The sequence below is a fragment of the Phyllostomus discolor genome, chromosome X (genome assembly GCF_004126475.2).
Source record: "Phyllostomus discolor isolate MPI-MPIP mPhyDis1 chromosome X, mPhyDis1.pri.v3, whole genome shotgun sequence".
Taxonomy (NCBI): Eukaryota; Metazoa; Chordata; class Mammalia; order Chiroptera; family Phyllostomidae; genus Phyllostomus; species Phyllostomus discolor.
The window spans coordinates 4,740,294-4,812,382 of NC_050198.1; the positions used below are offsets into that span (position 1 = coordinate 4,740,294).

The 72,089-nt window shown below is 43.6% G+C and overlaps 1 protein-coding gene across 1 annotated transcript; it reads left to right on the forward strand.

Moving 5' to 3' along the window:
* Positions 1 to 13,662: 13,662 nt before the first annotated feature.
* On the forward strand, positions 13,663 to 46,493 carry GRPR (gastrin releasing peptide receptor). Its single transcript, XM_028523179.2, has 3 exons — positions 13,663 to 14,478; positions 43,084 to 43,435; positions 45,931 to 46,493. Exons 1-3 carry the CDS (start codon positions 14,084 to 14,086, stop codon positions 46,318 to 46,320), a joined length of 1,137 nt encoding a protein of 378 aa, XP_028378980.1. The 5' UTR covers positions 13,663 to 14,083; the 3' UTR covers positions 46,321 to 46,493.
* The last annotated feature ends 25,596 nt before the right edge of the window (positions 46,494 to 72,089 follow it).

The following is a 72,089-nucleotide window of genomic DNA, read 5'->3' on the forward strand; positions in this document are numbered from 1 at the left end:
GTGTGGTTGTCTCTTGTGCCCCCTCTACTGGGGACCTGGCCCACAGCCCAGGCATGTGCCCTGACTGGGAATCGAACCAGTAAACCCTTTAGTTCATAGGCCCATGCTCAATTCACTGAGCTATACCAGCAAGGACAGGGTGGATATTTTTAATTTTTAAGGGAAACACAGGGATATGCAATATCTTTTGGACACTCTGCAAACAATTAACTTGATGTAGTTCACAGTTTCAGCATTAGATGTGGTGACATTACTTTTGATAACATGCTGTCTTTATGAAGCGGAGTATGCAGCACTTGCTGTGATAAAAAGCAAATACCAAGTGAAAATCAATGTAGAACAAGAAATAAGGGTGGTGATTTAAGAAATTGATTCCAAGGTTTGAGAAATTGTACAATGCCCAGCAGGTGCACAGCGGGTATAATAGACTTATTATACAACTCTCAGGAGAATTTATCTCATATTTCCTCTTATTTTCTTTCTTCCCCTTATTACATGCAAAGTCCCCACATGGTAAACATCATTTCTTACATGTTTCACGAATGGATGGGTGAATGGAAGGATGGATACATGGATACATGGGTAGACGAATGGCTGACTAATAAATTGATGGATGGGTAGAAAGATGGACGCATGGATAGAGGATGGGTGAATAACAGATAGATGAAAAAGTACATGGATGCTAAGTGTGTATGTGAACAAATGGTATAGCAGTTCAAAAACATTTTTTCCTGATGTTTAGCCCCTCCTAGTCATAAATTACCCAAGGGTCCCATTCAATTAATCATCCTTTTACCCTTCCATGCCATTTTAGAACTCTAACATCTCTCTTCATCATATCATAAATTAGAACAAAATTTCTCCTACTCACTAATAAGATTTACTTCTCCTGGTAAAATTCATACATCAGCTTCCTTATCAAATCATCTTATTTGTTCAAAAATGTAAGTGTATTGTTTATGACATAATTTTATTATATATCATATTTTTATATGATATAGTCACAGAAAGTCAGTGTGGTTACAGAGAAAAATCAAGCCTTCCCATAAAAGATGGAAATCAGCCAATTTTGTACAAATATGATTCAAGAGACCATAATGGAGGGACTGGGAATATCAAGCACAACATTTGACAATGATCTTGGGAGAACCACTATTTATTGAGCATCCCTATGTGCCATTGAATCCTCACAAGTACCCTGTGAGTTAGAAATTACTGTTCCTAGTTTCTAAATAATAAGAGAGAAACACATAGAGGTTGTGAACCCCGTCCCAGGTTGCATGTCTCATATGTGGAGGAACTAGTACTAACAGCTGCACTGTTCTCAGCAATTTAACATGGGCTCAGACCTGTCCTCTACCGACAATGTTCCCACATACCAATACTCCTGAAAGGGCCCGGAGCTGAGAGGGAGAATTTAAGGGGCCAATGGGTCCAGGTTAGGCTCAGCAGCAGTTATGTCTAAGGAAAACCTTTAGCCCTGCTTCTTGTATATCCTTACTTCCGAGAAAAGGTGAAAAGCATTTTTCTTCGGAGCACAGTTTGCGTTGCTTCTGGATTGCCTAGTAACAGGGGCCTCTCCTCATTCGCTTTCTGGTCTGATTGTTTTCACCTGGAGAATTTTTTATTTTGTATTTTTTTAAGATTTTATTTATTTTTAGAGAGAGAAGGGAGGGAGAAAGAGAGAGAGAGAGAGAAACATCAATGTGTGGTTGCTGGGGGTCGTGGCCTGCAACCCAGGCATGTACCCTGAGTGGGAATCGAACCTGCAACACTTTGGTTTGCAGCCCGCGCTCAATCCACTGAGCTACGCCAGCCAGGGCTAAGAATTTTTTAATTGAAGGTTTTTTAGAAATGGAGTTCTGCTCTCCTAACAGTTTGCAGTTACTAAATCTCAAACAAAATGCTTCAGAAGCCCATAAACATCCTCACCTGCTACAGCCTGCTCAGCGTTACTAACTACCCATCCTTTTATTTTTTGGATATTGGACAACCAAGCTTTCTTTGCTATAGCCATAAAGAGGTGGCACCCTTAAGTCACCCTTGCAGCTGGGGAGGGGCAGGAGGAGTCTGGCTAACCTCTTCTCATAAGGCAGGGTTTCCACATTTACAGCCCTTTGATTTAGGAAAGAGAATGTGCTTTGGAAATTAATTCCAATAGTAGAAATCCCAAACAGCGAGATTATCGTCCATCATAATCATCCAAAGGAGTGTTTACAAATGGAGGAAGAGCAGTAGATGTTTCTTTGGTGATCGGAGTGAGGTTTTTCTAATTCCAATAGAAAAGTTTAGCTCTTCCCTTTGAAAGGTGGCATCCTCTGTATTGGCGAAGGGATGCAGACGGGGAATTAGCACGGGGCATTAAGAGTGCAAGAGGGAAATGGAACGTAATGAATGCATCAAGCCTTGCTCTGATCCTGTGAGTCGCCTCTTTGCTAGGAGATCAGAATCAGGGGCGTGATCATTGTTGTTAACAGTCACCCTGAAGCCTAGCAGTGTTTTCAGCAAAACGCTGCATAATTTGCCTCATGATTCCATGAGAATGTTTCATCTCGTTTATTGAAAGAGGAAGCACAGTTCAGCTCCTGTCACCACTGGGAACCACTGAGTTCTCTCTACTCTACATCTTAAATTACTTCGATATTAAAGAAATGTGGCTGTAGACATGAGACGGGAACTCAGCATCCTGTTTATTTCCCTCGAGGCAAAGAACAAAAAAGAAAGAAAACGAAAAACACAGGACAGCACTGCCAAGGAAGAAAGAGAAACCACGCTACTGGGATTTCCACCCTCCCCGCCCCCCCCCACTCGTATTTCAGCCCCCTAATTACTTATCCCTACTTTCTACTTAATTGTGTTTCAACACTTTTTTTTCCCTATTTCCTACTTGTGCATTTGCCCTCCCAGGAGAACTCCAAGGCATGCCTGTCTCTCTAGTTCTACTATTTGTCCCCTGAGAAGTGTGTGGTCTAGTGGTTAAGCACCCAGTTACCATAACACACTACTAGCTGTGTAAATTCAGGCCGGTTGCTTCCCCTTCCTATACCTGATTTCCTCACCTGTAAAAGGGATGTAACTAGTCCTCTATCAGGGGTGTCAAACTCTTTTTCACCGGGGGCCACATCAGCCTCACGGTTGCCTTCAATGTAACTTTAGGACTGTATACTGGTAACTGCTCCTTACCTAGGGGCAAGGAGCTCGGCGCTGCCACCGGGTAGAAACAAGGTGCTAGGCCGGATAAAACAAGGCGGAGGGCCAGGTTCGGCCTGTGGGACTTGTGTCTGCCACCTGTGTCCCATATCATAGGGTGGTTTTAAGGACCCCATGAGGGAAAACATATAAAACATCTAGAACCAACACTGGCTGTTTCTATTACTATATCCTTTGTCTTCACCCCTTCCCGTGGATCTGGTACTGCTTATCAATTTCAAGGAAAGGAAGAGAAAAGTGGCTGAGAGAAACAGATAGGTGAGTGCTGGTAGCAGCTTTCTGGCGGGGGTGAAATGAAACATTTACCTGTCATTGGGGTATAGGAAGGACCCCTCTGGAATTTTTGCATAAGGGTCTAGAAACGATCGACTGAACCTATATAATTCAAACAGGAAGATAAGGACATAGGCATACCTGTTCCCAATTTTTCTGCTACCTGTGATAAAAAGCCCCATTTAGCACACCTAGTCTTGAGGAATTTAGAGTAAAAATTGATCTCACATTTGTGGCCTCTGTAGGACATAAGCAACTTAAAATATACTAGCATGGCTATGGGAAGGAAGACGAAAGGATGAGAGAGGGTAGGAAAAAACAAAACAAAACGAGCAAACCAGTTCATTTCCCTGCCGCACCTAAGAGACATTTTCCTAGGCTGACACTTGGATGGCGTGAAATGAGTTCCACCTGGGATCACGCAGGTTGGGCCGCGGATTGACGTGGAGCAGACAGCGTGCACGTCTGAGTGGCTGGAATGATGGTGCCACCCATCTGGGGAGCTGCACTTTATGCCAGCCCGCCAGGGCCTCAAAGATACATGTGTCGGTTACTCGGTTGGCACCATTAATCCTGTTAATAATAACTTACATGTTGATAAGCTTTTAATAATGGAGGGTTTAAAACATACAAAATAGACAGATGCATAACATGAACCCCTACATGCCCTTCACCTATCTTCAACAAGTACCAAGTCAGGACCAAGCCTGTTTCATCTGGCCCCTACCTACTACTCTACTTTCTGCACGATGTTGAAGCAAATTCTGGCCACCCTATCATTTCATCCATAAGTTTCTCAGTAACATAAGTTTCTCTGAAACGAAGGTTGAAAAACTCTGCCCCATGGATCAGCCTCCTGTTTTATCAGTAAAGTTCCTTGCAATGTAGCTATGCTATGTGTTTGCCAGTGGTCTATTGGCTGCTTTCTACAGACACACTGTGGTCCGCAAAGCCTGAAATATTTACTATTTGGCCCTTTCAGGAAATGTTTGTGGGCCCCTGCTATAAAGGATAGACTTTTTTAAAAAAAGATTTTATTTATTTATTTTTTTAGAGAGGGAAAGGAGGGAGGGGGAGAGGGGGAGAGAGAGAGAGAGAGAGAGACATCAATGTGGGGTTGCTGGGGGTCATGGCCTGCAACCCAGGCATGTGTCCTGACTGGGAACTGAACCTGCGACACTTTGGTTCGCAGCCTGCGCTCAATCCACTGAGCTACGCCAGCCAGGGCTTAAGGATAGACTTTTAAAAACATAACTACACACATAATTATCACACCTCCAAAGTTAACAATAATTTGCTATAGAGCAACTTAAAATTGTTTAGGATTTCATACCTTTTATTTTTTTTAGTCTTTTTAAAAAAGATTTTTATTTATTTATTTTTTTAGAGAGAGGGGAAAGGAAGGAGAAAGAGGGTGGAGAGAAACATCAGTGTGTGGTTGCCTCTCGTGCTCCCCACCACTGGGAACCTGGCCCACAATCCAGGCATGTGCCCCGACTGGGAATCAAACCAGTGACCCTTTGGTTTTCAGGCCTGCATTCAACTCACTGAGCTACACCAGCCAGGGCTCATACCTTTAAAAGTACCTTCTTATTTATCTTACTTGAATAGCAATGTCGTTAAGGAAAACCTTAATGTCATTTGAATCCTTTTTATAGTAGAAAGAAAAATGTAAGCATACAAAGTTTAAAAGTGATTTTATCAAATGCAGACAACTAATAAGCAATTTGAATAAAAGTCTGCCTCTACTATATTGTGGCAGGATAAAGAAAAGCTTGAATGCTACAGTAAGTGAATGATACATTTCCTGTGTGTTTTCTCAGTTGTTCCGTTTCAAGAGTATCTGACTTGAAGAACTTGGTATGGGGTATATATTTCAGACATGACTTGGAGTTAATTTAAGGTGAGTCGCATTCAAGCAGTAAAAATAAGAGTTGTGGTTTTTTTTATATATATTGAGTGAGCGTTCCCATGGAACCACTCTCAGTTTGAAGTGCTATAGTGGCGTCTGGAGAAAAATCTACTTACTGGTAATCCGGTTTCCTAACATCTTCCTTAGAGAGAGAACAGGGTGTATTATTTTTCAGGCCAAAGAAAAGGGTGAAATGTGAGAAGTGAAGATGCACTTCAGTTGCATGACTACCCGGAATCTGAGGGTGCACCCCAGCTCTTTTGTCCTATAATGCTGCCTGGAAACAAAAGCCAGACTTTCTCAGGAGAAACCTGACGGCGTTTTTATTGGGCTGTCTGTGACATAATACTCCACCTTTGGGGAGAAAATCAAAGAGAGCGTATAAACGTGGGAGATAGTCACAGACAACTCAATCACACTTCAGAAACTATGAGAAAATTAGTTTCCATTTTCACTTGAACTGATCTAAACAAAGGTTATTACCGAAGTCGTGTCCAGATTGTTTCAGCTTGTTTATGTTTATAAACTGAGTTTCTTTTTAAAAAAAATTGAGGAAAATGTTTTCCTAGTTAGGAAATTCACTCCTTGAGGGTGGGACCATTGCTGGTTGAGTTTTGTATTTCCAGGGCCTGGAACTGGGCCTGGCAGGGAGAGGATTTACTAGACATGGTATCAGATGGTTATTACATAATGATAATGTCAACATACATTACTTTAGGTGTGAACAGTCACATTTCCAGTAATTACAAAGATAAAAAGGAAGCTTTCTCCCCAAATAATAACTACCGGGGAGAACCCTGGCAGACAGCACGTTCACTAAGTGATCAAGGTGGCATCACTGTGGATAAATCATGTGGATACCACGCGGCCTGCATTTGGCTAAATAATGGCCCCCGATGATACTCAAGTCCTGATCCTTGGAAGCTGTGACTGTTATATGGGAAATCTCATGCGGTGAAAGGGACTTCACAAACACAATCAAGATGGGGACATTATGCTGTATTCCCTGGGTGGGGGCAGTATAATCCAAGACTCCAGAAGCAGAGACTGGAGGGACGCAGTCACCAGCCAAGGAATTGGTGGGAGCCCCCAGGAGATGGAAGAAGTAAGGAACAATTTTCCCTGGAGCCTCCACAAAGCACAAGGCCTGCCAGCACCTTGATTTTAGTGGTGCAAGACTCATTTCAGACTTCCGGCCTTCAGCATTGTTAAGAGAATCAATTTCTGTTGTTTTAAGCCGCTGAATTCATGGTAATTTATTACAGCAACAAGGAATACTTTCTCCCTGACATGTGATGACAAGAGCACCTCCTGTGGTTTTTCCCCACCAAATCCATATCCCCAGTCTCGTATAGAAAAGATAGCCGATGAGCAACAGTGGGGGAATCCTCCACAAAATACCTGACTAGTACTCTTCAGAAGTGTCAAGATCACGGAAAACAGGAAAGTCTGAGACACTGTCGCACATCAGGGGAAACTAAGTAATCATGATGACGAAATGTAGTGTGGTATCTTGGACTGGATCCTAAAACAGATACTGACGGTAGCAGAGACACCGGGGAGATCCGAATAATGTCTGTAGCTTACGTAATAGTGTTGCGCCCATGCTAACTTAGTTCCGTGGATGTCAGCAACAGAGGGGACTGGGTGAAGGGTATGTGGGAGCTCTTTGCACCATTATTGTAAAATAAAAAAAAATAGTTAGAAAGGAATCCATCCCAGCCACTTTATTGTCTTGTCAGTTCTTTTATGGGAGGTGGAAATAATAAAGTGATGTTTCAGGGAGACTAGGTCCATACTGACCAGATTCTCCCAGGAAAGAGATGAATGAGCTGCTACTGTCTACTACCTCACATGCCACTGGGTGGTACGAATGCCTCCAGTTGTCCTGGAGCACAGGCAAGGGGGAAACGCTCTTATATTTTTTACGGATGGAGACTCCGGGGCACACCACAGTTCAGAGGTAAATGACATTCACTGGATTGATTTGACTTGCCCAGGCCCACTGAGCAAATGTGGGCATGCAATATAAATTGTTTAATTTCCAGGTGTATGATGGCAGGGCAAGAGAATTCAGCTCATTTATACTATTATAAAAATACGTATATTTTCTTTAAGCCTCCATAACTTTTCTAGACCTGGCCACACTTGCTTTCCCTCACATTCTGTCCAACCACTCAAGGTTCAGGTCTGTTTTAGAATGCTTTTTTTAAAAAAATTTTTTATAAAGATTTTATTTATTTATTTTTAGAGAGGGAAGGGAGGGAGATAGAGAGAGAGAAACATCAATGTGCGGTTGCTGGGAGTCATGGCCTGCAACCCAGGCATGTACCCTGGCTGGGAATCGAACCTGGGACACTTTGGTTCCCAGCCCGCGCTCAATCCACTGAGCTACGCCAGCCAGGGCTAGAGTTTTATTTATTTAGAGACGGGGGAAGGGAGGGAGACAGAGAGGGAGAGAAACAGCAATATGTGGTTGTCTCCTGCGTGCCCCCAACCGGGGACCTGGCCTGCAACCCAGGCAGGCAGGCACCCCGACAGGGAAACCAGTGACCCCTGGTTCACAGACCGGCACTCAGTCCACTGAGCCCAGGGCTGGTGGATATATTTAAAAGCCATCATACCAGTGTTCTCTTAGTCTTGGGTTTTACTGAGGGTTTGGTCTTTCACTCGAGGCTATTTCTGGGTGTCTGCACTTAGTCCTGCAACTTGGTGAGGCCGAAAATGAAACTTGACTCTTTCTCTCAGCAGACTGCCCCCCGCATCTCTTTCCTAAGTTTCCAAGCCTCATGAAAAGTCACAGAATGTTAAGAGAAGAGAAGGGAACTTGAAATGATCCCAGCATCACAGGATCTGGATATAGTCATCTGTCTCCTTTGTTCCTGCTGCGGCACTAAAATTTGACATCGCTGATTCTTCTCAAGCAAGGGGTGCTGCAAGATTTGCAGCAGCTTCTCCACAGTCCCGTCACGAATAGAACGCTGAAATCATGGCCAGTGCCCACTGACATTCACCACGTGAACTTCTCCTCAAAGCCCAACATCACTTGATCCTCAGTGAGCCCTTCTCTATACGTTGAAACTATTTAGCATTCCGAGTTCTTGTTCTCAGGCAGGACTCTTAATTATTCACCTCTCTGCCTTCAGACTTCAGCTCTCATTTCCACCAACTGCTTTACTTTCCCTGGTTCCTGTAGTGAACTCAATATGCCGAAAGCCAGGTTCAGCATTTTCCTCCAGAGTGGCTTCCCTCTTGCCCTTGCTCTTTATTCTCTGAGTCATGAGCCTAAAAAAAAGAATTCACCAACTTCGGTTTCTTCATTGCTTATAGCCCTTCCATTGGTAGTGGGATTCTTGCCCCTGTATTGTGGCAAAAACAGCTTACCTGCCATGCAGTCGGGGACAGTTCCCAGCCATTATGAGCTATCAAAAGCCCCAATTCAGTAGCTCTTCATTTAGCCTGATGCTGGTGCAGCTGCTGGCTCCCTTTGGAACTTGACATTCCAGTCTTCTATCTGTTCCCAGTTGCTGCCCTCATTTCTAAAGCTGGATCTCCCTAATGAAGAGATCAACACTTCTGAGACTTTAATGTCCATGCAAGTCCCTGGGGATCTTGTTAAAATGCAAATTATGCCCTGGCTGGTGTGGCTCAGTGGATTGAGTGCCGGCCTGAGAACCAAAGGGTCACTGGTTTGATTCCCAGTCAGGGCACATGCCTGGGTTACTGGCCAGGTCCCCAATAGGGGGCATGTGAGAGGCAACCACACATTAATGTTTCTCTCCCTCTCTTTCTCCCTCCCTTCCCCTCTGTCTAAAAATAAATAAATAAAATCTTAAAAAAATAAAATGCAAATTATAATTTAGGAGGTCTGGGGTGGGGCCTGAGACTCTGTATTTCTAACAAGGTCTCAGGTAATGGCCACGCTGCTGACTCAAGGACCACACTGTGGGTTGTAGCAACAGTCTCCTGAATGTGCTTTGTTGTTCACCCTCCGCTTCCGCAGCAGGAGAAACACTCATGTTTTCCTGACCTCTGGATCGCGGGGTGTGCACCACTGACCCTTATCTTACAAGGGTACTGGAATCCCCCTGGGGACCTCGTGGGAAAGCACCGCTTCTGGGGTTGCAACCCTGGAGACTCTGATTCAGGAGGTCTGGGATAGGACTTTTGGATATTTTAGAGAAGCACTGCAGGTGACCTTGATGATTTCTTAACAGTCAGTGTCTTACAGGCTGAAGTGCAACTGAAACCTTAATGTCAAGTTTTCCCCAGAAGATCTAACCTCATCTATTTCGATTTATTAATCCCCTTCGAACCTTTGTTCCAGGCAGACTGTCTCTCAAACAGACCCAGAGAATCCCTTTCTCTTTACTCCGGTTCCACCTACAAATTCTGCCCATTCTGTAGTAGTTCATCATGGCTGTGTATGCTGATCGGTACCCTACCCAGAACACCAACTACTGGAAGCCTCGGTGTCATCCATACAGCTGGTGGGAAGAGGCGCTATCTCCACTCTCTCTGGCCCTGTCGAATTCAAATATCCTCCGGAATTCTACCAAGTCGCTGCACCCTTTCTGGAAGACTGGGAAATGTGACTTGCTTGACTGAAATAGAATGAGAAGTGACATTTCTGCCCTGACACATAAGAAAGGATGCTGAGTCGCATTCCGATTCTATTCAGAAACCGGGGTCCCTGAGGACAGGGGCTTTGGACTATATTTGTTCTACATCATTTGCATAGGCCAAACGCATCGCATGCTTGCCATTAAATAAAAAGCTGAGCAAATGTCTAAATATTTGGTGATCTACTGGAAGGTGATGCATAATGGTAGGGAAGGAAAGAATCACAGCCAATTAGTTGCAATGACATCAACATTCTGTAATTAGTTTTTTGAAACACCCTTACTCCCAGAAAATATTAGGTGTTGGGATTCAATATATCTTCACTCGTGAAATATCATTAGAACAAGGCTGTAGGGCTGTGGAACACTTAAGACTACCAGGCCTGAGAAATCAATATCTATCAGTATGGGCTTAACTTATATGGGAAGAAAAACTAATGGGCCAGTTGGATTTAAGAAGTGAGGCTGACTTAATATTGAGGAGTATCTACAGAAATAACAAAAAACAACATCCAGGAGTCCCTGCTGGTGAACCGATATTATGCCCCCTCTGGGCCAGACTTAACGGAAAAACAAAGTTCATCACAATCTCACCCAAATCTGCCTCTAGCTGCATTTCACATTGCTCTTTTCCCACCCTGTCTCTTCTAATCTAGATGGCCTTTCTGGACGTGTAGCTGTCCCCTGCTCAATGCCACGCTCTTTCCTTTATGCCTGCGCCCTAAGAACATTCTGTTCTCTCCACTCAAAAGGTTCGGATAAACACTTAACCTTTAAGATCAAATGTCACCTTCTCTGGAGAAAAGATGATTGCTTCATCGACTAGGGAGGGGACGGGGTCTAAATCGTGACTTTTAAAAAAGAAGACAGAGATTATTTCTATTTAAATAATATTCAAGGAACTTTTAGAAGGTTAAAAGGCCCAAAGATGTCGGGTATAATATAATATTATAGCCAGGTGCTGGCTGCTGCTGCCTCTGCTTCAAAATTCTCGATGCCTCCCTAATTTTTCCAGTCTGAGGGTGGTGAACTCTTCTGAGTTTTAACATGAATCATACAAGGCTATCCCTCCAATACTGATGACAATAAAAACAATGCCAGAAGCAATCATTATCATTGATAAGAAGAAAGGTAAATGACCAGCGAAGAAAACCTGCAGAGCAATTTCAAGAAGCAAAATTAGTAATCTGGTATAGAACAAAGAGAAGCATTTGCACAGCCTACATGAACACCTTTCTTCTAATTGTTTTTTAAAACCAAGTCCTCTGGCTATGAATTGATAGTTGGAGTCATAATGGGTCTTATAATAACATGTATGTTCATGTCATTTTTCTCAAGCTTTTACGCTGTGGTAGATGCTTGATAAATGTCTTTGCAGTAAATGGAGGAGTTGCTGATTTACGTGTATAAGTAGGAACTTTTGCCTGTTGATCCAAGGTTAATTGCTCTCCTGATTTTATTGGGCTTTTCTAAAATAAAATCACAATGAAGAAATAAAATAAAAAAGAGCCCTGACTGGTGCAGCTCAGTTGGTTGGGCATTGTCCTACAAGGTGAAGGGTTGCTGGTTTGATTCCCAGCTGGGGTGCACGCCTGAGTTGAGGGTTCAAGTCCCGGTCAAGGCATGTGTGAGAGACAACTGATTGATGTTTCCCCCTCATATCAATGTTTCTCTCCCTTTCTTTCTCTCCCTCTCTCTAAAAGTAATTAATAAATAAAATCTTTTTTAAAAATAAAAGTCTCAATCACAACAATAATAGTAGTTACAGTAATAGCAGCTAATATTAATGGAACACTTACTATGTAGCAAGTATTGTGAAGTCTTAACGTGGATAATTTTGTTCAAATTCTCAAATTATTCCAACTTTACAGACACGGAACTTGAAGCCTAAGACACACAGTAACGTACCAAGGTAATAAATGAGGGAGCCAGAATTTAACCAGAGTCCGTATACTGCATAAATATATACTTCAGGACTCATGGACATAGACAACAATGTGGTGATTGCTGGGGGGCGGGGAGTATAAGGGACTAAATGGTAATGGAAAAAATACAATACAATGAAGGTTACATCAAAAATGAAAAAAAAAGGGCCCTGGCTGGGGTATCTCAGTGGATTGAGCGCAGGCTGTGAACCAAAGTGTCGTAGGTTCGATTCCCAGTCAGGGTACATGCCTGGGTTGCAGGCCATGACCCCCAGCAACCGCACATTGATGTTTCTCTCTCTCTCTCTCTGTCTCTCTCCCTCTCTTCCCTCGCTAAAAATAAATAAATAAAGTCTTTTTAAAATGAAAAAAAAAAGATATACTTGTGGCAACTAATGACCACCACTAGGCTCATGGTTATTGACTCATTACTGGTAGGTAATGCTGATCTCCACCGCGAAGCTCTCTGCCCCTCCAGGCGTGCAGCATCAAACTCTCTGCCGCTGGCTGAGAGGAGCACAAACCCCTTGGATTTATGGAAGGAGCACGGTGACCATCTCAGGATTATAACCGAGAATTTCCATGACAACACAGTTGGAGGCTTTGTTGCTGGGCCCTGGAATGATGATAAATGCAAGCTTCTTTATTCCCGTTGATCCTGAAAAAAAAAAAAAAAACCTTCCGTGGCAATACACAGTACTAACTGGTTTCCTCTGATGTTCCTGCGATCGAGCTGTCGCCACGCGTAAGTCTTGTGGATCCACCTTTGTAATGTACTTGTAACTTGTTGGTTAAAGGTGTAAGATTCGATATAACACTACCTCCTCAGTAAAGCCTTTTCTGGCACCCTGTCTACTCTAAGTTATCTCTTTCCATGTCCTACTTCCTCAGTATTCTATCTGTAACTCCTTCACAGATCATTTTCCTACTCAGGACTTAAGAGGAAATGTGCTATGAAACATGGCAAGCATTCAGTAAAAATTGCAAATAACTGCATCAAGATGACAATTCATGTCATGTTTAATCCCAATGAGAAAAGACCCATTTTTCTGGGAAAGATCTTTGAGAGTTAAGAAGACAGCTGGCAGCTGATGCCATTTCCGCTGGCAGAAGGAATGAGAATGGCCTGGGAAACCTACAGGAAACAGCATGTATGGATTCTGCTTCCGGTTTTCCCAGAAGTCAGTTGCTAAAGGTTTAAGGCATGAGTCTCGTGCCCATTTTTCCTCAGTAGTATCCCCATTCAAAGAGGCAGTGGGAAGGCTCAGTGGGACAAGCTCACGTTTGGACACCTTGTGTATCCGTGTCCATTTAATTCAGAGACAGACCTCACTGTATAGCAACCTTCCCTAACATGTCATTCTAATGCACTGCAAAAGATGAGAAAATGGGATGTGCGTTCCATCTGGATTCGTGAGCAGAGCATCAGAAATATTTCCAGAGGCTTTGCATAGTGCTAGCAACATTAATGAAATGCCTACCAAAGGCACTGCATTTTAAATGAGAAGCCAAAGGTGTCTGTTAGAAAGCCCTGTGAGCATAGGAACCCGACTGCTGGCGGAGAGCAGGGTGGAGACACGGGGCAGTGATTGAAGTGTCCAGCAGGGGGCTGGCATTCTCTGTCTATAAGTAGCCCTGGGTCCTCTTCAGAACCTCAGTTCAGCACAGCTGCCGTTTGCCAGTGAAGCCAGTGACGTGCAAAGCATCCTGCCTATAGGATTTGAGGCTTTCTCAGTGCAGTTTTTTTCAACCCACTTTAAACCTTCAGGTTCTAAGTATCAGGAAAGACAGGAAATGCAGCGTGCAAATAGCAGACTCAAAGTTCTTAGTTAACTGCAGCGGAGGCTCAGACTGGAATGGGGGTAGAAAGAGTTGATACAGACTGGGTTTAACTCTAAACCCTTATTCACTGAAGTTAGACATGGATTGCACTGGTCATTTTAAGACCAGAGCGGCACCAGCATCAAAATAGTGACAGACAGTGTGGAATGCCATAGTCTGTTATGTACTCAGAGTATTTTTATTAAAGAAGACAAGAGCCCGGCCGAGAATTTTGTCTTCATCTTCACCCACTGCAACATCAAAAGTTAAGAAACAGCATCTCAGGACACTTGTTAGGCGGCAAAGGAAGAATCTAGAGGATGCCTCTCAATGACTGCTTCCTTCAGAGCGGGCCCTGCAACGTCTCCAACCACAGTGTGGATGTCCCCGAGAACGAGGGCTGGTTCCACCGGGGCATCCTCTATGTCATCCCTGCAATTTACGGGGCCATCATTCTGATAGGCCTCGTTGGCAACATCACCCTGATCAAGATCTTTTGTACCGTGAAGTCTATGAGAAACGTCCCAAACCTGTTCATCTCCAGCCTGGCTTTAGGAGACCTGCTCCTCCTGGTGACCTGTGCTCCCGTGGATGCCAGCAGGTACCTGGCCGACAGATGGCTGTTTGGCAGGATTGGCTGCAAACTGATCCCCTTTATACAGCTTACCTCAGTGGGGGTGTCTGTCTTCACACTCACGGCTCTCTCGGCAGACAGGTAAGCACTGGAGGATAGTTCAACTCTTTCCGGGTGGTGGATGCCTCAGTAAACGAGATGCCACGTTGGGACAGACGGAGCTGTTTGCACAAAGGGAAGTTTCACTCAAACTCAGATCCTCTTCCAAGGCATGATTTTGTTCCGAGGATTACTTCTTGAGTTTGACATATTGCTTTAAGAGAAAAAAGTGAATGGATGGCAGGGGGAAAAAAAGGGGGGCAAGTGAGAAAAAAATATCTCAGTGTAAGGTGGAGGTGCATTTTCTGGAGACAAATTGATTTGGTGTGGATTTTCCCCAACTTCTCCCTCCCTGTGAACTTAGTTGACCAGTGAGGGGGGGAAAAATCACAACTAATAGAGTTGAAATCCCAGGCAAATGTTACTAAGAAGCAATTCAGAATCTTCAGAGAACAGAAAAGTCTCACTGCATTTCTAATTCAAAATATTCCTTCCGAAATGACCAACAGGAGAAATAAGCGCCGTTTCCTTGAAATTCATTTTCCTCAGTTAACTTTTCTCACGGCTGATTTTTTTAACTTTATTTTTATTGTTGACACTAGGTTGTCTGTAACCGAACAGCCTGTGTGCTCGTTTTCCTAAGAATCTCTTATGTGAAATCAAACATTAGTGGATTTTTTTTCTAGAGAAAGCTCCATTCAAGATTGATTTTGAATTTGAATATCTTTGGTAAGATACTTCCATATACAGAGCCTTTGGAGTTTTTTCGGGGGTGGCAGTTGAGGGGGGTTGGTACAATGTTTTATTCTGGTAAATATACATATTGTGAACTGCATTTCTTGCATGAACATATTGCTTTCCAATTTATATTTATTCATTCTTAAAAAACTCGTATTCATTTTCTGAACACCTGGTTGAATTAACCAGTGAGGAAATAACTGTGTTATGCCCACAAGTGGCTGAATGTAGCTCATGTACTTCTGAGCTCTAGAAACTGGGCATAGTAATGTCCAGACACCAGACACATCACAGACCAGATGGTCTAATTACGAAAAATTGGGACAGTGAACCAAAGGCTATCAATTTTTATTTTAGAATCAACTGTATGTTCTGGTGTTAAAGATGCGTAAGGATTTGAAAGTGTACCAGGAAAGGCACAAGAAGCGGCTCTTGAAAATGTATGCTCCAAAGAAAATGCCCCACATTGTAATACATGCGGTGCTGGATTCTCATTGTGCAGGGGAACAAACAGTCCCCAGGTGATCTGGCTTTGTTGAGTAATGGACAAATAAGATAGTGTTATCAATATTTGGAGACATGTGTTTATACTCAGCTGCCTGAAGTACACTGCTCAGTACACACGGCGTTTTTCAAAGGTTGAAAACTTAACAGCCCAGAAATGGGGTTTGCACATCAGACCGGCTGGGCAGGGTCTCTCCATTCTGGCTCCTCACCCCCAGCCTTCTGTGACCCTGAGCGCTCGCCCAGGAGCAGCTCTGAGTGTTGACTCAGGGCAGGCCAACTTTGGAGCTGGCGGAAGGTCGGAAGGTCTGGGGCTCGTTACCAGTGGCCGAGGGCACCTCAAGATGAGGGGAATTTTCTTGATGAGAAGATGAGATTTTTGTTTCCGGGGCTGGGAGAGCAGTAGTACAGATGGTGTTTACTCTCTCGGCGGTGGGGGCGGGGGGTGGGGGCAGAGAGGAAAGTGAGGATGTGGGGTGGAAAGATGCGGCTGCCCAGGACCCCTCTGCGGAGTTGCAAAGCCCACCAAACCCACCATCAGCAAAAAGGCCCTTTCAAAAGCCGAGTCGCCTGCTTCGTCGGCTCTAGTGTGTTGTCAGCGAGTTGATCGTTCCTGCATGTCCTTCCCCAGTCCAGAAATCACTATGAGCTTCCATAAAACTAACTTTTTGTGTTTTGCTAAGGCGTAAAAAGGCTGATGGATTGCCTGGACCACAGGTAGTGCACCTAACAAACTTCAACAAGAATAGGGATTGAGCTACTTAAATAATGTAAGACTGTACTTATCCATTTATCTCATTTTTAAAAGACATTGGAGCCTTACAACAACCTCATGAGGGTGACAGGGCAAATATGTATATCCACATATATACAATATCTATTTTTCCCTCAATAAGCCAATAGGCTATAATCTATATACAGTAAACTAAACAAGCGCACAGTTCAATATATGTTTACACACGTCTGTATAGCAGCATTACTACCACCCAGATGGAGATATGGAACAGTTCCAGCATGCTGGGAGTTTCTTTTATGCTCCTTTCCAGGTAATACCCACACCCATAAAGAGGCAATCACTATTCTGAGTTCAATTATCCTGATTGTTTTCACCAGATTATACTTGTTGTGCTTATTATTTTTGTGACGGTCACCCATCTTGGTGCATGCAGCAATGGTTTGGTTTTTTTTAAAATTTTTTAAAGATTTTATTTATTTACTTTTAGAGAGGGAAGGGTGGGAGAAAGAGAGAGAGAGAGAGAAACATCCATGTGCAGTTGCTGGGGGCTGTGGCCTGCAACCCAGGCATGTACCCTGACTGGGAATCGAACCTGCGACGCTTTGGTTCGCAGCCCGTGCTCAATCCACTGAGCTACGCCAGCCAGGGCTCTGGTTTGTTCTTTAGAATCATCAGGTAGTATTCCATTATATGAATATACCTCTATTCATTTATCCATTCTAATGCTGATGGACACTGGGCTGTTTCCAATTTGGGATTGATAATAACCTGGTCTGAAAATTCTTATTTATGTCTTTTAAAGTTCATGCTTATTTCTCTTGGGCGTACGTATGCCCAGGAGTGGAATCGCTAGATCATAAAGGGCATATACTTAGTAAATATTGTTCAAAGAGTTTTCCAAAGTGGTAGTCTGTACTGGATAAATTGATAAACAGTGGGCCAGAAGACCTTCCAAACTGTATGATCATCACAGTTGTTGAGGAGCTTTCAAAATATAGATCCTTAGCCCTCATCCTAAATCTACTCAATCGGGGCTTCTGAGGTGTGAACAGGCACAGGACTAATCACCCACCCCTGCTCCCTGTGGGTTGGCCAGCAATGCCAGTACTCATCCCAACCTCCCTCCCGCAGCGCTCCCCTGCCCCAGGTACACTTGAGTCTTTGTTAATATGAAAAGAATGAATTTGTTCTAGAAAAGTTCATACTGCTGCCACTGTGTCAAAAGGAGTCTTCAAGAGAGTCCCAGAAACCAGAATTCTGGCTTTCACTGATGGCAGATTTGTATTTTAACTCCTCCAGAGAGGTCCCTGCGCTCCCTCCCTCTCCTTTCCTGCTTTCTTCCCTTTGCATACACACTGAGGTGCTCAAACACAGTAGTTACACTGAGCTCTTGGCCCTGCATCCTTGCGTGTAGTGTATCACACTCACTCTCCAGAATGCCTTGCCCTTTCCTGAACAGAATACTCCACTTCCCATCCCATGTGATATATGGCTTGGAATGGGCTGGCACTTTAAACTTTTTTCTGCCGTTACTACCTGTAAGAGGGAGTCAGACCAAGTTACATAACTTTGTGACTTTAGTTGAATTATCTGTAAAATAATAGAGTTGAGCTAGATGATTTCAAAGGTCCTTCCAAGTTTTTCTTGAAAAGATTATTTATTTATTTACTTATTTTTAGAGAGAGGAAAGGAAGAAGAAAGAGAGGGAGAAAAACATCAATGTGTGGTTGCCTCTTGTATACGCCCTACCAGGGACCTGGTCTACAATCCCGGGATGTACCCTGACCAGGAATTGAACCGGTGACAATTTGGTTTGCAGGCCGGTGCTCAATCAATCCACTGAGCCACACCAGCCAGAGTGATCCTTCTGAGTTTTAAACTTTATGGCTTTTAAAAAAAATCTGTCATTTTGCCTATCATCTGGACTCTGGCTCAAGCCTCTTCCTTAAAGCTCTAAGTTGGCCCATTCTTTTTTTTAAAGATTTTATTTATTTATTTTTAGAGAGGGAAGGGAGAGAGAAAGAGAGAGAGAGAGAGAAACATCAATGTGTGGTTGCTGGGGGCCATGGCCTGCAACCCAGGCATGTGCCCTGGCTGGGAATCGAACCTGCGACACTTTGGTTCACAGCCCGCGTTCAATCCACTGAGATACGCCAGCCAGGGCTGCATAATGGTCTTTCCTACTAGATGCCCATCTCTGTACTAGGTGCCTCAGCATTGTGTAAATGGAATTTAAGACCTGAACTGGACCCTCAACAGGAAAAGGATGAGTAGAGTTTGTGTTTTCCTTTCCCAATAACTGTAAAGTTTAAAGCTGCATTTAATGCCTGCTTTAGTATCATCATGCAGTGTTATTTCTGCTAGAATGGGGCTGGCAGGATGAATCCCAAAGACAGACAGATGAAGCAGTTCTCGAGTAACGGGGTCCTTGTTCAATCTCATCAAAGACTGTTCATAATTTCCCCTTCCCTTGTGATTTGGAATGTGTAAAGAAACAGGAAAGCGTTACACTTATGCTGTCTTCTTGCAGTGCAGATTCTTTGAATTTATTACCAGGAATTTATGAGATAATGTAGTTTTCAGCTTTCCTATCACCTAGAGCTGCATGGTCCAACATGCAAGCCACTAATCTCACGTAGTTATTTAACTTAAATAAAAGCAGCCCTGGCTGGGTAGCTCAGTGAACTGAGCGCGGGCTGCGAACCAAAGCGTTGCAGGTTCGATTCCCAGTCAGGGCACATGCCTGGGTTGCAGGCCATGACCCCCAGCAACCGCACATGGATGTTTCTCTCTCTCTCTCTTTCTCCCTCCCTTCCCTCTCTAGAGATGAATGAATAAAATCTTTTAAAAAATAACTTAAATAAAGCTAAACATTCAGTTCCGTGGTCACACAAACCACATGTCAAGTGCTTAGTAGCAATAGTTGACTCTATGTGACAATGCAGATACAGAACATTCCCATCGTTGCTGAAAGTTCTATTGGACGATACAGAAGAGAGTTTGCTCTGTGCCTTTGAGTCCAAATCTCTTTCTCAAGATCCACATTACCTGCTCTCACTCCTTGAGGATATCAGGAATTCCTCAGATTAGCAAATATCAAATGCCTCCCGGCGACATAAGGTCTTTCAGTCTCCAGGCAGCCCAATCCAATCCCCAGCCTCAGGCTTGGGGAATTTAGGTATCCCGTTGATGAGATTTGGAGACCTGAAGAATACATGTGGAATTCACTTTCTGGGTCTGCATTATGAACTTCTGCCCGATCCTTCCGTTCTCTTGGGCCAGGTCTCCTTCCACCTGCCAGTCTGTCTTTCTATCTTATCCTAAGACTTGATTGGCACTGCTCTGGCTCAATTCTGTTTCTCATTGTCTCGCACATGTGCCACCTGGCTTTCCCCCCATCTTCATTTCCCCCTCCCCGGTGGCCGGGCTCTATTCCCTCCGTCTGTCCAAGTCCTAGCAGTCCTTCAAGGCTCACTTCAAATGCCTTCTCCTCTAGGAAGCGTTCACTGATCTTTTCTTTTTCCTTTCCCAAGATGCTCTTGCCTGTTCATTAAATGCCGAATTATCCTACCTTGTATTATTAGGTCCTTTTCATAGTTGTGTTCTCTACTTCCTTCCTCATATGGGAAGCTCCATGAGTTCTCTGCCTTCTTTGACAGCCAGGGCCACCTGACATCTAGCAAGAGGACAATAAATTACAGCTTGGTTAGTGTCCGAGCAATAACAAAACGATGAAGTCCAATGGCTACAAATACAGTTCACGCCCTTGCAAATGGTGTTGAGACTCCATTTCCAATTGGAGGAGGGAGTTCCACGCACCTCCAACAAGTAATTCTCCGAATACCAGCTGGTTATCTGAGAAATCAACTCAACTCGGACACAATCTAGCCGGAGACAGCATCAAATTCCACAGGTTGAAGGCTCAGTCCTACTAGGCTGCAACCCCTACTCCTCGCCCCGACTTCAGACACTAGTCTCAAGTCCAGGTTTTACCTATTCTTCTGACCAACTGGCTATAAATCACAGGATCTCATAATCCCCTCTCCTTGGTTCCAGAAATTTGCTAGAGTGGCTCACAGAGCTCAGAGAAACGCATTCCTTACTAGATTACCACTTTACTATAAAAGAATATAACTCAGGGTAAGGTATGCGTACAGAGCATGGAGCTTCTGTAGGCTCTCCAGTGCACCACTCTGGCCACATCCTCGAGTGTTCACCAACCCAGGAGCTGTCCTTATGAGTTGTTATGGAGGCTTCATTACATAGTCATGATTGATTCAATGATTGGCCATTGGCAACGGATTCAACCTCCAGCCTCTCTCCTCTTCCTGGACATGGGGAAAGGGGGTAGGGAAGAGCAGGACTGAAAGTTTCAACGTGCCAATCACACGACTGGTTCTCTTGGTGACCGGTCCCCATCCTTGAGTGCTTTGGAAAAGTCACCTCATTAACATAACAAAAGACACCTGCATCATTCTCAACACTTAGGACATTCTAAAAATTTTGCGTGTTATGAGCTACGAACGGTGGACAAAAGACAAAATATATGAGAAATTTATTTTGGTTATCTGAATGACCAAATACATATTTCTTATAAATCATAATACAATGCCTTGTTTCACAGAGAGACCAAAAGAAGTGATGGAATTTGGCCTCGTCACGACAAACTCAGAATCGAGTCAGACTTGAACTCTCTTGTCCTCATTCCAAGTCCCAGTTAGCCTCAGGAGAATTGGGAACTGTTCTTCAGAAACCATCAAAACACAGAGTGGGATTCTATTTCTCTTCCCTGGGAAGCAGGAGCTGCCCACCCCACGATGTACTATTTTGAGGGATACCCCAGGAGTCACGCCCTCTCCCTCTCCCTGTCTAGAGATCACCCAGGAACTTCAAAGGCTCCTCTACTATGCTGGAGGCCCAGCTGCATTCATTCCAAGCAGACTGATCCTGGCCCACACGAGATGATTTCTTGCCCCCCTGTCGGAAAGGTTACATGAGCCATCAGTTCATAATTTTTCTATAGCACGACTTTCCTGAAGGGTATGTTGCCTCTCTGGAAGGAGGCTGAACTCCTGTCTCCCCGCAGCGAAGGGATCTGCCACAGCCGCTGGCAAGCTCCGGGAATGCTCAGGCGGCAGGTGCAATTGGAAGCGGGGTTTCCCAGAAAGGCTCTCTTAATTGGAGCCTTTTCAATTTTACTGTGGAGAGAAGGGCAGCTAAGAACTTTGACCTTGTCTGTGTAGACTTTTATGTGATTAATTAAGTATCATTTCTGGCAACTTAATATGCATGGAAGCAAAAAAAAAAAACCCCCCAAAACCCAAAAAGCATAGACTGGATCATGAAACCTAGGCCATAGTTTTCAAAGGGCTCCCTGGGGAGGTTTTTTATTGAACTGTGCTTGTCAATAACATCCTTTGTAAATAGACGACATTTGCATTTTTGCACTTGTAAATCCTCCTGGTATGTGGGGTTTGCATAAATTCTCCCTTAAAATGCATGTTTTGCAGAATAAAAGAAAAAACTTTCTCCATTCCTCTTTTTCTACCTCCTAGAGTATTTTTTATTATAGTCACCTTTGAAACTCTGGTGATTAGTAGCTGATGTTTGCTGCTACTTAAAATAATTTTATTTTCTTCAAAACCTCTAAGAAGCTGCTGGTTCGTTTCACACATTAAAGGTCACCTTCTGTACGTCTTCATTGGCTACTCAGTCAAAAGGAACGATCAACACTATTCTACCATCCAATTTTTTTTCAGGTTTCGATTGAGGTATAATTTACATTCAGTAAAATTTTCGGTGTACAAAATTCTATGAATTTTGACAAACTCATATAGTCATGAAACCAGTAGCACCACAAGCACAACACAGAATATTTTCCTTATCCTCCAAATTTTCTCATGTCCTTTGTTGTCTACCCCCTTTCTCCACCCCTAGCTCCTAATCTTTTCAAGACTACCATCAATTAGGCTACTCAGAGAGCTGCCTTGGCCTTCTAGAAAGACAGTTACAGAGGCACAAGTGAGCCAGCTGAGCTGCTTGGACTCAGGGAACAAGTTACAAAGGTAAAAGAAAGGCACTTGGAGACAGATTCGGGGGGTTAGCCGAGGATAAACTGTAGTTGCCCGCCGCTCCCCTGGTTGCAAGTCTAGTGGGGACACTTAGAGCTTAGAAAAAAGAAAGCAAAGATACACGCCCGAAGACGGCATGTGCATGCTCTACAGAGAGTATGCACTGGGTTCTTTGTCTTAAGGGTTTTTATCCATTTTCCAAAGGCAGGTATTTTAGGGGAGGTCACAGGGGAAGATCTCCCTAGAATATTCATCAGCTTTCCACACATGTCCTTTAATATGCTGATTCAGCAAAATGAGCATTGAGGGTCAGGGTCATGGTCTGCACTGATTGGTCAGTGCTAGTGTAGGGTCATTAGTCTTTGCAGCTGGTCCTATGCCAGTGGTCCTGTTGCTTCATCTGGTTTTGCTGCTTCTCTGGGCCTGGAGCTGACACAGAACTGAAGCTCAGATGTTATCACTAGTTGGACCCAAACTCTGCCTCTGTGGACAACAGACCCAAGGCTTTGTTCCCAAAATAATTTAATGCTGATCAGAAGCTCATTGTCGGGAGGGCTTAATGGTTAAGGGAGTGGTGGGTGTGCAAGGGAGGAGGAGGCAGGTGAGTGAGGGTGCTGCAGGAGGCCAGTCTGCGTCAGCTGTCTCAGTCCCCCATTCCACATGCCGAGGGAGTTTCCTGGGTCCTTCCTATCCTGCCTCAATGGAAAGAAGCATGCGCGAAGGAATAAAGGAATGAATGAATTCTGGTAGGTTCTATGGAGTGAACCTGGACTATTGGGTTATGTTCTCTAAATCATATTTATGTCCTTTGATGGTTAGCAGAGTGACGGCAATAGAAGAGTGGTTTTGACCCTTGATGATAGGACCTTATGCAGGTTTCATGGGTACTGTTGGGAGGGTAGTTTTTAAGAAAAACAAGTAAAATTATGAATAAAGTTAGGTAGAGAAGTGAATGTTTTAAAGTATTTAGAAATCATATATTCAATTACAAATCATGATGAGTCACAAATTTAAATAAGTTGATAAATTCCACAAACATCACAAAATCCAGAAAAATAACAGGGTATCTCTATTCATCGCCTGCTACATGTCTACCATACTTAGTTTCTCAAACATTCTGGCTTCATCGTCATTTCTCTCCTCTTAAAATCACAATGGTATGGAAATATCCTTTCCCATAGAGAAACCAGAAAGATAAGTCAGTGTTTTGCGTGGTTGATTAAACTCAACTTATTAATGACAGGTTAGAAAAGTTTGTTTATGTTTCATAACTCATTAGTAATATTACAGAAATACTTAGGATTATTATCAAATGCTTAGGATTATTTGAGAAAGCTAGTCTCAAGCCTCTTTCCTATATGGCAGGGCTGTCAAACTCATTTTCACTGGAGGCCGCATCAGCCTCGCAGTTGCCTTCAAAGGGCCGAATGTAATTTCAGCTCCTTAACAGTTAAGGAGTAGTTACGTGTATACAGTCCTAACATTATTTCGGCCCTTTGAAGGCAACTGCAAGGCTGATGTGGTCCCTGGTGAAAGAGTTTGACACCCCTTCTATATGGGCTATAAAGTTTCATAGCAATTTGCCCTGGCTGGCGTAGCTCAGTAGATTGAGTGCGGGCTGCGAACCAGGCATTGCAGGTTTGATTCCCAGTCAGGGCACATGCCTGGGTTGCAGGCCACGGCCCCCAGCATTCGCACATGTATGTATGTATGTATGTATGTCTCCCTGTCTCCCTCCCTCCCTCCCTCCCTCCCTCCCTCCCTCCCTCCCTCTCCCTCCCTTCCCTCTCTAAAAATAAATAAATAAAATCTTTTAAAAAAAGTTTTCACAGCAATTCAAGCTTCTGTGTGCCTTGACTAATCTCAAATACTCACTTAATTGATGATGCCCATTAACCTATTTGCCATGGGTGTCTTTGCATTGAGTTTTAAGTTATCTTCATCAATGTTGGTATTTATATGGGTATACATAAAATGAATGACTTTACACAAATGTTTTTGCTATTTGTAATTTGGCTACAAGTTCCTGCCTTCTAACACAAACATAATAAACTCAATTCTGTTAATATACAAAGTCCAGCACAAGTGAGGCCTGCTTGAGTGTGGTTGGTAGGGTAATAATATGGGTGTAATCATTTATACTTTTAACTGGAACATTAAACCCAAGATGTCATATGGTGTGCTTGACTGTGATATTTTTAGGTTACAGAATTACATGCTTATGATTTTGTAATAAAAGATTTTGTATAAAAGGGTGTTATTTGAGCCAGACACTGTATTTAGATTTAAACCTACCATCTTTTTACTTGGTTTTTATTGTTCTTACCTGTTTCATACTCCCTTTTCCCTCCCTCCTTGCCTTCTATTACATTAATTAAATATTTTAATCATTGGGGAGGGTTGGGAGGGGGGCTCGACTGGGAGTAAAAGGGAGAAAACTGTACTTGAACAATGATTAAAACAAAAAAAAATATTTTAATCATTTTATTCCTCATCTCCTTATGAGCTTGTTAAATACAAGCCCTTGTTAGTATGCTTTGAGGAGCTACCCTGGAGTTTACAAGATGTATCCTTGACTTATCGGAATTTACTATAAATTGGAACTTTCTTACTTCCCAATGTAAGGATAATAGGGCACTTGAACCTCATTTCAATTTCTTTTTGTCCTTTTTTTGGTTATCATTATTCTATATTTTAATTCTCTATGTATTTTAAACCCTACTAAGACATCCTGTTTAGTGTTTTTATATACTTTACATGTACTCACATATTTATGTTGACATTTAGACTGATTCCTGTATTTACCTTTTCTGTTGTTCTCCATTCCTTCCTGCTTGTCTGGCTTCATATGAGATTTCACTGCTGCCCAGAGAACACCCTTCAGTATTCCATTTAGTGTACATCTAAGGGAGATGCATTTTCTGTTTTTGTCTGAAAATGTCTTTATTTCATGTAATTTGGGGGAAGATATTTTCACTGAGCACAGAAGTCTAGGCTGGCCCTCTTATCTTGCACACTTTGAAGTATTGTCCTTTGACTTCCGCTGTGAAGTCAGATGTCAGTTTTATTGTTGCTCCTTTAAAATTATTGATTTTTTTCTTTTTGACAGATTAAAAAAAATTCTCCTGATCTTTGGCTTTCAGCAGCATCACTACAATGCATTTAAGTGTGGTTTCTCTTTGTATTTTCCTGCCTGAAATTCACAGTTTTTCTTAAATCTGTGGCTTGAAGATTTCAGCTCATTTTGGAAAAGTCCTGAACCATTACAAGTTCAAATACTGCTTGTCTCATCCTGTTTTTCCTTTCCTTCTCTATTGTGTCTACGTATAAATAGAAAAACTATAGGTTAACTTTCAGCTTTTTTAGTCTCCCCCACCGCCCCCCACCATGGTTGTTTTTGCTTTTACTGAGGTAGGAAATTTTATACTAGGGTCAGGCCTCTGTGAGCAAAAATTATTTTAGGCACAATTTCATTTTACCACTTCACCATGTCCCATGAAATTCCTACTCCCCTTTCTGTGTTTTCTATTCCTCTTTCTCACTGTATTCAGTCTGGCCATTTTCAGGTCTTTAATCTTCTCTTCGGCTGTGTCTAGTCTGCTTCCGAAGCTCCCATTTAATTCTTAATTTCAGTTCCAGTACCCTACAATTCTGGAATTTCTATTTGGTGACATCTTGTCATCTAATTTCTTGAATTAGCTCCAATATAATGTAAATATCCCTCTCTGGCAACCTTAATATGTGGAACCTCTCAAGGTCTGGCTCTATGATTTATTTTCTTCTTTGCTTTTTGGCCATTTCGTTTTACCTCCTGGTATAAGATGCAACGTTTTTGACTACCTGATTTTGTATATGAAGAACTGTAAATAATTTGAGGCTCTGTTTAGTACTTTCTTCCAGAAAAGATTAGCTCTCGCTCCTTTCAGGCGGTTGGGAGGGGACCGTGAACCGGACCCCATCGGGGACGGAGACTGGGCTTGGGTCTCGGTGAGAATGGGTCTATTTCTGGTTCAGCCCTACTACTAGGATGTACCCCTTTGTGCCTCTCAGCTGAAAGCCTGAGTTGTTTACCTGGACTCCTCTCCTGGGTGGGCCCTGACCTCCATTTCTTGTCCTACTTTATCCTAAAACCGCTAGAAGCTCCGCAAAGCTCTCAATTTCTGTGCTGCAGCTCGGAACTTGGAACATGCCTTGAGTAGGAAATGCTGCTTAAGAGCGGCTTCCCTTCTCGGCATTTCCCCTCTCTCCAGGATTTTGGCCCCGCACATCCTACCTGCCTTGCTATTTCTCTGATGTTTTCAAAGAGGGTTTCTAGCTTGTCATGTCAGGAGAGTTGGGCAGCCACAAGCTCGTTTGCCATGAACAGAAGTGGAAAATCCTATGCCACCTCTCTTACGGATCTGACCCGCTGCCCTCGGAGCTATCCACACCCCAGCTCCTTTAAAGAGGAGTACAGAACTCCGCGGTCAGACCTGTGGGATCAGCATTCAGAGGCTCAAATTATCTCAGCAATTTGGATTCAGAGAAGGAAGCTCTGGCTAAGTTCAAAGTGAGTAAGTCAGGAATCTCAGCGGCAGCCTGTAGCCGTGGACACTGCCAAGCGGTGTAGGTACATGAGAGCTCTGGGATCTTTCAATGAGGCCAGGACTCTTAGCCCCAGTAAGCAGGGGCTAGATCCGACATTTTGTTATGCAGTGATTGATAACAGCTAAAATTTCATAAGAAAAGAAGCAAAATGTTCCTAAGGTACTTTTCTGAAAACTTCACTTCTTTACTACTTTTATTGTATTGTCAGTTGGTCTGCACCAATTGACCAGGGGTAATAGCTAAAGGTTACATAGGGAAGAAATAGGGGGAAATTTGAAAGGCCACACATAAAGAAATTTATTTCTGTGTGAGAGGAATTTGCTGTGACAATAATATGTCCACGTGACTCACTTATTTCTTTATGCCTCTAAGGAGAATAACTACAGGCGACTTCGAGCTTTTCAAGGTTTCTTTTTTCCCTTTGGTGGTGGTTTTTATTGGCAGGCAATTTCATACCAGGGTCAGGTCTGTGTTATGACAAATACTTTAAACGCAATTTTAAGAACAATATAAAATTATGGAAAAACAAAATTACAGCCGTTTCTCCATGAGAATGTATGACAAATGCTTAGTTTTAAAAAAGAAATGGTGATCTAAATAGATTTTTTAAGATTTTCATTGCTTTTTCCCCCTCCGCTTTAAATGCTTGGAAACAGGACAATGAGAATGTGGCATCTTTTCTAAAATTGTCAACAGAGGTGAAACTGACGATTCAAAAGATGGCTTAAGTGTAGTAAATGTTTCGTTTTAAGCATTCTTTGCTTGTTCTTTCAAAACACTTCGCTAGAGTCTCAAATGCTAGAGTCTAATATAACTAAAGTGAAGATCCAGAGACCTTGGTTGCACTATTGCTTCTCAGCTATCCGGTTTGCTCTACTTTAAGGTAAGGAAATGGGACTTGATGATCTCTAAGTTTTCTATTCCATAGTTACATATAAAACAGGTTTGTAGTTAAACATATACTCATATGTCTGCACCGTACTAACGGCCATCCATATACTAATCTAGAATCATTTATTCTAAAAGTACTTCACAAAAGGGAATATACCTATACAAGTACCACTTTCTTTTTCTTTAATGGGTATGTCTTGGGTATATCTTGCTTCCTGAACGAGATTTGAAATCCTTAATGGCCAGGGGCTTTTTTTTAAAGATTTTATTCAGTTTTTTTTTTTTAGAGAGGGAAGAGAGGGAGAAAGAAAGAGAGAGAGAAACATTAATGTGCGGTTGCAGGGGGTTATGGCCTGCAATACAGGAATGTACCCTGGCTGGGAATGGAACCTGGGACACTTTGGTTCCCAGCCCGTGATCAATCCACTGAGCTACGCCAACCAGGGCGCCAGGGACTTTTATATCCATCCTGCCAAACCAAGTCTGATACTAGTACTTAAATGTACTGATAAACTGACTAAAGATTCTGAGCAAACCGTATTTAATACTGAAAACCCAATGGCAGATGTCAGAGGCCTAGTGTCGTCATCAACACACATTAACGAGCCCAGCAGGTGGCACTGTGTCAAATAGAGGCTTCCCCCATTTAAAGAAGGAACCAACAGCTATGGTGTACACAAGCAGTGAATGACAGAAATGTTGGCCGAGTTCACACGTTCAGTGCACATAGGTAAAAGGCTGGTAAACTGGTTCTTCAAAAGGAATATGGTAAATATTGGGGGGTTTGTAGGCCACGAGGTCTCTGTTGCAGCCACTTATCTCTACATTATAGTGCAAAAGCAGCCATAGGTTTTATACAAGCCAAAGGGGGCGGCGTGGCTGTGCACCGGTAAGACCTGATTTATGGGCACTGAAATCTGAATTTCTTGCACTTTTTATGTGTCACAAAATATTATTCTTTTGCATTTTCCCCAACCGTTCAAAATGTAAAAACCATCCTTAGCTCATGGGCCATACGAAAACAGGCAGAGAGCCAAGTCTGGCCAATGGGCCTTCGTTTGCTGTCCCTGCTCTAAAGGCCTGTGCTGAGGCCTTTTTACTCACTTAGCAGTGGGAGTTTCCTGTTTTAATGGAGTGGGACCTAGGGGAATCCATGAGCCTTGTTCAGTGAGCGCACAGAGCCTTCCAAAGGGATATGATCAACACGAATCATACAGCTGTGTGATACACATTAGGATACGAGGAACTGTCGTATCGTGCACATTAGCTTTTGGATCACCCAAAACCTGAGAATCGAGTCAATATCTTTAAGCAATGTGTGCGTTCCAGAATTCCCCAGGTCCTCCGTGATACCAACAGTTGTGGAAATGAGTAAGGCTTTTAAATCAAGGCTTAGCTGGACTCCAGCTCCCATGGGCGGTGCGTACGGAGGCAGAGCCTTCCTGTTGCTCACTGATGGAGTAAAGCTGTAGGCAGACACTGCGCTTCTCATCGCCTCCTCCCCATGTCTCGCATCACACGTCCTGCTGCCTCTCTAAGGTCTTTCATCATAGGCTCCTGGAAGCAAGTTACCTTAAAATTGTGGAATTTGCTCAGCACCCCCAAGCATTCTAGTGCACTTCAAATGCTTAAAGAAATAGGAGCTGTTTCGGCCAGAGGAGATCTCTTGGGAAAAGGCTAATAAGATGATGCCCAGAGTCATTTGGTAGAAGTAGGCAAGAGAGGAGTGTTTGGCCGGGAGGGTGGCAGGGGAGGAACGGGTTATCTTGAGCCCTTTTCCTCATCCGAAAGTAAGATATTACAGGCCACATTTGGGGCACAGCTCTAGATTTCCAGTTTTAATTGTGTGTTTGTTTAGTAAATGAAATGGGTATGAAATGATTAAGGCGAAGACCTGATTATTAAGGAACTCAGAGTCCTGTGACCCAGGATGCATGAGCCTTTTTAAATTCCAGGATGGAATTAAAGAAAATGTCACTGAGTGTCCAGGGCTTATGCTTCTTGACCTCTTCTGTACCTAGTATAGGACCATGCAAAAGGTCGTGCTTAAGATATGCCTTTGGTTGTTAGATGCACTAGCTTTGGAGGAGTGGGGGTGCTTTGCTTCACTTAGGCATGATGTGTTGTCTGAAGCCAGTCCTGGAAAGAGTCTGTAAGTGCTCAGACGTTGCCCTCTAGTGACCACCAGGGCTCTTTGGAGCCGAATGGACATGGTGCCCAGAGAGGCCAGCCGGCATCTGTAGAGCGCCGCCTGCTGGCTAGAGGGTTATGGGCATCTGTGTGAGACTCAAATGCTTAGACTATAGATCCTAAGAAAAAGACACAGAATTACATGCTCTCAATTCTGTACAAAAGATAAAGGAAAATTGGAAAGGAATGTATCAAAATATCACATGTAAGACATGGATGATTGTCCTCTTTTTTGTTTCTAGAATTTTCTACTGTCTAAATTTTTATAATGAACAGCGAACACTTTTTGGGGGCTAAAAAATATTTCTATTGCAGTTTTTCCATTAACATTTATCTCCCTTATACCACGCCCTGCAATCACCACAGTGTTGCCCATGACCATGAGTCCTTTTTCCTTTTCACTCAATCCCTCCACCCCCAACCATCCGTCCAGAGCTGTCAGCCTGCTCTCTGTCTATGAGTCTGTCTCTATTTTGCTTGTCTGTTCAGTTTGTTCTTTAGATTCCACATGAGTAAAATCATAATGTTCTCCAGGTCCATCCACACTGTTGCAAAGGATAAAATTTTCTTTTTTATGGCCGAGTAGTATTCCATTATATAAATGTCCCATAGTTGTTTTATCCACTAACATATTATTTTTGTTTAAATTAACTCCATATCGTACACTTCAGTTGCTTTAAACTAAAAAGCCTACTAAAAGCCAATGGATAAATGTAGTAAGTCTGAGCATAGTTTCCTCATTTTGTGTCAGTTGTCTAGCATTTCTATGCACTTCTGATTTTTTCAACTACAGTTTACATTGAACATTATTTTTTTTAGGATTTTATTTATTTTTAGAGAGGGGAGGGAGAGAGAGAGAGAGAGAGAGAGAGAGAGAGAGAGAGAGAGAGAGAGAGAGAGAGGGAGGGAGAGAAGCATCAATGTGCAGCTGCTGGGGGTCATGGCCTGCAACCCAGGCATGTACCCTGACTGGGAATCGAACCTGTGACGCGTTGGTTTGCAGCCCGAGCTCAATCCACTGAGCTACACCAGCCAGGGCTGAACATTATTTTGTATTAGTTTCAAGTGTATGTCACAGCGGATAGACAATCACATGGTTTACAAAGCGTCCACCTCTTCTAATATTTCCAGTACCCACCTGGCACCATTCATAGCAATTAAAATATTATTGACTGTATTTTCTGCGCTACACTTTACATCCCCAGGACTATTATGTAACTACCAATCTGGGCTTCTCAACCCCTTCACCTTTTTCAACCAACCCCTCAAACCCTTCTCCCCTCTGGCAGCCATCACCCTGTTCTCTGTATCTGTGAGCCTGTTTCTGCTGTTTCTTTATATTGCTGTTTAGATTCCACACAGCACTTCCATACAAAATTTTTTAACTGGGAAAAAGTCATCAAAGTAACTAACTGCTTTTAGACTACCTTCATTGTGCATGTCTTTGCTGACTCAAAGTGAAATTTTTCAATTGGTTAATATACTCTCAGAGTTGCATGGAGACAAATTTACCGACTCTTCCTTCCTTCCTTCCTTCCTTCCTTCCTTCCTTCCTTCCTTCCTTCCTTCCTTCCTTCCTTCCTTCCTTCCTCTCTTTTACTAATTTTTGGAGGTGACATATAGTATAGCACTACTCATAAAGAGGATAAATTCAAAAGCATTCAATTTGAAGAGATGGGTGAATCTGAGCTCTGTTTCTTCTAATTGTCAGCTGTGTGGCTTTGGACAAATCACTCTACAAGCTTCACTTTTCTGATCTATAAAATGAGAATAAGGGTATTTACCTTTAATATATCACAGGACTATTGTAATTTTTGTAATGATGAAATGAAATAATGTGTCATATTATTTGTAAAATGTTAGAGTTCCTAGTCAAACAGTGACCGCACCATTAGCATAATTGTTACTTATGTTCATCAGGGAGCTGAGAGGGTATTGTTGAAATCTCGACCACTACACATTCTGTTGGACACTCATTCCTTTTCAGGAAAAGCAATAATAAGCTTGTGTTTAAATAGGGCTTCCTGGTTTTCAAAGTGCTTTTGAAACACCTCATTTAGCTCTTCTTCACAGCAAGTTCGGTTGATACCGTGAGTTCTGACTCACAGATGAAGAAAATGGAGGCATTCAAGTCTTGTGGTTTCAAGTGTGCACACAGGGGGCCACGGGGCCTCTGTTCAAGCCCTGGCTCTGCCTCTTGGTAGCTGTGTGACCTTGGAGCAAGTTACGCAACCTCTTTGCGCCTCAGTTTGCGCACCTTTAAGAAGAAGATGACAACTGTAGTACCTGCTTCCTACTATTGTTATGAGGGATTCAAAAATTAATTCTTGAAAAGTACTAAGAGCTGTACTAGGCACTCAGTAAGTGATATATGTTTATGTGAAATAAAACATAAAATAAAATAATCAAGACAGCATGCCTATGCAAAAATAGCTAATTAGGGACACGGGAGTAACACGCAGAGCTCCCCGTCTCCATCCAGTCAATGATGCCTCCCCCGACACTGCCGGGGTCAACTTCCTGAGCCAGAGGCACCAATAGGCTCCACAGGTGGGTCATGATTTCAGCATGGATAAAGCCTCTCATCCAGGGTTATTTCATTATAGCGCTGTTAAGTTTTTATAATTAGACACAGTGATTCATATGCCATAATGGTATTTGAACTCTAATGATTCTTGTTTTGCAAAGAATGCGTTTCATTGAGGTACCTTCGAAATTCTATTTTTATCCCCAACCATTTGAAATACATTTAAAAACGGATATTATCTCTGATATTTCATTTTCTACAGATATGCTTGATAAACTGACCGAATCTGGAGAATTCACATAGGGGGTGCTGTTGGGGGCCCACCCGTATCCCTTGTACACCAGAGGTCACTAACGAACCGGGGCTTCCAGTGTTTTTCTGACCCAGGGTAACGTCTGGCCAAGGGAAATTCTGGGCCAAAGCTGGAGTGCCACAGAATTGATATCGCAGGATAAATCTCGATCAAAAAGCAACGGGTACTGGCGGGTCAATACCCCAGCCTCCTCACCTCGTGGTGGCACAGTTCTGGAATGTGCTCCCCACAGCCTCTCCTGGAGGTCCCTGGCAGGTCCGTGTTCCACTTGCCCAGAGAGGGACCCCTGCTCTGCTTTCTGGAATCTCCTCACCAAAAACTCCTTGCACCCAAATCCTATCTCAGTGTGTGTTTGGGGATGAATGACACTTTATGAAGGCAGTTTATGAGCCTGAGCCATCTTGCCCCGTTCTCTGTGTATCTTGTACGCTACTCGGTGGAATGAATGCAGGCCGCGTCTGACTACAATTTGGAAATAGGATTTATAAACATTCTTCAAACTTTTTGGCTCGTAAATTGTTGAAAAGGTCTAACAAGTTATAAATATCTGTTCCTTCCCTCCATAACAGCTTTGAGGAATGGCCCGGGAACAACTCGTGCCAGGATGTTTGCACACCTACTGAAATTTAACTGGTGCCTGCTCCCCTTTGTCATTTTAAATATACCCACTGGCGACTGTAATGCTTCATCCTGATTTCACCCCTCCTGACGGCTCCCTTATCAGATTAGCACTGAGTTTGGGAATTAGATTATTCCGCTGAAGCCCATTTGGGTCCAAGATTCAAGAGTTAGTTGCTCGACTTCCTCTGCCAGAGCTCCATCAGATGGCCAACAACGGCTTGCATCCCTCTTCCCACTTTATACCCCAGCTTCTACATCCCTCAAATCCCACAACCACTACCCGTACTTGTTGTTTTTTTTTTTTTTTTTGAAAGATTTCATTTATCTATTTTTAGAGAGAGAAGGGAGGGAGAAGGAGAGGGAGAGAAATCGAACCTGCAACCTTTTAGTTTGCAAGACGACACTCAGCCCACTGAGCCACATGAGTCAGGACACTACCTACTCTTTTGATAGCTTCCCCGTGTTAGTGATTCTTTCTTTTCTTTGTTTAAAGAAAGCTCTTTTTTTAAAAACAAAGATATTTATTTATTTATTTATTTTTAGACAGAGGGAAAGGGAGAGAGAAAGAGAGGCACAGAAGCATCAGTGTGTGGTTGCCGCCAGTGCGCCCCCTACCAGGGACCTGGCCCATAACCCAGGCATGTGCCCTGACTGGGAATCTATCTGGCAACCCTTTCATTCACAGACCAGCTCTCAGTCCACTGAACCAGGCTAGTGTCTCTTTCTTTAGCCTCCTTCCAGTCTCTGGTTTTAGGACTTGCAAGAATCCGCGTTTCACCTTGGCTCTAAGGTCTCATTCAGAGGGCGTCTTTTGGCCAAGAGGCCTCTGAACAGATGAAAGAGCTCAGATCTGACTCTAGGCCTGAGGCGGCATTTGCACTTCAGGGTGCATATGTGGGGATGAAAGAGGCAGGGAGTTTGGTTTAACAACTCAAAAGAACAGGAGTAGTGTGTCTGCCTAGAAACACATCGGTTTCACCATAGCTGAAGCAGGTGGGGTACAGGCATTCTGGTTATTTATTTGGTTTTCTTCCTTAATCCCAATACCAGTGGAGGGGAGCACCATTTACCACTTAAAGATGCGACTCTTTGGCACATTGTAATTAGAGATAGGAATTCGCATACAGGAGAGTGACCAAACTGACTTCAGTCCATCCTAAAGAGCCAATGGCTGATACGTACACCTGTTCTCAAACCAGGATTGACTATCTGGGAGACAGTGCGCGCCCACAGGGAGAGAATACAATGGAAGGGAAATCGCAACTCACAGAAAGGTAGCTTCAGGATTTTACTCAGAGGAGATCATGCATAGATCCATGACCTGTATCTTCATCTCTCTGAGGAAAACGAGAAAGGGAAAAATGTAATTACACTTGATAACATAGAACATGATGCTCTGCCTTGAGTTGATTTTAAAGCTCACTTCCTCCAGAGGCAGGAAGGTCTCTGCTACAGACTCTTACAAAGCCTGCTGAAACCCTAGCTAAACTTTCTGAGCAGTGTCTTCTGGGATAGTGGACTCCAAAAGACAGTCCATACCTTCCAGCAGACGTGCAACTTGATCTATTTCCCCCCAGTTAGATTGAGACATAATTGGCATATAACATTGGATAAATTTAAGGAGCATAAGAAAATGATTCGATACATGTATATATTGCAAAAAAAAGATTACTTGCAATATTTTTAAATCTTTTTATGTTGTTTTTATAAAAGATTTTATTTATTTATTTTTATTTTAATCATTGTTCAAATACAGTTTTCTCCCCTCTACTCCCAATCCAGCCCCCACTCCCCTATTTATTTATTTTTAAACAAAGGGGAAAGGGGGGGAAGGAGGGAGAAAAACATCCATATGTGCTTACCTCTCCCACACCCTCTTACTGGGAACCTGGGCCGCAACCCAGGCATGAGGCTGACTGGGAATCGAACCAGCAACCCTTTGGTTTGCAGGCTGGTGCTCAGTCCACTGAGCCACACCAGCTAGGGCTCATCTTTTTAAAGGTGGAACAGTAGATCCCCTACATTCTTCTTTTAAAAAATGATGTTGACTGTTTTGATGAATACAAGGGGTTTCTTTTGTAGAATGTGCCAGACTTAGATTTGTCTGATCGTTTCCTCATGGTTGGATTCAAGTTTGGAACATTGGGGCAGGAATGCTGCATAGACAAAGTCATGTCATCTCCACTGCATCGCATCGGGAGGCACGCCGTCTCAGATTGTCCCAGTGTTGATGATGCTCAGTTTAATCAGGGCCACATTATGAATTTCATGGGGCATTGGCACATTTACCTTCATGGGGACCTTTCTCCCTAAAAAATATTAAGAATTTTTATTCTTAATATTTTATATTAAGAATATTAAGAATTTAATATTCTTAATAAAGAATTTTAAGAATTATATTTTATCCTGGCTGGCATAGCTCAGTGGATTGAGCGCAGGCTGCGAACCAAAGTGCCGCAGGTTCGATTCCCAGTCAGGGTACACGCCTGGGTTGCATGCCATGGCCCCCAGCAACTGCACATTGATGTTTCTCTCTCTCTCTCTCTCCCCCCTCCCTTCTCTCTCTAAAATCAAATAAATAAAATCTAAAAAAAATTGTATGTTATAATTGTATTGTAATAGGCACTAATATAATCCAAGACAGATATTATTTCTTCTTCTGATTTAAAAAAAAATTAAAATATCTTCCTGAGTCTCTAAAGATATCTTGGGCTCCAGATTTTGTGCCTAGTTTGGCTACTAGACAAGTTCACCCTGGGTTTAACCACGTGATTAAAGGGGTGACCTCCAGATTTCCCCATCATAAAGGTACATTTCCCCTTTGCAATTAGATAGTAGTCTATACGCAGACACTTTGAGACTATGTCAGTATTGTGTTTCCTAAAGTCTTTCCCTGGCTAGTTTCATCATTTTGGCCGGAACCAGTTATTACACTTAAAGTTGCAGGAATTATCTCTTGTCCAGGGATGAGAATATTGAGGTGCAAAGAGTCTGTGATTTATTCAAGACCATAAAAATAGTTGGTAGAATTACCATCAAGAATCAGATATCTCTTTGTTCCCTCATTCCACATTCGAGCCCAAAGGAAACTGGAGTATTTTTAAAAGGAGTGAAACAAAGCATAGGAGTTATGTGGCCTGGAGGGCAGAACAGAGAAGGATGACTGTAATCTGTTACATACTTAAAGATAACGGTTGCACGGGCACCCAGGACCAGCAAGCTCTCCATTTGGAGAGTAATGGTGCAAAGGGAGATAAGGTTCCATTGGTGTGGATTGCAGTCATTTTACAAGCCAGCTCATAATTGCCTCACATTTCTTCAGAAAAGTTCTTGCTGTTATTCTCAGGAGAAAATAAAGCCAATGTTTAATAGTCTTGTCAAATGTTATTAGGTATGAAAATTTTAATTTAAATGCTGACAGTGTGTCAATTACACTGGAGACCATTTAGTTCATTTCATTTTCTCTTCACCTCAGCCCACTCTAGGTAGTGTGCATTAGGGATATAATCGGGGTTTAAAAATACGGTTATTATACAGTCCCTACGGACTTCAGAAGGTGATTATGGACAAATAGGGGCTGAAATGATGGATCCTTCAAAATAAACAAACTAACCATATTTGAATAAAAAATATACCTGTCTAGCCCTGGCTGGCAAAGCTCAGTGGATTGAGCACGGGCTGCGAACCAAAGCATCACAGGTTCAATTCCCAGTCAGGGTACATGCCTGGGTTGCAGGCCACGGCCCCCAGCAACCACACATGGGTGTTTCCCTCTATCTCTTTCTCCCTCCCTTCCCTCTGTAAAAAAAATACACACACACACACACACACACACACACACACACCCCCCTTTCTGTGGGCAAAGTCTTCCTTCCAGCTTTGGCTGTGGAGCCAGGCACTTCTACTTGCCAAGAATAGCTTTCACATATTAATCTTGTTACAGAGAACATTTGTGACCTTTTCAATGTTTGCATTTAAAAAATGAAGCACAGATGTTTTCAGAAGTGAGAAGCAATTGTCTTGAGCACCATATTACCGGAGGAGTGAATTTGTCACTCTATGGGAGGATGATGCTTTCTGAGTATGTACAAGTGGATCTGTTCTCTCATTTCTGAGGAGTTGTAAATAAAAGCCATCTGCAAGTCACATATGATTAATCAATTAACTAGCAAGTATTTGTTGAGCCTCTCTTTAGAAATAAGTGGTAAGCAGGACAAGGGACCTAGAATATTTTTTAGAGATGCAAAAACAAGGGAAGAGGAGATGGTATAAGTTTCTGTCTTCAGGAAACTTATGAGGAACTCAAGTAGAAAAGACATAACCATGGAAAGCTAGAAAATAATTCAAGACAGTGCATATAGTAAATATGAAATGAGAACACTAAATAATCCTGCCATGAAATTAAACAGGTTATGACAAATGACGGGAATGATTGAGGTCCAGATTGGCCAGCAAAATCTTCATCAAGATGATACTTAAAAGCTGGAATTTAAGCCCTGGCTGGCGTAGCTCAGTGGATTGAGCGCGGGCTGGGAACCAAAGTGTCCCAGGTTCGATTCCCAGCCAGGGTACATGCCTGGGTTGCAGGCCATAACGCCCAGCAACCACACAGTGATGTTTCTCTCTCTCTCTCTCCCTCTCTCTCTCCCTTCCCTCTCTAAAAATAAGTAAATAAAATCTTAAAAAAAAAAAGCTGGAATTTAGAAGGGTAGGATTGAGATGAATGGAGCCCCAGACTGGACACAAAGAAAGGAGGGAGACAGAAAAGGGATGGAGAATTTTGGAAGAGGACGTAGACTAGTCTTATCTCGGGAGTGTAATTGGAAGTTGACAGCTCATTCTTCCAGAGTGGGGGATGCTCTATGCAAAATGATGCTGGAAACATATCCGATGGTAACTTTAAGGGACTACCATGACTCGCTGTTCTACGGAAGGCTCTTCTGTTGATAAAGAACAAAAGCCACTCACACTAAGTCAAGTGAAAAGGAGACAGAAGAACTGCTAAGTTTATATCAGGAGTCCTCTTGTACATTCAAAAGTAGTTCATGAGCCAGGAATCAAGAACCCTCTGTACGACTTAGGGCCACATCATCCCAGCATCTTCTTTTATTTCTGCCCCATTCTTTCTCTTTCTTTCAGCCTACCCACTCTGCTTATGCCTCTTGCACATGGTTAAAATGTGGCTGCCCTGATCCCTTCCTTGACATCAAAACCTTTGTTTTTCTAACATCTACCATTGACTAACTGCGACCTCTCTGGTTTTTAGTTTACATACTTAAGAGAAAGAGACACTCTTTAGTAGCTGGCCAGGCAGTTCATTGGCTGGTTTAGATGAAATATCTACTCCAGTCCAACCAGCCATCACACCTAAATGAGAATTTCCCAGTGGTGTCTCCCTGCATTGGGAGCTCTGGGTAGGGCAGTCTAAACTGGAAGAACAAATACATCGATATGATCCATGCCCTATAAGACCATTAGACGTCCAGGCAGCATGTGGTATGTTCCATACACATTTGGGAAGCATCTGATCTATGGGCAAAATTTACCCACAGCTTTCTTCCGAAAGAGCTGTGGTATCCTGAAAAGAGTTGGTCCTAAATTGAATATTGATTCCACCACCTCTGAAACTGAGGTGCAGTTTGTTTACCTGTAGAATGGGCAAAATAGCACCTATTTGTTGGCGATGTCTGGAACATACATGAGATAATGTATATGCTATTCTCTGCTTGGCACGAGGCAAGAGCTTAGTAAATGAGATTTCTTTCCCTTGATGCTTTATGAATATTCCACAACAGAAAATTATTTGCAGTGCATTTAAACTTATTTTTAATTGCAGAAGTAATATATGAATGTCTGAATATTTAAAAGTATACCATAGAAATTATATTATTTCACTAATAAGTATTTTAGGGTTTTTTTTTCAAACTAAAACACAGTTAGTGTTTTTTGCATTCTGTCCAAGAAATGTTTGCCTATAGGGTATGTTTTTAATAAATAAAGGCTTTAAAAAATACAATCACAGTGCCATTCTCACAAGCAAAACATTAAAAATAATTCCTTTGGCTCCAACAGTGTGGCTCAGTTGGTTGGAGCATCACCCTGCATACCAAAAGGTTGTGGGTTTGATCCCCAGTCAGGGTACATACGGGAGGCAACAAATTGATGTTTCCTTCAAATCAATGTTTCTGTCTCTCTTTCCCCCTCCCCCATCCAAAGCAATGAAAAAGTGTCCTTGGGCAATGATTCAACAAAATAAAAAGTAAAAATAATTCCTTGATATAGCCAGTATGAAGTCTGTTTGATTTTCCTCAGTGGTATGAAAAATTGACTGGTTTGAATCAAAATCCAAAATAGATACATTGCACTTGATTGACATGTCTTACACATTTCAATCTGTGTGTAATCATTCTCCCTGATTTTTCATGCTATATATTTGCTGAGAAAATGGGGTCATTATACCTGTAGAATTTTCCAGTTCAGGATTTGTATCTCCATGGCATCATTTAGCAGGCTCTTCTATTCCCACTTTTCCTGAAAACCGGTACATAGATCGAGAGGCTTCTTAGGTTTAGATTCAAATCATTCTTTTTGAAAAACTATAAAAAGCGTTTTTACACTGTCTTTTATGTTTTAAAAGATGAGAGATTGAAATAGCAGCTCAGTCGTTCTCATGGCATTTTGCACTTAGGAATATAAGATTCCCAAGACAGAAGGAAGTAAGCATTCACTCCGGTCTCCGACCCACGTATGAGTGAATCACCGTCACTAGGAGAGTTAATGGTGCTGATGAGTGCTAGCTGCCAGAAAATGCAGATAGAAGTCGTAATTACCACTTTATCTTTAATCTATTGGGGATATTTGTAGTCATATAGTACATCTTTGGGTAAATACATTTACATACCTTTAATTAAGGATCTCAATTTCTTGCCTACATTCTAAAGTAGGAATAAAAGTGTTTGAAATGACTAGTGACTAGAGAAACTGCCAGAAGAAAGTAGATATCTCTTTGAAACGTTTATGCTTTTTATGATTGTTTAAAATGAACGAATACAAAATAGGGGTGCAAAGCAAACCCGGGCACACTGAAGCAGGTGTGTAGCGCAGCTCTGCAGTGCCAGGGATGCGCAGTGAACACAAGCCCCCTCTTCCCTACCTGAGCCTCGGCCAGAGAGCTAGACAAAGAAATCAGAGAGCCAACAATAAAAATGATGGGGCTGTGTCTGATAAAGCTGTTGGAGAATGTGACTGAGGTCCACAGCAATAACGATCTTGCACTCTGATTTCCTTTATTAGGTGAGCCTAATCAGGGACCGTTAGAAAACCATAGGCCTCTCTGAGCCCAAGGAAAATGTCAGATTCCTTTCCCCAAACTCTCCACTTAATAAATTGCCCCCCTTCCCTGGAGGGAGGAGGAAGGTGAGCGAAGAGGCAGGGTGCAGCTAAGAATGGTAACTCAGTGGAGGTTTAAAAAACACAGAAACAAGCATTAAGAAATGTTCCTCCACCCTGGCTGGTGTAGCTCAGTGGATTGAGCACGGGCTGCGAACCAAAGCATCATAGGTTTGATTCCCAGTCAGGGCACATGCCTGGGTTGCAGACCACGGCCCCCAGCAATCCCACATTGATGTTTCTCTCTCTCTCTTTCTCCCTCCCTTCCCTCTCTAAAAATAAATACATAAAATCTTTTTAAAAAATAAATAAATGTTCCTCCATCACTAAAGTCTATGATATAAAAGAGTAGCATAGGTAGAATCCACTTTCTTTTTTTAACATCAATGATCTTTAATTTTTTAAAGATTTTATTTATTTATTTTTAGAGAGGGAAGGGAGGGAGATAGAGAAAGAGAGAGAGAAACATCAATGTGTGGTTGCTGGGGGTTATGGCCTGCAACCCAGGCATGTACCCTGGCTGGGAATCGAACCTGGGACACTTTGGTTCCCAGCCCGCGCTCAATCCACTGAGCTACGCCAGCCAGGGCTAGAATCCACTTTCAACACGGCATTTTCAGCAGTGAACACCCTCACACGTCGTTGGTCCCAACTTCCACACTTATAGCATCTCATGTTCAGTTGAACAAATGTTTGGGGAGTGTGTGCAAATCACAATGTTGGCAGATGCCAAGATGGAAAAAGACACACATTCTCCGCTGACCAGGACCGCGTCTTTTAGTGGGTTCTCACACAAGCGTACACAAGATAGCTGTGCGGCCCCCAATGCGGGGCATCATGTGAGGAGTAGTGGCAGACGGGGAGATGCTCAGCTCAGACTTCCCTCGAAGAAATGACTCAGTGTCCAGCTGCAGGGGCTGGGGTTACTGCAGCCTCCCACTATCAGCTCCTTCATGGTCCACTTCAGCTTTCAAGCCATGGTCATGCTCTTTCTGGCAATTCCTGCCCAGTGACTGAATCGGGTAGTAATTGAGGTCACACCCTTTTTGGGCAGCCGGCACCGTTAGCCAAGCAAGGTGGTGATATAAGGGCCTGAACTTTTCTTCCCAGGACAGTCCTCCAATGGGCAATCTTTGCTCCAGAGCTTCCCATTGAGCTGAAGCAGGGTGGCCAGCAGTTTCAGTTTGCTGGGAGTCACAGATCTCCCAGGATGTAGGGCTTTCAGTGCTACAACGGGGGAGTTTTCAGGCCAGCGAAGATGGTTGGTCACCCTAACTGGTGTAAACCGTGTTGGGTTGGCATCAGGATCTGACAGCTCCCTTTGCCCAGCCCCGCTTCCTTCCCTTTTCCCCTTCTCGGGCATCGCTCCCCAGGTACCCTTTGTGTCCTCTTGATTTCATCTCAGTGCCTGCTTCCCAGAACACTTGATCCAAGACAGGGGCATGTGTAGCACAGCAACCAAGAAAGACCCAAATACCCCAAGAGGAGATGAGGCTGAAAGAAAGTAGGAGGACTAGAGAGAGATTAATTTGATGACTACAGGGATGCTCCTGTGTATAAAATTTTCAGCGGACTATTCATTCTATATCTTTTGAAAAAGAGAAAAGGCACATGTGTAAATACTCCGTGACTTAAGGTTCCCTACACTGCATTTGAATGCTCATAATGAAGGTTTTTGCTAAAAAAGAAAAAGCCAACTGACTTTTCCCTGTGTCCTTCTTTAAACATGCTTTGTGGCTAATTCCTGTGATTTAAGAATAGAAACGAAAGGAGCTTCATCTTTCCTCAGACTTATTCTTAAAATCGAGAGAGAATATGGACAGCACGTTACTGCTGGAGAAAGGGGAAGGCACCGTTCAGGGCCAGGACTGGAATAAGATGAGTGAGGTACTCTGTGTGCAACATTTCAGTGGTCGCTCCCTGGCAGGGTTGCGGAGAGTTGCACTGACACGAAGCTCAGAGAGAATACCTCCTTAAACACTGCACCCAGGTGCCTCCCTCGCCTCACCCTCGTCCGAGCCCTGCTATTGGTCACAGTATTAGGCAACTGATGCAGAACATTGGCTCTTTCCTGCCCCAGGTACAAGGCAATTGTCCGGCCAATGGATATCCAGGCCTCTCATGCCCTGATGAAGATCTGCCTCAAAGCTGCTCTGATCTGGATCATCTCCATGCTTCTGGCCATCCCAGAAGCTGTGTTCTCTGATCTACATCCTTTCCACGAGGAAAGCACCAATCAGACCTTCATCAGCTGTGCGCCATACCCACACTCGAACGAGCTGCACCCCAAAATCCACTCCATGGCGTCCTTTCTCATCTTCTACATCATCCCGCTGTCCATCATTTCCGTCTACTACTACTTCATTGCCAAAAATCTGATCCAGAGTGCTTACAATCTGCCTGTGGAAGGGAATATACACGTCAAGAAGCAGGTGGGTGCTTACGACTGATTCATTTCCTCCTTGGGGATTTGATCCCTGATTTGATCCCTTCCATTTCTTTTTTTTTTTAACTAATTTACTATTATGTCTTTAATGTTTTTTAAGATTTTATTTATTTATTTTTAGAGAGGGAAGGGAGGGAGGGAGGGAGGGAGAGAGAGAGAGAGAGAGAGAGAGAGAAACATCAATGTGCGGTTGCTGGGGGGTTATAGCCTGCAAACCAGGCATGTACCCTGGCTGGGAATCGAACCTGCGCCACTTTGGTTCGCAGCCCGAGCTCAATCCACTGAGCGATGCCAGCCAGGGCTGATCCCTTGCATTTCTTTTGAACGCCGCTGACAAGCACAGTATTTAGGTGATCACATCACCTGATTCTGTAATTAGGGGAGGTGGGGGATCTGTGTTCAGGTGGCAAATGGAAACTCCTAGCCACGGAGGCCCAGCAATTCAGGTGCTCTTTATATACATGTTCTCTTCTTAAAGATCGGAGCTACGGAGGTGTTGAGAACCTGAAGGATTTAGAGCAGGGGTGTCAAACTCATTTTGACCTGGGGTCACATCAGCCTCAGGGTTGTCTACATCAAAGGGCCTAATGCCGAGCTCCTTGCCCCTAGTTAAGGAATATTTACACTTATACAGTCCTAAAGTTACATTTGGCCCTTGGAAGGCAACCTCAAGGCTGATATGGCCCCTGGTGAAAATGAGTTTGACACCCCTGCTTAAGAGTATGAGTTCTTTTTGAGAAATATCTGAAACAAGTATTGTTTTGTTATTATTGTTGTTGTTTTTTAAGATTTTATTTATTTATTTTTAGAGAGGGAAGGGAGGGAGAAAGAGAGAGAGACAGAAACATCAATGTGCGGTTGCTGGTGGTTATGGCCTGCAACCCAAGAATGTATCCTAGCTGGGAATGGAACCTGGGACACTTTGGTTCCCAGCCCGGGCTCACTCCACTGAGCTACGCCAGCCAGGGCTGTTGTTGTTTTTTCTTAAAAAAAAAATAAAATGTTGAGGCTCAGAGGGATATGACTCCTTGAAATTCCAATCACATGGTTTGGATAAGGAAGAGGATTTCCACATGGCAAAAAAGCACAGCAGGCAGGAAACGAGGCTGCTTGAAGAAAAAGAAGCAGTTTGATTAAGACAGGCGCACACTGATTCAGTTTCAAACCCAGGTTAATGACTTACCCTCTGTGAGCCTCAATTTCCTCATCCACAACATGGAATAATAACCCCTAAGCTGTAAAGCTGTTGGAGGATTGCAAGAGAGCATATGGACACCCTAGTCTGCCCGGAAGGTAGGGTGCCCTTCCTGTGTGTTAGACTCCCTTACCCAACCATGTAACCCCTGCAATGTCATCCTTCCAGTAAGAATGGTAGAAGCCAGGGAGGCTCTGGCTTTCTCCTTTTAGCCAGATCTTCCCTTCCACTCCAAATGCAGATTACATATTAATGATGGAGAAACAGAAAGACTCCCCGACCATTTGAATGTACAGCTAACTCAGCTGGAGGCTTCACCTATCAGAGCTGATTTCAGGGGGGAAAGGAGAAGCTTTATTTGTAAGGCAACAGTGACGGGTTTCATTGAAACTATTTCCTTGCTTGAAAGACCTCTCAATACTGAATGTACATTGTATTCCAAATTCTTTTTTTTTAAATGAGCCAGACAGAGGTCACTGCCTTTTTTTTTTTAAGATTTTATTTATTTATTTTTAGAGAAGGAAGGGAGGGAGATAGAGATAGAGAGAAACATCAATGTGCGGTTGCTGGGGGCCAGGGCCTGCAACCCAGGCATGTGCCCTGACCGGGAACCGAACCTGCGATGCTTTGGTTCGCAGCCTGTGCTCATTCCACTGAGCTACGCCAGCCAGGGCACATTCCAAATTCTTTAATGAGAAAGATGCAGTAAAAACTTCCTCTATAATATAGTCCAGAAATACCTTGAGATTAATAATAATAATAATAGCTAATTATCTTAGTCTGGCCATTGAGGAAAAACTAAGTTGACTGTGGGAGTTTTGGGGGGTTTTTTGTGTGGGAGCATCAGAAGAAATAGATTTTGAGCTGCGGAAAAAGACACGAAGTCACATGGCTGATAAACTGCACCAATGCGCTCCTGAGAAAAGAGAGCACTGACTAGAATTTCAGTGTGCAGTCCGTTCGAGCGTATCATCAGCTTTGCTTAAAGATCTGTTCATAGTGGCATGGGCTAACTGTATTCTGCCTCATGGATTTCTGCTTCCCGGCCTCTCCATTTCTGTGTTTCTGACCCTTTCTCCTTTTTCTATCTGCTTCTGATGCTTTTCTCTCATGTATCTGATTCTCTCCCATCCCGTTTCTCCTACTGAAATCATTTTGATGGCTTTATGAACTTCGATTTTCCCCGAAATCTTCTCCCCTGTCTTTCTGTCTTGAATGTCTGTGTGCGATCCTCCCGCACTACCTCTGGGTCCCTCTATCCTCTCTGTGTGCAACTCTCCCCTCAGATCGAATCTCGGAAGCGCCTTGCCAAGACGGTGCTGGTGTTTGTGGGCCTCTTTGCCTTCTGCTGGCTCCCGAACCACGTCATCTACCTGTACCGCTCCTACCACTACTCCAAGGTGGACACTTCCATGCTCCACTTCGTCACCAGTATCTGCGCGCGCCTCCTGGCCTTCACCAACTCCTGCGTGAACCCTTTCGCCCTCTACCTGCTGAGCAAGAGTTTTAGGAAGCAGTTCAACAGCCAGCTCCTCTGCTGCCGCCCTGGCCTGCTGACCCGGTCTCACAGCACCGGCAGAAGTACCACCTGCATGACCTCCTTCAAGAGCACCAACCCCTCCGCGGCCACTTTCAGCCTTATCAATGGCAACATCTGTCATGAGGGGTACGTCTAGACCGACCACTGACCCTGCCCCCCAGTACCCCTGGTTTTGCTTTGTGGCTGGTAAGAAACCTTCGCAGCTGTTGTTGTCTCTGTAATCTCTAAAGACCCTTTGTGAGGCTCAGGAGTGGTGTAGGCTGGTTGGGGACAGGCCTAAATGGATCACTATTACATTCGAAAGGCCCGTCAAGGCTTCCTTGTTTTTTTTTTCTTTAAATTTTTTTAATAATGTATTTTCATTCATTATCTGTCTTTTTTTAAAGATTTTATTTATTTATTTTTAGAGAGGGAAGGGAGGGAGAAAGAGAGAGAGAGAGAGACATCAATGTGCGGTTGCTGGGGGCCATGGCCTGCAACCCAGGCATGTGGCCTGACTGGGAATCGAACCTGCGATGCTTTGGTTCGCAGCCCATGCTCAATCCACTGAGCTACGCCAGCCAGGGCATGGCTTCCCTTTTCCATTTCAACTTGTGAATACTTCTCCTGATAGGAGTAAGAAAAGCAAATTTTACTTTTTTTTAAGAAAAGTAATCAAATAGAAAATTATTATTCTAAGCATCCATTTCTGATATACAGGTGTGGCCAACCAAGTTATAGAACCCATATGAAGAATCAAATTTGTATAGAAAATGAAATTATACATTGGATGTCCCCTTCGTGAAAGACTTCACCTTGTCATTTCTTTGAGCAAGAGCTTGTGCTTTAACAAATATGATTTCAGTTGTATTTCAGGAATATTTATACTCACAAAGAGACTTTATTGACACTCATAATATGAAGGACAGTGCCAAAGTTAATAATACTGAAGGCAATTTAAGACAAATTCAAGTGTTGGACATTACTGAGGACATAGGAGAAATACTTGAGATACTATTTTTAAGGCAAAACCACAGCCAAACACATAGACATGTATGTAAAGATCCGTGCGAGGCTGTGGAGTAATCTCTCACATTCTGAATTCTAATTTCATGGAAGTTCTTTTTGCCATTGCCCACTTGCACTCAGTTCCACCGTAGAAGAAAAAATCCTTTGGGGGGGGGAAATTGATCATGATATCAATTCCTCAAACATTACAAGTGCATAAAGTATGACGTTTATTTTTGGTATACAGGATTTTCAGTCAAATGTACTTATTTAGATTTGGATGTCCTTGTCTGCCACTTTGAAGCAGTAGCTTCCCAGGAGGGAAAAAAAGGATCATATCTGGGTGAAAAGAGAAACACGTTACATTAAATGAGTGCTTCACCGAAAATAAGTGGGAGGAAATGAATACAATTTCAGTGACATGTATTTCTATCTGAATATGTATAACACAGCTATGGGGAGCTTAGCTTTAAAAACGGATTAAAAATAGCTACAGATATATTAAGTTCTTACTTAAGTAGAATATTTACAAAGCAGCCCATGTGCAGAAAAATGCTGGATTTAAATCTTCTTCTGAGTAAAAGGATTTGACTATCTTACTTTAGAAACCCGAATCAAGTTTTTTGTTTCTTGGGTTTTTTCTTTTGTTTTGGTTTGTTTTTTTACCCAAGGACAGGCCAATTTAACAGATGGCAAACATGATAACCCATTTTTAGATAAATACAAAGTCTGTAAATATGTTATAATCAATAGGGCCTAATGTGTATACCTTACATCCTAAGACGATTTTGACCCTGGTCTTCTCTATTCAAGTGAGACAGAACAATTAGCTCTCTTTTCCACATGACACGTATCAAAAGGCTTTTGTCTCTTGATACAAAGAAGCACTCACTGTCTGCAGAACTTTAGAAGTCGGGACCAAGACAGTCCTAAGGATTTGAGTTTGTAGTTGTATTAGCTGGAGTGAAACCGCTTCGCTTCTGTTTGCTGCATGCACTTACACACTGCACACACCTGCCTTCCTTGTAGTCCACAATCACGTTGGACAATTTCAAAACCTAGACAGGTAGCATAGGTGAAAGACCCAACATTTTTAGCTTGACCTTCCAACTCTGGCTCTAGCTAAATGACCTTGTCTGTCAATATCCCTCCTCTAGACTCATTTTTTTTTCTTTTTTTTACTTTATTTATTTATTTTTAGAGAGGGAAGGGAGGGAGATAGACAGAGACAAACATCAATGTGCGATTGCTGGGGGTCATGGCCTGTATCCCAGGCATGTGCCCTGACTGGGAATCGAACCTGCGACACTTTGGTTCGCAGCCCGAGCTCCATCCACTGAGCTATGCCAGCCAGGGCTTGAGACTCACTTTTTCATCTCTAAAATGAGATGACAGTGCTAAGGTCCCTTCTATTGCTACCATCCTCTGAGTCTTGTCATTGTTTCTAGTTCTGTGTCTAAAGCATTTACGGAGCACCCTGGCCAGTATAGCTCACTTGGTTGGAGTGTTGTCCCGTAAACTGAAAGGTCATGGGTTCATTTCCCAGTCAGGGCACATGCATGGATTGTAGGTTCGGTCCCCAGTTGGGGTGCGTGCAAGAGGCAACTGATCAACATTTCTCTCACATCAACATTTCTCTCCCTCTCTCTCTCTCCTTCGCTTCCCCTCTCTAAAATCAATAAGCATGTCTTTGGGTGAGGATTAAATAAAGAAATGAAACATTTATGGAGCCCAGCTGTTCACAGTTGCCACATTTCTGTTACCCTTCTCTTGGCAAATCATTCAACCACAGTCACATCCACATGAAATGGAAGGAGATGGACTGTCCCATAACCTCCAGGGGCTCCTTGGAATGATTTGTGTGAATGATGTCCCATTAGCATGTTATGTTTTGGAATCAGAGCGGAAAGAAACATAAGAAAACACATTGATCAAGCTCCTCATTATACAAAGGTACTCTTCCTATTAACCCTTTTCCAACCTCCGTGCACCTGCTATTTTGAACCCCTGCTCCACAATGTTACCCTTGGCTTCCTTCAAACCTCTTGAGTGTCAGTGATTTCATTCCCAGTTAGTTGCTAAGGTGTATAGCATTCTGGGTACCTACTGTAACTTGTTTAAGCATCTCTAATCTACTTTCTCCCAAAGACATTTTGAGACTAGGACTCATCTTAATGTCTCGGTGGTAACTTCATACCGTGGTAACTTTTGGTTAAACAGTGAAGAGACTGAACTCTAGCTTTAACTGTGTGTCCTTAGGCAAATCCTATAGCCTCTTTGAGACTCTTTTTTTTTTTAATTTATTTTATTTTTAGAGAGGGAAGGGAGGGAGATAGAGAGAGAGAGAGAGAAAGAAACATCAATGTGCGGTTGCTGGGGGTTATGGCCTGCAACCCAGGCATGTACCCGGGCTGGGAATCGAACCTGCGACACTTTGGTTCGCAGCCCGTGCTCAATCCACTGAGCTATGCCAGCCAGGGCGAGACTCTTAAATGAAAGGGTTAGAGGAGGCATTTACCAGCAGGTGGCCTAGGGCTGATAAAACTGTTGTGTGCACCAACTAATGGATTCGCGCAAAGCTAACTGGGGTAGACTTCCCTGGGCCCTTCTCTAGGGAAGTCAAATTTTTATTTTACTTCAAGAACCTAAAATGCCAGTACGAGACCCACACTCTCGTGCGGTATCACCTCTCTTCTAGGGTGGAGTGCGGCAGAGGCTTAGAACTAAGACATTTCACGCCTGGCTTCCAAAGATAATCATGTTTAGAACTTATTTCTTTGGTGAGGAAAAAAAATCAATTTTTGCTCTGGAAAACCATCTGTGTTTATTCAATTGACAGACACTACCTTTCAATCTATCTTAAATTGTGCCTCCCCGCGGCAGGCAACTCAATAGTGATAGATTAAGCAATAAACAAAGCAGTCGACCCACCAATGGCTGCTGCTGGCAGGGAAGGGGCAGCAATTATTCCGCAGCAAGTTGATCCTCCCAGCTTGGTGAAGACAAGGCCCCTCCCTGGTGTTGATTTGATGATTCCTATAAATGGGGATGGCTAAACCATGTTGTTCTGGCTGTGCTTACTCCCAGACTGAACCTGGCCTTCTGCCTCATTAGCAGGTCCTGGATTTCCTGCTTTGCCCTATAAACAATCTGGTTTCATCTTCAAGGATGAGGAACCCTTAGGTAAATAAACAATTCAGAGGCTGCTCACATGAACCAAGCTCAGCTTGTTATATGAAAATGTATATTGAACAAAAGTAACTGAACTTGTCTATAAGACAACGGGCGCAGTTAAGTTATAAACTCTTCGTTTGTGCCAAAACTAGCAGTAAGTCATTGGTTTCAAAGTCTATTCGTGCACCGAATGGTCTCTGTAATAGAGATTAGGTTTGTTTGGGGACTACATGGTGAATGACATCCTCAATCTATGGACTAAAACGTAGCGAAGTCACTTTTCTCAGAAGCCAGATAGAGACCGGGACCCTGAGAACCCGACTATAGGAGAGGAATGAATAGTCTGTACTTGCGTTGTGATGAATGCGAACTTCTCATAATTTGGGCCCTTCACATCCACACCAGGAGAGAATTAACCCCTGGTTCCCGGGAAAAAGGGATCATATTTTGCACATGTGTCCAGTGTTTGGCCGAATTTTAATGAAATGAATTAACAGCTGACAACATGCTCTGTGCGCGCTATTCCGTGAAAGCAAGCCCTAACAACCTCTCCTTTATTCTGTATCCAAATGGTCATTCCTCTCAGCTCTCACCTGAATGTGTTCCTGTAGATAGATTCCGGCTGAATGTATCTAGAGCAAATCAACAAATAGCACACCGAGAAGAGACTTTTCTCTTGTGAGGCTTCATTTTTTAAAAATGCAGTCAATAGAATTTATCTACATTTTTAAAACTTTAAGAGCCCCTGGGGGCTGCCTATTGTATGTGCACAATTAAGTTTAAAAAGACTTTGCATTTACCTGCTGTCCGTGGTCTACAAACACTTTTATCCTCATTGTCTCATCTAATCCAAGCCCTCCCTGCTGACCAAAGAGCTGCTTTGTGTCACTGACCGGGGAATTTTGCAAATGACATTTACTAGTGACGATCTATTATTAGATTAAGAGACCCGTGAACCTATGGGGCTGAAACATGTGAAGCTGCAGGTATTGGACTATATCTGACCTGCAAAAGGGTGATTTCATAAGGTTCTGTTGAATCTCATTGCATGCATTCTCAAGGCTTGTTCTGTGATATTGAAGAACAGAACCGATCATTGCTCTCCCAGCTACAGATTAATCTGTCATCCCCAAAGCAAGTCCGGTTAGCTTGGCACGAAGGAATGAACCATGTCATTGTTGGTTGCCCCCGGAGAGGCATTAGGGGAAAGCACATTTTGCATCACAATGCAGTGGAAGGCTAACCGGAGAAGGGCAGGATCCTGGGGAGCAAGCACAAATACAAGCCCTAAAATACACTGCATTTGTCCGACACTTGAATGGACTTCTTTGGCTGTAGGAGTCCTGGGAGAAAGGGGCTCAACCTCACCAAGCACCGGTGACATGCCAAATGCAGGGCTAAGCACACTGCCATTCATCCTCACAAGCACCTTGAAGAGCATGCAGATGATGAAGTTGATGCTCAGGGAGGTTACTTCAGGATCCCAACATCACATGGCACAGGTCAATGGCAGAGCGCTAACTGTGGACCTGGATCCCTCTTAAGTCCATTCTGCTACTCAGGCATTGCTTCCCAAAACTAGCCCATGGGAGAAATGAAACTCTCAGTATCTAATAATCCGGTTCTCGGCTCTAGGTTTTGTCCTAAGGCATGAACTAGTGATCAAGTCAAATAATATACACAAAGGGCATCAGAGATATTTCTAAGCACCAAAGTCAAAGACTCACCGCAGGCAGAGGCTGAAATGTGGCACAAAGTAGGTGGAAAAGGAAACCCCTTAGCTCAGTAGCCTCCAGAGACACAACTGATTTGCAAACAGAAACTCTGGGATTAATTCCACCCCCCTGCCCTCCCGCCTCGGTTGTGACTAACCAAGGAGAAAATAAACCTTGTGCAGAGAGAGGACCCAAGTGAGAACAGTCAGTCCTGGTATCCTTTGAATCAGGATTGGTTGGAGAAACGGGTTCAGGAAGAAATGCAAACACCCACTCCCCTACTTCCGCTCCAAAAGAGGAAGATAGGACCATGGATGGCTTCCCGGAGCCTGGAGACCCAGGCTGCCTGAATAACCTCTAACAGAAAAATCTCTCCTGGACTGAAGGGACCGAAACCCGAACACCACCATTCACCATGCTCTACATAAGATTATTTTCCTTTTTCCCCACTTTAAAGTTTATTCCCAGAGCCACAGAATGACATGGAAGGACTCACATAATTTTATGGTCCTTTAAAAGGATCATTTAAATAGACACTAAAACTTGGCACATTGAATGAAAACCTCGTTAATTCCCAGACAAGCTTGAAAATTTTGGTATAACTAAGGATTTCAGTGTTCAAGGTATATCATAGAATTGGGGCGTGTTGGGAATCCAGATGGTTTCATTACTTTGCTTCAGTTTCAGCTATTGATATTGATATATCAATATTGGTAATGTACAACATTAATAAAGTAAAGCAGTTTTTCATAAAAAAACTTTTTTTCTGTAACCTGGCTTAACTGATTCAAACATGACCTTTCTTGCATCCAAGGCAGCAGGATTGTAGGTAATAAAATGTGTTGAAATGATCGATTCACTGAGTTGAAAAAATACATGGCACCAACTTGTTTAATTTCATGTTCTGTTTTGTTTTAAATATTAGACCCATATTTTATAAATTATCATTGTACTTGTTACTGTTAACTGTAAATATTTCTTGCATTGAAAATGTGCTCTGTGTTAAATAACTGAGAACAAGTTCCAGGTGTGGAACTTACTACAAATAATGTCATGGCTTGGCTTTGCCTAGACTCTTTAGACTAATGAATAATTTATAAGAAATTCACAATATTAGTATGAATGATTCAGATCCTTTTTAAATGTGCAAATTAACTGTGTGACCATCTAAAATTCTATCTATGAAGTGTGCTCATTGATTTTATTCTTATTTGTCAAGAAATGTTTCCAATGCTTCTATGACATAGTACATGGTTTGTATGACATTAAGTCAAATCCAGTGCAGTAAGCTGAATAGTCATGTCATAGAAGACAAGAAATGTTCTATTTCTTACTATAATAAAGCATAACTTATGAAATGGTTGCCTGTATTCAGTGTTCAATAAAGATATATTTGTTGCATGAATGTGGTCTGTGGTAATATACTCTACTGTTCCTTGGTTCTGGAACCATCTACATAAGAATCACCCAGGCTGCTTGTTGAAAATGCAAATTTCCCAATTCTTTTTTTTTTTAAGATTTTATTTATTTATTTTTAGGGAGGGAAGGGAGGGAGACAGAGATAGAGAGATAGAGAGAGAGAGACACACACACATCAATGTGCAGTTGCTGGGGGTTATGGCCTGCAACCCAGGAATGTACCTTGGCTGGCAATTGAACCTGGGACGCTTTGGTTCCCAGCCCACGCTCAATCCACTGAGCTAGGCCAGCCAGGGAAATTTCCCAATTCTTATTGACTTAGAACATGTGGGGGTGTGGCCTGAAAAATCTGCATTTTAAGCCTTGGCCGGTGTGGCTTAGTTGGTTGGAGTACAGTCCCATAAACCAAAAGGTCGCGGGTTCAATTCCCACTCAGGGCACATGCCTAGGTTGCAGGTTCTGTCCCCGGTTGAGGCACATACACAGGAGACAAATGATGGAAGTTTCTCTCTGACATTGACGTTTCTGTTTCTGTCTGCCTCCCTTCCTTCCTCCCTCCCTTCCCCTCTAAGCATATCCTCATTGAGAATTTTTTTAAAATCTGCATTTTAAAACAAGGACCCCAGATGACTCCTCAGAACACTAGAGTTTTGTTTAATTAAACTTTTAAAATATGTATTCATGTGAAGGACCCACAGACAGGGACAATGGTGTAGGGATTGACTATGGAAATGGGGGAAAGGCTGGACCGAAAAGGGCAAGGGAAAAATTAGGACAAGTGTAAATAGCATCAACAATAAAATATTTTTAAATACCTGGCTGGCGTAGCTCAGTGGATGGAGCATGGGCTGAGAACCAAAGTGGCGCAGGTTCGATTCCCAGTCAGGGCACATGCCTGGGTTGCAGGCCGAGGCCCCCAGCAACTGCACATTGATATCTCTGTCTCTCTCTCTCTCTCTCTCTCTCCCTCCCTTCCCTGTCTTAAAAATAAATAAATAAAATCTTTTTAAAAATTGAAATTTAATTTAAAAATATTTTAAATAATAAAAAATATGTATTTAACTTTTGAATAAGTAAGCTATTTTCATGCTTCAAAATTAAAAACATAGAAAGGTACTTGGTGACACAGCGGAGGCACAATTTATCAATGGTGCCTCTTAGGCATATATTAATATTTACCTTACTTATCATTCCAAACAGAACTGTCAAACAGTTTCCAATTGCAGCACGCAGAGTCACTCATCAACAGTGAAAATGCATTTCTACGCCAGCACTAATTTTCCAACTGGACACGGATTCCCTTCTACCATGCTATGGGCTGGCCAGCATCTCGAGAAGGTTAATAAGGTGCGAGTGTCTGAACGGAGGTCACGTCTGTAAGGGGCAGCTGTCTATTGGTAAACCCAAACCATAGGAAAGCACCCTAACTAGCACCACCAGCTAATGTTGACCTAGTTCACCATTATTTTAAAAACGTGCCTCCTCCAGACATGAGTGAAGGTAACCATGGCCCCCTGACCTACAACCGCAGACAGGGGAGCCTTCTGAGAGCTCCTGAATGGATATCCATCATTCTGCTAAGGTGTCTTAGTCTGTTTAGGCTACTATAACAAAAATACCATTGACTGGGTAACTTATAAACAAAAATATTTATTTCTCACAATACTGGATGCTGAGAAGTCTGAGATCAAGGTACAACCAGGTTCAGTGTGTGGTAAGAGCCCATTTCCTGGTTTGGAGATGCCACCTTCCCACCGAGTCTCCCACAGTGGAAGGGACAAGGGAGCTTTCTGGGGCTGCTTTTATAGGGGCATTAGTCCCACTGGAGGAGGCCCCACCCTCATGATGTCATCACTTTCCAAAAGCCCCACCTCCTCATACCATCACCTTGGGGGCTAGGATTTCAACATACGACTGGTGGTGGGGTGGAGGAGCCCACAAACAGTCCTGAGCATAAGGGTTCATTTTAATTAGGTAATATGCTGGTGAAAGATAAGCAAAGAGAAAAATAAGCTTTGTTATGCAGAGGCCCCAAAAAGGCTTATTTACAACAAAACTATTCCCACATTATCCCACTCATCCCAGCCTTATATTTCTTTATTCATTTTTCTTCTCCTTTTTTAAAGTGTATCTCAGGCAATAGAAGAAGAAAGACTGGGTACTAAGTACTAAATACACAGCCAGAGCAATACCAATACCAATATAAATGAGTAGTATGAACAAGGAAAAAAAACATACTATTTGGTGACCACAGGATCACCTACATGAAATGTCAGATCACCTGAAACAACAGGGACTCACAAAATCGAGGGTCTCCAACCTGCCATGTAGAAACTCAATCTGAAGTTCCATAAGAGGTTAAGTGTGGTTGGTGAAGAAAAAGATGAGCACTGGCTGGTGTAGCTCAGTGCATTGAGGCCCGGCCTGCAAACAGAAGGGTCACTGGTTCGATGCCCACGCAGGGCACAATCTGGGTTCCACGCCAGGTCCCCAGCAGTGGGTGTGCAAGAGGCAATCACACGTTGACGTTTCTCTGCATTTCTCTTCCTCTATCTTTCGACTCCCTTCTCTCTAAAAATAAATAAATATAGAGCCCTGGCTGGCATAGCTCAGTGGATTGAGCACGGGCTGCAGACCAAAGTGTCGCAGGTTCGATTCCCAGACAGGATACATGCCTGGGTTGCAGGCCACGGCCCCCAGCAACCACACATTGATGTTTCTCTCTCTCTCCCTCTCTCTCTCTCTCTCTTTCTCCCTCTCTCTCCCTCTCTGTCTCTCTTTCTCCCTCTCTTCCCTCTCTAAAAATAAATAAATAAACAAAATCTTTTAATAAATAAATAAATAAATAAATAAATAAATAAATAAATTTTTTTTCTCTGGCAGCCCCAGCACGTGTGTTGGGCTTCTTGCCTTGAACTACAGCTTCCTCCTGTCTCATAGCTGTGGGAAGAGGATGCATTTTCTGCTCCATAGTTTGGGGTGGTGTGGCATTTCCCAGGAAGTGTTGAATGAAGGAGACAGGAGCCACAAGAGGACCTCCATGCAGGAGGAGTGACAAGACCAACACTCCAGAAGGCAGGCAACCTTCAGAGATCAGCTTTATGGCTTTCCCAAACCTACAGAGTACCTAGCAGGCCTGAAAAATGGGGTCCTATGGAGTCCTGCCCCAGCTGTCCACCAACGGAGGTCTGGAACAGTTATGGCTGGATCCAGCTCACACTGACTTTTCATTTTGGAGCCGCATGGGGTGAGGGCCTCGGGTTCCTACAAGAGTGGAGTCCCAGGACTAGTCAGGTGTCAAGGTGATGATTTTTTTAGGGAACAATGAGGGAATTACCCAAAATCGAACAGGAAAGGCACCACAAGCCCTGACTGGCGTAGCTCAGTGGATTGAGCATGGGCTGTAGACCAAAGTGTCGCAGGTTCGATTCCCAGTGAGGGTACATGCCTGGGTTGCAGGCCATGACCCCTAGCAACCACACATTGATGTTTCCCTCTCTCTATCTCCCTCCCTTCTCTCTAAAAACAAACAAACAAAAAAAAGCCTTAAAAAAAAAAAAGGTACCACAAAGTTCTGCCCCTCCTTACGGCCTGAGAGATCCAGGCAGAATTGTTACGTTGAGTAATCTCCTTTCCACCTGCAGTGCCTCAGGCAGGGGAAAGCCTTGGTCTAATGGGAGTAGACTCCAATTCTTCAGAACGGTAACCAAGAGGTAACAGGAGTCAAGGTGAGGGCCTAGTGCTATTAAGGAACCACACCTGCAGATAGGTTCACACATTCCCTGTGCTCTGAGCTTGGTGTAAGCAGAACAGAGCGCTCAGCTCAGGGGCTCCTCATTTCAGCCTGGAGGGTCTTAGTAGGGCAGGGCCTCCACAGGAAGAGATCAGCCCACCTCTCCAGAGTGTGCAGTTTGGGCCCTCACCGCAGTTCAGTTGAGGGCCCTTAATACTGAACAGAAGATCTCTTTGGAAAAGACAAGGTCACTCAGAGCCCTGAGCCTCAGCAAGCATGAGAGGCCGAGACAGGGCTAGTCAGCTGTGATTCGCCCGCACATCTTTCCCTTCTAGGGCGTGAAGGATGATGTGAAATTGGTGGTCTCAAATCAGTGAAAGGAAGATGGCAGGGTTGGACTGTTATCTCTGAGTCCTTAGAAGCACCCCTGCTGGCAGCCCTTTGAGACCCCTAGCAGCCTTGACCAGATGTAGCTCACTCTTATAAGTATCAGGAAGGTGAAGAACTTGGTCTGAGAGATATATCCCGTATTGGTAGATAGTTCACTTCAACAACTGGTCAGGTACCAAGATTAAGGACCCTAAATGTGAACTGAAGTGACTATCCCCCCCATATTCAAGGGAAGCCCCAGGAAGTCCTGCTCTGTTGTTGGTGGTGAAAGGCCCCAGCACAATTTTGGGGCTTCTGTGTAGATGAAACCATGGACTGAATGGAGGGCCTTGGTCGTCCAGGGTCAGCCACAGCTGTGTTGAAGGACCCTACCTGGAGTCCTGGTGAGACCCTGAGTGCTAAGGAGGGGACCCCGCCTCCTAAAGAAGGGGAAGCAGGACCGGGAGCACCAGAAGCAGTGTGCTCCCTGACTAAGGGACCTGAGTTCCGGCTTCAGGCTGACTGACCCAGAGCCATAGAGGGAGGAGCCCCAGGCTTTGGTAAATGTCAGTGGGGTCCCAAACAGTCCTGCCCCTCACGCTAGCCCTTGCAGACCCCATGCCGCCTCACCAGTGAGTCCTTGGAGATCTCATACTGTGTTGGTGAGATGTGGCTCACCCTCACTTTCTCATCCAGAAAGCGGGGATGTTGCTCCAAGAGGCACAAACACCAGTCAGTAGATGGTGGACTTCTAGGACTAGTTAGGTATTAAGGTGGGGACTCTGAATATGCACTGAGGCATAACCACCCAGGGCCCCCCTCTTCCCAGCTCTGGGAAGATTCCGGCCTGAGGTGCACTTGGACGCCTCCACAGGGTCCTCATGGGACAGACTGGCAGGGAGAACAGGAGCTCTGTGGAGTACTACTACAGTATCCTACAGGAAACCTACGAAGGGGCATTCTTATTTTTTTTTACTGGTCTTTTGCTGTTTTCACATTTTATTTTGTGGAAACTATACACAACAGCTAGGGCATTCTCTGTTGCTCTTTTCGATTCGTACACGACTCCACCATTTGCCCAGTTTTCCCAAATGTCATCTTGGATTCCGCTCTCCCCCAATGATCTCCAAGTCATACCACCTAGGAGAAATACCCCTGCCACTCCCCTTTGCTCGTCAACAATTGGCCATTACCAGGATTGCAATGCCAGTCACCTGATTCATTTCCCTAATTCTCCAGTCTACACTTTTTAAAGATTTTATTTATTTAATTTTACAGAGAGGGGAAGGGAGGGAGAAAGAGAGGGAGACAAACATCAATGTGTAGTCCCTCTCACACACCCGCTACTGGGGACCTCTCTTGCAACCCAGGCATGTGCCCTGACCAAGACTTGAACGGGTGACCTTTCAGTGTGCAGGCCGGCACTCAATCCACTGAGCCACACCAGCCAGGGTTCCCTAATTCTCTCATCTTTATACAAATCTCTGCTCAATACTTTCTCCAGGTTCCCAAGTATCCTTAGATCGATATCAAAATTCCTAAACATAATTTACAAAAACCCCTTGTGGTTTGACCCCCCCTGACCTCTCCAGCCTACTGCCATCCGTGCCTCATTCACTGTGCTCTATCTATGGAGAGCTTGCATTTTTTTTCCTTAATAGACCTTTCAGCACACTGTTCCACAGGGGCGTTCTTAAGGCCTAAATGGCATCTCCCTGTGGAAGGTACTCATACCCTCCTCATGCAGGTGTGATTGTGTCACTTGCCTTCCTGTCACACTCCTGCCTGCCATTCCTAACCACGGCCATGCCTTAGGGTAAGAGTAAGCTTCGGGCCTGTGAGAAACACCAGCGGGCCCTAGGTCAGGACCAGGGTCTCAGAATTGCCCAGGCCACTGCAACAGGGGCGATCTCCCTCATCGCCTTCACTTGCGTCTGGGGCTGTGCCCCCCAGATCCCCTGCTGCAGGCACAACCCCAGAAGTTTCAGAGAGCCCGGGCATCTATAGTTTTCCTGATGCAACCATTTCCTGTGTGAGTTCTGATAAAGGTGCCAAGAGCAAAAGAGAAGAAAATCCAAGTTCCTACTGGGCCTCACCCTCCTCAGTGAGCTCTAGCAAAGACCTTCTGAGCAGGAACATAGGCCTGTTAGTGCAGGTTTTCATGGACAAGTGTACAATGAAAAACCATGTTGCAAAGCAAGAAATGCTGAAGATTATCAACAAGAAGTACAGAGCACACTTTCCTGAAATCTTCAAGAGAGCTGCTGAGCACACAGAGCTGGCCTTTGGCCTTGACCTAAAGGACGACGACCCCAGACATTGCTCTTATATCCTTGTCAGCAAACTGTATCTTCCCACTGAAGGGAGTCTGAGCGATGATGGCGCGGAATTTCCTGAAAAAAGGAATCCTGATGCCTCTCCCGGGCATGATCTTCTTCAATGGCAACTGTGCCTATGAAGAATCCATGTGGAAATTCTTGAATACGATGGGGCTCTGTGCTGGGAGGAGGCACTTCCTCTTTGGGCAGCTCCAGAAGCTCATTAGCACAGATTGGGTGCAGCAAAAACAGCTGGGGTGACAGCAAGTGCATAACAGTGATGCCCTAACGCTACAAATTCTTAGGGGGCCCAGGCGCCCACGCTGGAAGCAGCAAGATGCAAGCCCTGGAATATTGGACCAAAGTCAATAATACGATTCCCACTGCCTTCCAGAGCCAGTATGAGGAGGTGTTGAGAGATGAGGAAGAGCAAGCCCAGGCCACAGCTGCAGCCAGGGCCCGCGCCAGGGCCGAGACCATGACCAGCAGCTCCTCCCAGCGGCAGTGAAGTCTGAGGCGGAGTCCTCCACCAGAAGTTGAAAAGGGTTGTCAACCTTCTAAGCAGTGGGGGGCAAGGTGAGACAGGAAAGAGCACAGTGTATCTTTTCTTTGTGTTTCTGTTTTCATCGGTAAGAGACACATTTACCTTTTTCCCTTCTTTTTCCAATGTGTTCCTTTCAAAAAGCCTTATTCAGGTTCAAACTCTAAGTTTATGAATCACAATATGTGCACATCAAGTTTGAGAGTAAGAGTTTTGTAGTTTGTACAAACACAGTGATAATCCTGGCATGTTTTATTGTGGTCCAGTACCAGAACACAGAGAGCACTGGATGGGAATTATTTTTAAAATATAGAAGAACTCCCCAGTGAAATCGTTGGGATAATGAGATAGTGAAAAATAAAAGTAAAAGATGGTTACTTCTTCATTTTCCTCATTCCTCTTACCCCTTCTTATAGTAAAATTAAAAGATATATACCTGGCTTTGCTTAACTTATTCGAGAATGCGGGAGACATTAAATTGTCATAAATGAGAACTCTTGTGCACCCTCTTTTGTTCCTCAAACAACATGTTAATTAATTCTGGAAAAGTGTAGAAAAAGAAGACTCAGCCCCTGCCAGTAACATTTTAGAGCCCAGCGGAAGCTCTCATACAAGAAGCACGGTTAGAGCCACAATCCACGTTAAAGGAAAATAAATAGGAGGGATAATAAGGACGGAGGAAGTTTCAGACAAGAGCAGACCGGCAAAAACACCCCAGGACAGGGACGGGCCCGCTTTGTCCTTGCCTGGGAAGTGGAGGGATTGAGATTGCTCTGATAAAGGGGAACCCAAGTACGGCATTTTTCTGTGTGATATGGCAAACTCTAAGTGAGGGCTAGATCTTTGGTGGAGTTCGAATGAGTAAAAATGGGAAAGGGTTAGCCCTGGCTGGGGTAGCTCAGTGGATTGAGTGCAGACTGCAAACCAGAGTGTCAGAGGTTCGATTCCCAGTCAGGGCACATGCCTGGGTTGCAGGCAATGACCCCCAGCAACTGCACATTGATGTTTCTGTTTCCCTCTCTCTCTCTCTCTCTCTCTCTCTCTCTCTCTCTCTCAAAATAAATAAATAAAATCTTTAAAAAATGGGAATGGGTTAACTGCACGGGCAACCGTGGCGAAGGAAGGGTGTTGGTCCTTTGCATACCTTTAGTAGCTTCACACTGAACCCGAGGAAATCTGCTTCATGCTCATATCAAACGACTGAACGCTAGTGCAGAAATATTAGGTTTATTTCTTAAGCAGCATTTTGGCAGATTAGGGGTTTTTGTTTTTCTTTTTTTCTTAGATCATTGCTTATTCCCTGACCCCTCCTTGATTAGGAAAAACACAATCTCACTGTGGTACATGGCATTGTCTGAGGTCGAAATAATCATGGTAATAACGGCCATTTAAAAAGCTCAGTATCTGCCAGGCACAGCGCCGGGTTCGCAGCATGCATTCCGCACGTCCACTAGTCCTAGAAGACAGGGCCTAGCACACCTGCTTTGCACAGGAAGGCCCAGAGGCTCCTGGACTCTGCTCATGGTCCTGAGTTCACACGGCTGCTGAGTAGCAGAGCCAGTACTAAAGCCGGGCTCTGCATTCCTTCAGAGCCCACGTCGCCCCACTCCTTCCAGCCTGACGCAGGTACCCATGTCCTTTACCTACTTGGGCTGTATCTCTGGCAATAGAAAGATGGCTCTGTGTAGTAACTACTTGTTTAGAATATACACTCGGAGCAATACAAATGTCAAAATAAATGGGTGGTATGAAGAAAGAGGAATAGTTGGTGATGATGTGATCACCTGCATATGCAATGTCAGATCACATGAAAAGATAGGTCTCCACCCATGCCTTGTAGAAAGTCAGTTTATTAGAACTGAAGTTGCATGAGAGGCTAAGTCTGCTTGATGAAGAGAAGGATCAGCCGGCTATTTCTCTGACAGCCCACCACCTGTCCTGGGCCTCTTGCCTTGGACTATAGCTTCCCCATCGGGCATCACTCCTGTGACACCAATTCTATCTGCAAGCTTTACAGGAGGAAAATTTCTCCAGTTTGCACAAATATAGCATTTCCCGGGAAATCTTTAATCTAGGCTGGAGCCAAAATGTGGATCCCTATGTAGGAGGACCGGGGAGATCAACACCCTAGAATATAGGTGGTCTCACATACACTTACCCACGGCTGCCCTCACACTTACAGGGAACCAGGCAGGGCAGATCATCCACTTGACCTTCAGGGTTGTCAGGAACAGAAAGCCATGGCTCAATCAGTGGAGACCTCAGGTCAGTAGAGGGAGGAATGAGAGAGCCTCTGATAGACTTCAAAGCAAGGACCCATGGTGAGGAATGGGGGAAGGACCCAGCCAGAACAATGGGGTCCTACAGAGTCCTCTCCTGGTTGTTGGTCTTGCAGGTTTGGGAAAGTTGTGTATGCACCGGTCTTACACTGACATCCAACTTGGTGGTCCCAGCAAGGTGAGGGAGGACCTTGATCTGAGGGGCACAGTCTCCTGCTGGTTGAAGGTAGCATCCCAATATTGGGCCTGACCCAAAGCCTTCAGGAGTCAAGGTGAGAGTGGTGAATGAAGAGTGAGGCAACCCCTCACTCAACAATATAGCAGAACCCACAAATCTCCACACATACCCTCACCCCTGCTGGGAACTCTGGGAGGCACAAGGAAGAGCTGAAGGCTGAGCAGCACCCTCATTTCTACCTGGAGCATCACGGGAAGAGGGGGGCTTTCGCCTAGTTGGGGCAGCCCCAGTTCTGCAGAAGCAGAAATTGAGGAAGTCAAGGATAGGAGTCAAGGTTAGGACTCAGACAAACAAGAGGGTGCCCCACCAGTGGAGAGGTGCTCACCGAGCCTCATGTGTTCTGGAATGGGCAGGGCAGAACCCTCAGCTTACAAGCCCTTCATTTTTGCCTGGAGAGTCATGGATCCAGAAGGTGGGAACTTGGTGTGCAGGGTAAGAAATTCAGAAAGTGGAAGGTGGAGATACAGGACTGGTCAGGTTTCTAGGTGGGAACAGCGAATGTGAACGAAATAGATCACTCTACCCATCACCAAGGATACTGCCGAGTGGCACACCCTCTCTCAGCCACGAGAAGATGGACAGATCTGTGGCCTCACTTCTGCCCAGGTCTCCAGGAAGGGGCGGGCCTCGGTGGAAGGAGGTGGTCCCAGTTCTCCCAAGAGAGACCTGTCTCCAAAAGGAGAGCCGACCACAGCCCAAGCCGAGATGTCAGTGCGAGATGTCAGTGCCCGGAGCCCCAAGCAGGAGTAGCCAGATGTGGGGTACTTCCAACTGCCTCTCTAGGGAAGCAGGGAGTTAAGGGCCTTGTTCAGAGGCCGGTGGACTCAGATCAGTAGGGGAGTCCCAACTGGCCCAGGACAGAGAGGCCTCTCTGAGCTGAAACCCCGGGATGGCCCTGGCAGGAAAGGTGAAGTGAGAGGTCCCTTCTATTTCTCTTAGGGGATCCCAAAGAAGTGAAGGTCAGCTTTCAGGTGCCAACTTCAGCACAGCAGAGGGAAAGGGCCCAAGCTCTGCGAGCAATTGATATTGATGGTGCCAACTATGAACTGAGAGGCACCCACCCAAGAAGGCAGGATCACCACTACCAGCCCTGCTGTTACTCCAGGCACCCGGAGGCAGGGCTGGCAGGCTGCAGCCTGAGACCCACTGTAACTTCCTACACAGGGTGTCAGGGGACAGGCTGACCCTGAGGTGTTCACACCCTCTTGTTGCCCTCCAGGTGCCCCCACCAGGGGGTGCCTTCCTGCCATTCCCAGGCCTGCTGTCCCTAACCAGCCATCATGTCTCAAGGTAGAAAGTGTAAGCTCCCCAACTGAGAAAAGTGCTGCCGGGCTCAAGGAGAGGAGCAGGGTCTTTGGGGGTGCTCGGCCACAGCAGCAGGGGAAAAAGAGTCCCATCCTAATCCACTCCCTCATCCAGGCATGTTCCCCACAGGAAGCATGATGTCAGACCACACAGCACTCTCCAGTGGCCTCGGAGAGCACCTGCTTCCTGTAGGTGTGTCATGCAGGGGATCTTAAGAAGTTGCTAAGAGCGCAGATAAGGTAGGAAAAAGTCCTTCCTAGGCTGATGTGAATATTTTTAGATGTCAGGATGATAGAATGAAGTTCCCTTAAGTCAGCTTTCTTGAGGCCAGGTACAGCAGGCGCATTATGAAATTTCTTTTCTCTTCCAATGCGACACTCATCATATCACTCTTTAAATCACCAACACATGCACGCAAAATGTGGCAAAGCGAAGTGGGTCTGCTCAGCATCTCCAAATACTCAAAAACAAGCAGCTGAGAAATACGACTGGGAGAAGGACAGAGGAGGAAGAGTTTGCTTCACGCAGATTCTGAGAACATGTACAAGGGGGAAGTTGTGCGCATGAACTTTGAAAAGTGGGCAGCTCTGTGAGCTGGGGGTGAAGGAGCAGAGAGAAGGACCTCTAGGGCAGAGCGAGTCTCTCTCCACCATGACTCACTGGGCCCTTGCATTCAATTCTCCGGACACTTACTTGGGAGGCAGCGGGCTCCAGGCAGGTTGGCTTTGTGCAGGGGCAATGGGCAGGTAAACAGGACATAGTTGGCCTCTTGTGCAGGCCAACAGCTTAGGGAAAAAGTATTGCGGTATCCTTTGACATTCAGACTCTCCACGGAATGAGAACCCTGAATCACAAGACTAACAGGGAAAACCAGTTAGGAGTCTGACAAATCAAGCTGGTCTTTCTTTTCTGGGTTAAGGTTAATTTTGTTTCTTTTACAATAAACAGAGTCCAGAATTTCAGGACACCAATGCACTGAGATTATCCAGATGGATTTTTATATCGCCCTTCCTTTTTCACTCTGAAATGTACAGTGCATACAAAAAAAGCATATTAACACACATTAAATACATTGCAACACGCCCTGGCTGGTGTAGCTCAGTGGACTGAGTCCTGGCTGCAAACCAAAGGGTCATCGGTTTGAATCCCAATCGGGGCACATGTCTGGGTTGTGGACCAGGTCTCCAGTGGAGGCCATATGAGAGTCAACCACACACTGATGTTTCTCTCCCTTCCTTCCCCTCTCTCTAAAAATAAATAAATAAAATCTTTTTAAAAAATAAATAAATACATTGCGACACATAATCACAAAAAATATCTTCTCATGTTTTAAGTAAATTTACAATTCTATGTTGGGCTGTATTCACAGCTATTTGGGCTGCATGCAGCCCACAGGCCACAAGTTAGACACCTCTGCTAGAGCCTGAAGAATAATTCTGGGAACACCTACGTACCCACACGTAGATTAGGAAGCAGAACACGGCCAGCGCCTCAGGAACCCTCAGTGATCCTTCCCCAATGGCATCCCCCTTCCTACCTGCTATGCACTAAATTACTGTGCCCCCCAAATTCATGGTGAAGCCCTAACTGATGTCCGGATATTTAAATGTGCAGCCTTTGGGGAGGTAATTAGGCCATGAGGGTGGAGCTCCCATGATAGGGTTCTTGTCCCTATAAGAGAAAGACAGCGAGCCCTCCCTGAATATCTTGTGGGGATATAATGAGAAGACAGCCATCAATAAGCCAGGAAGAGAGCCCTCACCAACGATGGAATCTGCAAGCACCATGATCTTGGATATCCCTGCCTGCAGAGCTATAAAAAATAAATGATTGTTGTTAAGCTACCCAGTCTATGCTGATTTGTTATAGCACTTCAAGCTAAGTCACTACCCCAGAGGTTACCACTATTCTGAATTTTTTATGACTTGTTTTCTGACTTTCTCCCCCAACTTTGAATGTACTCCTAAACAATCTAATCTTTTGTCCGGTTTTGTCTGCTTTTGAACTTTATAGAAATAGGATTACATTGTAGGTAATCACCTACAACTTGCTTTCTCTACTCTCTATTATGTTTGTGAGACTTACCACATGGTTCTAATTTGTTCATTCTTGTTGCTGTGTAGCAGTGACAATTCCAGTGTGTAAACATACCACAGTGGATTTAGCCACTTTGGTCAGTATTTGAGTTGTTTATTGCTGTTATGAAAATTTTTGTGCAAGCCCTGGCTGGCGTAGCTCAGTGGATTGAGCGTGGGCTGTGAACCAAAGTGTCACAGGTTCAATTCCCAGTCAGGCCACATACCTGGGTTGCAGGCCATGACCCCCAGCAACCACACATTGATGTTTCTCTCTCTCTCTCTCTCTCTCTCTCTCTCTCCCCCTTCCCTCTCTAAAAATAAATAAATAAAATCTTTAAAAAAATAAAATAAAATTTTGGTGCGCATCTGCTTGTTCTCCTGGGAAGAGATTTGCTAAGTTTAATATCTAGTAGCACAATTACTAGGTCATAGGGCATGCCCATGTTCAACTTTACTTGGTGATACCTAGCTCTTTCCCAAGTGGTAGTACTAATTAATCTTCACCACAGTGGAAGAGAATATTTTGGTCTATATCTTTCACCAACATTTCATACTTTTCTACTTTGTAATTTTTGTCTAGTTGACTTGACATGTAATGAACTCATTGGGTTTTAGTTTGTATTTCCCTGTTGACTAACAAAGTTGATAGTCTTTCTATACATTAAGTTTTTTTCAATAGGAGGGTCAGTCTGGAAATTTTCCCTGACCTACCACTGAAACCAAAGTCCAAAGGCAATGTTTTGTTGCATACTTACTTTGAAGTGTGTTACTTTTGTGTAATTAACCCCTATCATGTAGTCAATGAGCATACTTCACAACCCTCAGGTTCGACTTATTTATCCCCCCAGGGAAGCTAAGACAAAGAGACCGAGAGAAGCACATATATTGTGGTACTTAGGAAAAGATGGCATCCCACGTCGCCTTTGCCCAACTCGCTTAGCAGTAATGCAGATCAGAGCATTGACTTGGCATCGGACCCCTGTGGAATCCCTACCGTCTCCTTATTCTATTCCCGAAACAGTATCAGTCAGTGTTCAGACTGTTGCCACCGTGACTTAAGCCCTCCACTTAGGAGATGCCTTCTCCCCCAAGCAAGTAAATGTGTCTGAATCACAATGCCCAGTAGTTCCTGACCGAGGCTAATTTTGTCCACACCGGCCCACCCCCGCCCAGGTACATTCTGCATTGGTTTAGTATTCACAACTCAGGGTTGTGGGGGTACTACTGGGATCTACTGGATAGAGGCTACTAACCAACTCCCCATAACAAAGAATTATCTAGACCCCAGAGTGCTGAGATTGAGACATGCTGAGAATGAATGAACCGAGAGGGTTTCCCCACGACAGGATGAATTCCTCAGAGAGTGTAGGTGGTAGAAAATATGGGACACAGTATCAACCAAATGCAGTTCTATTGATTCACCAGAGAGAGGCCTACTTGTTAGGTCCCTCTCTACCTAAAAAATGACATCACTACCAAGCTGGCACCATCTCTGGGCTGAGGGAAAACTTTCACCAAGATATTTAAGTAGAACATGTTTTATTGATTGCAGTGCATATATATGAACAGTCTTTGGGGCCATGCACACAGTGGGACCTAGTTAAGTATAAGGGAAAATGTCCCAATTTTCACTCCTATTTGCTTCCCACAAAAGTGGAAAAATCAAATTCCATATTGAGTATGACAACAGATTAGGGGAATTCAGGACACTCTAAACCCCCCAAGAGGGAGTCTGGCCAAGGGTCTCTCAGGACAGCCATGTAATGATTTGACTGAAATCAGATTATTAGGGTTGTTGAAATCAATAGACATCACTAACAATTTCAGGGGCTTCCATTCAGCAGGCCACTTTCCCTCAGAAAAAAAATAATTTACGAGGCACTTGAAAAATGAAGAGATTTTCTTGAAGATGATTCAATCACATTTTAATACTGATGTTTAACTTATGGCACAAAATATGTAAAATGTCAATGATTCTGTACCAAATAAGACTGTGCCAGCATATTCCCTAAAGTAATTCATGAGAAGAGGTAAAATAATTTCTAGGGGAAAAATTGAATTAAGGTCAAACAGAGGTAGAAGCACCATGGCGCTGTGGACTGAGGGATTTGATAGAGTTTGTTGTGGAGATGGCAGAGCACTTCGTGAAAGGCTGTTTTCTCTACATTTAGAAGTTGGGCAGGAAGTCACTACAGCTCAGCCAGACAGGCCACTGGACGAGAGCTGGGCATAGATGAAAGCAAAGACACACTGGAACCTGCACCTGTCTGATCCTCCAGGCTCAGTGCCAGGGGTAACCTTTGGGAGAAGATGGCTTTGCCATGGCCCTGCACTAGAACTTGTCTGGAGCTCAATGAGCTTTGCGACCAGGTACTGCCCCCTGCTGACAAGGGCAGCCAGCAGATCAGCGACAACTTACTTGGCACTCTGACAACTGAGTTGTCAAGACAGCTGCTAAACATAGCTGCTGCTTAAATTGTCAACTTTTAAATATTAAGCACCTTTCTCTTGTGGCCAACCCCAACCTGGAAGCATATGGGGAAAGGAGTTATGGGAACCATGAACAAAGGCACCACAAGCACCTGCTTTCCAAAGGAAGAGCAAATGGTCGATGGACGAGAACTTTCCACCATGACATTAGTGGAAATCAGTGGATGAGAAGCTGGCAGTAACCTTACGAATGTGGGTATTAAACAGTAGAATTCTAGAGGCTAATGAAATAAAAATAAAGTAAAAAGAAAACGAGTCTTACTCAGGAAACTTTGCAACCGAAAGAATGTGAACTGTGAAACACACTGTGGGCATTACATTTAAGCTAAAACTATGATTATGACTGGGCCACAGGGGAAGCTGGAAGCTAATTCCTTAGAGTTTCCTTAGAGACGGTGACCGAGTCTACCTTACAGATGTGGAACTGTAAAAACCTTGGAAGACCAAGTAAGCTGGAGATTGGAAGTTTAACAAATCAAAAGGACAGTACATACAACACTTTCTATAGAATCAGGGAACTTGTTTGGTAAAACCAACATCTATTCATGATTTTAAGTGAACTATTAATAAAAAAATAATTAATTTATTTCCTTATGACAATGGGATGTAACAATACAGTCAGTATGACAATTATTAAGAAAATGCCCTGGCTGGCGTAGCTCAGTGGATTGAGCGCGGGCTGGGAACCAAAGTGTCCCAGGTTCGATCCCCAGCCAGGGTACATTCCTGGGTTGCAGGCCATAACCCCCAGCAACCGCACATTGATGTTTCTCTCTCTCTCTCTCTCCCTCCCTTCCCTCTCTAAAATAAATAAATAAATAAAATCTTTAAAAAAAAAGAAAATGCTAGGAGCCCTGGCTGGCATAGCTCAGTGCATTGAGCACAGGCTACCAACCAAAGTGTCGCAGGTTCGATTCCCAGTCAGGGTACATGCCTGGGTTGCAGGCCATGACCCCCAGCAACCCCACATTGATGTTTCTCTCTCTCTCTTTCTCCCTCCCTTCCCTCTCTAAAAATAAATAAATAAAATCTTTTAAAAATTAAAAAAAAAAAAAGAAAATGCTAGGAGCATTCCCATTTAAAAAAGGACAAGAGAAGGATAGTTTTTATTACTGTTAATATTTCTGAATTTTTAGAAAAAATAAGTAAGCTAGAGAAATAAATCAAAAGCATACAAATTGGGAAGGAGGAAGCAAAGCTATCACTACTCAGATAAAATGAAATTATTTTTCCTAGAAAAACCAACAGAATGAACTAAAAAAAACCCCTTACAACACGATAGGTAATTGTAGTACATTTCTGCTTATAAAATCAATAAAAACAGTATCTTTCATACAAATAAACAACAACCACTTACAAGATATACTGAAGACCATACTTGAGCTCTCTTTGAGACAAAATTTATTGATTTCTATTCAGGATAATGGGGAAACATTAGAAAACAAAACACTCAAAGTGAAGAAAAACCAAAAACCCTGCCCCCATGGACCACATACACCAGTGGGTTCTAGAGAGCGAGAGCCACCTATTAGACGGAATAAGTCAAAAACCTAAATACCTTTATAAAGCCTGTGAGACCTAAACCAAAATTTGTTTACTAAAGGTATTTTGAGTATTAATCACTTTGCCGAGAAAAAGTTTCTGATCAATTTGCTAACTCCCAACAGTCCTGAAGGAGATTGGACTTCTCCACGTATGAAATAATCAATTCTTTCTATCAAAGGCCCATTTTCTATTAATGCTGTTTATGTAATGGGGAGCTCTTCCCTTGATTTCAGTAACACGACCTGAATTTCACTTTGGCCCCTATAACATGAAAAAGGTACTTCTATTTTGTGCCTCCGAGTTCCTTTCCTCAGGGAAACAAAATCAACGCACTTAAAATATACATGATGTTCATCGTAATCAAATTTAAATATTTCTTCCATTTTGATCTCGACAGATTAGATTTAATCTGTGAACCAGGTTTCTTAGTCTTGGCACTATTGACATTCTGGACCAGATCTTACCAGATGTTTTTCTTTCCTGTGGGGCCTGTCCTGGGCATCGGAAGGAAGTTTAGCAGCGACCCTTGCCTCTACAAGACCAGATCTGGGCAAAGCCTGCAGGCAATGGGAAATGTCCTCTTACGGTGGCAAAACCTCAATTTAATCCAGCCTTTGCTGTCTTCCTATTACTTTTTTATCTTCATGGTTTTTCTCAAACATTCCGGCATAGCCTTTGCATTAGATACTGCTAGAAAAATAATTTGACTCCTTCAACGAATAATAAGTATAGTTTGAAAGATTGACCAGAAAAATCATTTTCACTGGTAGGTGAAAGCCACACCGTTAACCAATGGCAAGGTTGCAGCTTCACCAGATCCTGACTAAACTGCCAAGCACAAAGTATTAAGTTATTTTATTAATACTGATGTTTCCAAACTGAAGAAAATCCTTGTTTTTTTTTTATTTGAGAGCATCATCTTAAACCTGTTATTTTGTTCAATTAACTGTAGTGGAAGATCACCTCCAGAGTAGTGGCATAAGGACCTCTGAAAATTCACTCCTATATAAAAGGCTGGAACAACATTCTGAATTAACTGTACCTAACACACCTCTATATAACACGGTACTCAACAAGAGCAGAATACACATTCATCTCGAGTGCACACGGAACCCTTTCTAGGGTAGGCAGTATGTTGGGCCACAAAAACACATATCAATACATTTAGAAGATTTAAGGCATACAAAGTAACCACATTCTGCATATTCTGCAACCACAATGGAGGGATATTGAAAATACGTAGCAAAAGGACATTTAGAAAATTCACAAATATGGGAAATTAAATAGCACCCTTCTAAATAACCAATAGGTCAAACAAAAAAATCATAATGTAAATTGGAAAATAAATGAAAATGCAACATACCAAATATTATGAGACATCTTCAGCAGTACTCAGAGGGTACGAAATGAGAAAGATCTCAAATTAATAACCTAATCTTTCATCTTAACGAACTATTAAAGGAAGAGCAAACTAAACACAAAGCAAACAGAATGAGGGAAAGAATAAGATTAGACAGAAATGAATGCAACACAGAATAGAGAAATAATAAAGAAAAAATGAACTGGTCCCTCTCTTTCAACCAGTAGGGCCCCAGCCCCTCCAATTTTTGGTCTACATACTAAAGGCAGCCCATCAATATTACTATCTCACATCGAAGTTTCTCACCTGCTCTTTATTCTTCCCTTGCACTCTCTCTAAAAGTCCAAAAAATTT

What these genes read in the sequence shown, in the direction of transcription:
- GRPR (XM_028523179.2), top strand. Translation starts at nt 14,084, where the DNA reads ATGCCTCTCAATGACTGCTTCCTTCAGAGCGGGCCCTGCAACGTCTCC. An exon ending in ACGGCTCTCTCGGCAGACAG is followed by an intron (nt 14,479 to 43,083) that starts GTAAGCACTGGA and finishes TTCCTGCCCCAG; the next exon opens with GTACAAGGCAATTGTCCGGC. An exon ending in ATATACACGTCAAGAAGCAG is followed by an intron (nt 43,436 to 45,930) that starts GTGGGTGCTTAC and finishes CTCTCCCCTCAG; the next exon opens with ATCGAATCTCGGAAGCGCCT.